Source organism: Toxotes jaculatrix, chromosome 5 (assembly GCF_017976425.1).
Source record: "Toxotes jaculatrix isolate fToxJac2 chromosome 5, fToxJac2.pri, whole genome shotgun sequence".
In the NCBI taxonomy this organism is placed as follows: Eukaryota; Metazoa; Chordata; class Actinopteri; family Toxotidae; genus Toxotes; species Toxotes jaculatrix.
Window position 1 is genome coordinate 23484416 of NC_054398.1, and position 59747 is coordinate 23544162.

The following is a 59747-nucleotide window of genomic DNA, read 5'->3' on the forward strand; positions in this document are numbered from 1 at the left end:
TGAGTCACTCAGCAGCTCCTCTTCTGCCTGAGATCACAAGGCAGCACGTCCCATTAACCAGTGGTGGTAATGAGTGTGCTGATGAATCGCCTCAGTGCAGTGTGTATCAGCCAAGACTGCGTGTGTCACACACTTTAATCACAGAGGTGAGAAGTTAGATCAGAGTAAAGATCTAAACCGTATATGTGCATGCGTTTAGGATAAACACGTCTACAGTGACATAAAGTTTTCCCCTTAATTGCATAATTTAATAAATCCATGTTTTAATGGTTTAACTGATACTTAATCATGAATCAATTACATGTCAGGTTATTTAAAACATGCATATCGACCCGTGAAATTTGGAACTACATTTGTCCACTGCTTTTATAGTTTGCATACTTTTATCTGTGTGTGCAGCAGCATCAGCCTTCATTCAGACGGATTAGTTAATAACTGCAGATACAATAGGATAATTTGATCCTTTCTTCAGCTTCAGATTTTGTCTGAGTCTCTGTTTCAGCTTAGATATTCAAGCCTGTTTGTATGACCTCACCAACTGGTAGAAGAAGCCCACATCTCTCTCTCTCTCTCTCTCCCTCTCTCTCTCTCTCTCTCTTGCTCTTCCTCCCTTTCCCTCCCTCTCCCTCTCTCTTTCCAACATCTAAATGTGTGGTAGAGTTTGAATAAAGCTTCTTTCTGCTCTCCTACACAGGCAGGAGCGAGAGGCCCGTGGAGTCGCTGGCACTCGGAGCTTTGGAGCATCAATGGTATGTTTGCAACTCACCACTGGAGCCCCTGACAAGGAATACTGTGAAGGGGGTTGTAGGGGATACTCTGATTCTTCTTCATGCTCTGCTTGGGGGACAGGTATTGATTCAGGTACTCAGACGTCAAACCAAAGGTAACTTTTGGAAATTTCTTTTTCAATATCAAGCAGTTCTGTTTTCTGGGAAGTTAGACATTAACTAATCCAACTCATTGGTGATAAAACAGAAAATAAAATGTGATTTGATCCTCAGTGTTCAATCAGATTTTGTGGTCATTATGTTGTGGGAGTTCTGTAATTTATTTGCTGGAAGTCTGATATGGTTTCTGAGTTTTACTGAATTGACTTTAGTGAGGGATTAACTGAATCAGCTTCTGCTTTAACTAATTGCAGACGTTTGATTTGTTAGTTTAATTTCACAGCACTTTATAACTTTTCTGGGTAAAGTATGCATCCATAGCGATTTCAAATGTGCAGTGCAATGTGGCTAAATATAAATATAAAATAAATAAGGGTTTTAAGAGCAAGAAATTGTTAAAATTCTATGTGGAATATGGAAATGGATGATATTTATGAGGTCAGTTTGTGTCTAGATGGTTTCTCTGGATGGATGGTAGCATGTGTGAAACTGCATCGCATTACTAAATTATCAAATTTACTCAGTGTCTGAATTCATTATACATTTGTACTAGATTACTGTTGAGCTAATACCATTACTCATCGCACTGTCATTGGGGTGCCTCCTTTTTCAGTGAATTTGGTCCTTTTTCATCCTAACTCATCATCTCCACCAGTAATTTCTAACAGTTTTTGGTCTGTGACCCAAAAAATGAAGCACTGTCTACTTGCAGCCCCTCATCACTTGTTGCTTATGGATATTCATATGCTGCATATCCAGCAATTTAAAATGAAAAACACAGATTAGCACAAAGTTTGAAAAAATTTGTCTGCATTTTTTTTTTCTGTTTTGTAATCATCTCACACAATTTATCTTGTGTTGCCTTGTGGGAACTGATGTAGATCCTGGGCAACACGTGGAATAAAATACTAAAATGTGCAACAGCGCTTCCTGACAGATGACTGAGCTGAGTATGTTTACAGCTCTTTGTACATCAGACACTGCAGTCTCAGTGTTGATGGGGAGAGATGAATCAGTGTATTCTCACACCAGCTCCAACCTGTATCGCTTCCACGCTGGAGCTAGTTCTTGTGTCCTTCGACATCTTTAACGGTAGAGAGGAAAAGGAAAAGAGGAATTCAAATTCTGTGTGGAGCATCTGAGCACTACAAAACAATGTTTGATTTTTGGGAAAACAATGCAATATAGGAAACTACTGTCGAAGAGTGACATCCTGTTACTATGGTAACACGGGGCTGTGTGAGCGCATGTTGTGAATTGTAATTCTTCACTCTATTTAATAGTATTTGGAATAAACTCACATTTGAGACTTTAAATAGTCACATTTCAGCCATCAGTGTGTGTGTGTGTGTGTGTGTGTGTGTCTCTACTTGTATATGACTGATACATTCAACTGACTAAAGCGCACGCTGCTCAAGCATGTCTTTGATCTTCTACGGAGGCATGTACTAATGCATGTACTAATGCACCCATAAGCACCTGTGAATATGACTTTTTCCCTCTGCCCATCTCACTGTACAAGAGTCTGTGTGTGTTCTCAAACACAGGCCTTACAGTATGTGTCGGTACTGACATATGTACACACACACTCCAAGGCGTTTTCTTTACCGGGGGCATCGGACGTGCGCTCCCACACATCCCCTCCGTGATCTATGAGTGTTGGTCTGTGTTTCTGTGTGTGTGTGCGTATCAATGTCTACTCTGTTCTCCTGCTGAGGGTCTCTCTAGAGGGTTGGAGGAGAGTGGGTGGAGGGGGGAGGTGGCGGATGGGGGTGAGGGGTGGGAGCCACCCCTGGATGCCCGCCTTGTGTTTACCTTGGCAGGGTTGCAAGCCCCAAGACCCTGCCCCTGTCTGTTGCCGGAACAGACCGAGGCCTTATTGCCTTCCACCTCAGCTGCGAGCGGAACATACCACGGCAGCCGAGCAGGGCAGCATCAGCCATCCCAGTGACTGAATGGGCACACTGTGGAGAGAGGGCTGATTGGCTTGATCTGCCCTGGCGTGGCTTGCTCACGAATGCTGGTGCACATTATGAAGTGGCCACAGTTTAAATGATGCATTAAAGAGAGCCGAGGATCTGCTCAATGATTGGATAGAAAGCGTTACGAAGGTTTTGGTTGGCTTGGTTAGAGAAATGGGGGAAGGTTGGCATTCTCTGTGTTCATGCATTGTGAGACTGTGAGTAGAATTTGATTGCTGGCTGGTCATTGCTGTCTTTATCCATTTTTCAGAGGTCCATCTTGACTGTGAGAGTATATGACTCAGCCAGCCAGAAAAATGTAGTATTAAGGAACTTTTCATTTATAGAGGTAAATTCAGTTTTAACCTAATATCACAAGAACTGAAAAAAACACACCAATATATTTTAAAGTTTTCTGATGAAAGAGTAACTGAAAGTTTCAAGTCTGTTGACCACACCCAGCATTCCTGGTGGTTGTGGTTGGGTGTGGTCAGACAACCCACCCTCACAGCTGATGGTGACATGGTCACAAAATTTAATCTATTGATTAGTGTACTTCTTTTTTTGTGACACTGCATAGTTTTCAAATTAAGGTATTTCCAGTGGAAATGTGTTTCTCGAATGAATGAAGCACTACATTCATTACCAGCAGTGGAGGTGGTCAGGATGTATGGCAGGCGTATGGCTGTCACACCGGAGACCAGAGTTTGTGTCCAGAGTCCCGTCTGTGGGTAGAAAACACTTTGCTTAAAGTTCGGGAAACATTGTAGTTTTAGTTAAATTTACAAGCACGTGCTGTGTCACTGTGAACTTTTCTTGTACTAAACCAGACAATCTTTCACTTTAACCAGGTGCTGTGAGTGTTGAAGCATAACCATGAATAAGTGTAAAAATGCTGTAATCAGTACAAGTCAATATTTTAGCATCACAAAAAAATGGACAATTCATATCCATGTACACAAATCACTACATCAGATTTTGTGACTACTTCACAAACTGCCATGACTCTGGGTTAACCAGTGTGCAGCATAGAGAAAAGTTAAAATAAGACAGTGTGACATTATGGCAAGATAGTTGATGGGCAGCTGCAATCAATATTAATTCATGCACAAAAAAAGAAAGAAAAAAAGTGTATATCACTTAAAAAATCATTTGGCAAAGGCTTCAATCTTGACTCAACATTTTGCACCAACTTTCAACATAACATCCAACAAAGCAATCTATCATTGAAGATGCAGAGATTCCAATTTCTCCACTGGCAGAGGTCCCCACAAAAAAAAAAAAAAAAAGTTCATGGGAGCTCACAGTTGTAAAGCAATTTAGGGAAAATAGAAATGTGATAATAATCAAGAAAAGATGGGAAACGTTGAGAATAAGCCCATCAATGTTTGGAAAACCCCAAAATATTAAGTGTAATCATGCAAAAGTTAAGAGTAGATCAGAAAAGTTGGAAAAGGCCAGAAGTCAGAAGCGAATCTCACCCAAAAGTTACAATACGTCATCGCAAAGAAACTCTGGGGTGCTGAACATCACAGATTGATAATAAAAGTATAACTGTGCGGTTATTCCAGGGTAGATTTCTCCATCTGTCTACGCATACTGTGTGGTATTTTGTGTTTCCGCCAAAAACTGGGCCAACATTCACTCTCAGGCAGATCTTAGACAGCAGTGCAAATATTAGTCCTACTGTACTGTATGTCCAGGCTCTGTGGAACTCTGAGAATGCTAGCAGCCCACAAACACACACACACACACACACAGTTTGTACTACACACACAAATATAAATGGGTCTGCACAAAGTTATCATGCATTTCCACCTTGTCTATGCATGTGGACATCAGTTTGTATCCATACAATCAGCTTGTCAGTCATCAGTAAAGCACTTTTAATTACACCAACCTGTATGAAAGGTGCTGTACAAATTAAGTTTGATTGATTGACTGATGTGTGTTAAATATACATGATGATGTTTTTTGAAGGTTCACTTCATTCCACCTTTGGCCTTTTACCACCCGGCTTCCAACCTCAGTGCACCCACTGCAAACGCTTTGTGACTGTGAGCTTCAGGTTTATTGGTAGTAAATGTCTCTCTGTGGCTGTTTGGAATGAACTGGGAAAGCCAGTCCTGGGTCTTGTGAACGGAGCACAATGAGGGTTCAGTTGGGACTTTCAACGGTTTCATATGTTTGACTGTGCTGCACGTCATCGCAGCGGAAAGTTGGGAGAAAATAAGCAATGTGGTAATCAGGGAATCAGGGTTTGACAGATGTGGGTTTGTGATATTGAAACTCAGCTTTTTTGGACTGAAGTTGCCAGTTGCTGATAATAAATTTGATTTATGGTCAAATTTGACTCTCTCTGTTAACCAAAAATAGGGAAAAATTAGTTTTCTTGATTGTGGAGAAAAACCTTCAGAGGCAGCATTTGGCCCATAGGACATATATAAATTACATTTGGTGTTAGCAACCACATGAGCATTTCTGTGATGCCGTCTTGAGCTAAATGCTAATGTCTGCATGCTAACACGCTCACAATGAAAATGATATTTAGCAGGTATAATGTTAACAGGACAGATTAAAAATTTGACCTGATGGAGGGAAATACCAAAGTTATTAGGACTCATGCTCTGGAAAATCAGGGATATTTGTGCTTAATTTCATGGAAATTCATTCAATATTTTTTAAAATATTTTACTGTGGATCAAAGCAGTGGACTGACACACTAATATCCCAAAATCCACACAGCTAACATGTCTAAACAAGGACAAAGTTAAATTTCAGAGTAGGTTTTACTATTTCAGGTAAAGATCCCCAGTCACATTCACTGCTGATGGCACAGAGCCCTGCACGTCTATTTTATTCATACACATCCTATGATACTGACAAGCAGATGTGTTTGACAGCAGCATAAAGTGTTTCCCTGTATGCAAATAATACCTGTTAATATACTGTATTCACACAGACAAAGAGACAAAGACACACACTGTACACACTCAAACAGGGGCGCGTGCACACACTCACACTCACACACTCACACTCACACACACACACAGCAAATACTGACCGGGCAGTTAGTACGCTGGAAAAAAAGCCTCACTACAACATCCATTTCTTCAACAGATTTTAACAAATGGAAAAGCATTTAAGATGAATCATACTTCTCCCTTTCTCTGCCTTAATTTATTTTGGCACTGAAGACATTTCCTGTGCCCAGAGACAAAGGGGGCTTTCATTGCTCAGTGAGCATGTATGGTATTTCCAAATGATATGAGATACTCTTGATGTCCTATTTCCATTTTAGCTAATGGGGTTGACGTAATAACCAAATACACTGTATATCCGGGATAACACGGAATATGAATGTAAGGGTACAGGAGTTAGGAAAAAAACATGGTGGCATTCAGAGGTAAAGGAAATCTCAATAAATAAACCACTCATTCATTCTAACACTTGCTTCACTGTTCATTCAACAAACATTTCTGGTAAAGAGAAATTAGAAGGTTTGTTTAGTTTTACACACCTTTTTAACACTCACTGTTTGTGGTCGTTTTAGCCAACCTGTGATCTCTAAAAGCTCAAATATCATTACAAACATTAAAATGTCCCCTTTTTTCATTAAACATCTTGTCAACTAAAAACTTAATTCCATTGTTGTGTGTTTTACAGGTAATGATGACCCCCTTGCTTCTGCTGTGTGTGTCCTTGCCCATCATCTCAGCAACAATATTTGAAAAACATGATGGTGAGTGTGCAAAATTACATTAGCACTTGTGGCATTTTGTCTTGTCTTGCCCTTTTGACCACTCTGTGGAGTTTTCCAACCTTTTTCGTCTATTTTCAACATTTTTTTCCAGAAAAAATATATTCCCAGAGTTAAGGGGTGGAAAAAAATTGGTTGTGTTGGTGGTTCAATCCCTGGTTCCTTTTGTCCACGTCTCAGCTCCTGTCCTTATTGTAGCTCAAAAGACTAAAAGACTTTGCCAAAACATACATCTGCACTATATATGAGATTGTATCCTTATTAATAGATAAAAATACTAGCAAAGGGACTTTGACTTATCTCTCCCCCAGACTTGGACGGGACATTGCGTGTCAGCATCCCTATGGAGTTGCCTCTCCGTCCTCTGCTGGGAGGTAAGGTAGTGGCACCGTGTTACTTCCAGGACAACACCGTCAACGACCCCGGAGCCCCAACTATCGCCCCACTCTCCCACCGCATCAAATGGTCCTATGTCACCAAGGAGAAAGTCACCACCATCCTGGTGGCGTCAGAGGGAAAAGTTCAGGTGGAGACAGAGTATTTGGACAGAGTGACGATGGTTAACTATCCCCTGGTGCCCACTGATGCCACCATGGAGATAACAGAGCTGAGGTCCAAAGATTCTGGCATTTACCGCTGCGAGGTGACGCACGGCATCGAGGATAACTACGACTCTGTGGAGATCCAAGTTCAGGGTATGATTCAGAAACATTAAAAAATTATATTCAATTTCATTTACTATAAAATAAAACTAGTAAGTTTCACCACTGTTTGCCCACCAAGCATGCTCTTAGGAGGTTTCACACTCACGCAATTTAAAGTTAACAGAATGATAATTTTACACCTCCAAATAAGGGTTCGAACTTTTACAAACATGTTTTGCAGCAAAACCCAGTGTTTTCTATATTTTACTCAAAAACAAGGTTCTTTATGTAGATGTACAACACAATTGCTCAGCCAAAATGAACAAAATCTCTTTTTTTTCGTTTGATACAACCAAACAAGTAGCTGCAAAAAGTTACCAGAATGTTTATTAAAAAAATAAAGATATTTAATGACAGTTCTCTCTCTGACCCTTTCACAGGTATTGTGTTCCACTACCGAGCCATCTCCACCCGATACACCTTGACGTTTGAAAAGGCCAAGGCAGCCTGTATCCAGAACAGTGCCACCATTGCCACTCCAGCCCAGCTGCAGGCTGCCTACGACGATGGATACCACCAGTGTGATGCTGGTTGGCTCTCTGATCAGACTGTTAGGTAAACTGTTCATTTATTCATGGTATTTATTCATGTAATTGGACCGTAGGAAGAAACCTGAGCACCCAGAGAAAAGCCACACAGACACAAGAATAACCTCTGTTCTGATGAAGCTAACGGGGATACTTAATGAATGAAATGAAACATATGGACCCCTTTAGTCCTAATTCTATCATGGCCAGAGGGGTTGCATTTTGGTGACCTGATGAGAAAACTGAATCGAAAATTGAATGTTTTAGCTTTGATGTCTTTTCTAACTCTGACATTTCTAATGTCTATAACACAGTAAAATATCCGATGTTGTTACAGACTTTTTATCTAAAAAAAACAACTCTCTTGATCTCTTAAGGTACCCCATCCATGAGCCCAGAGAGCGTTGCTATGGAGACAAAGAGAACTTCCCCGGCGTGAGAACCTATGGAGTGAGAGACGTCAATGAGACCTACGACGTGTACTGTTTTGCTGAGAAGATGTCAGGTACACTCATCTAACATGAGTGGTAACAAAAGCTACCTGACCCCCCATGAAATCTCTGTGCTGTTTATACAACTGTCATGTAAATGCATTTGTCCTCCTCCTCTCTCTTCCCAGGCAGAGTTTTCTACTCCACGTCTGTAGAGAAGTTTACTTTCTATGAAGCAGGAGATCAGTGTGCTAAACTCGGCGCCCGGCTCGCTACCACCGGAGAACTTTACCTGGCCTGGAAGGGTGGCATGGATGTGTGCAACGCTGGCTGGCTGGCAGACAGGAGCGTGCGCTACCCTATTAACATCGCCAGGCCTCAGTGTGGAGGGGGGCTTCTGGGAGTGAGGACGGTCTATCTGTTCCCTAACCAGACAGGATACCCCTACCCAGACACTCGCTACGATGCTATCTGCTTCCAGGGTAAATCATTCAGGGTGATTTATGATAAATTAGCTGTTTGGTAAAGGTTATTTTAGGGTGGATTGTTCCTTCAAATTGCTGACTAATAAGGCTGTAAAATCAAAAGTCAATCATGTAACCTGGTTTCCTCAGCTGGTGAGGATGAAGATGTCGTGCCTGGGAGGACCACCCCTTTCCCAGACATCATCCACATTACACCCGCTCCTGGGGTGTACCCAGGCCTCGCTCCCCCACGTCGGGGTGAAGAGAGCAGGCGTGGAGAAGTGGACGCACTTCCCCCAATTCATGTCCCACCCAGTGTGACAGACACGTTCACTAAAGTGACTCCACCTGTAGGTCAGCCTGGATACCCTCTGACAGACATTGATGCTGCCATGGGTCCCACAGGTGAGCTGTCTTCTTGGTTAAACTGTAAGAATAAATTTTGGAAATTACAATACAAACAGTAAAAAGAGAGCACAAGAACAACTGGCTCGCCCACTACAGTAGCGATATAATTTTGCAGGGGGGTAGTCAACTTTGTATTTTTGCATGTCCCTGCTTTCTGGGGATACTAAAGGTGTCAGAGTATACTGGCTGTCTCATTACATGTCCACATCTCATTTATTGGCCTCTCAGTCATTGCTGTCATTGGCTAACCAGATGACACATAACTACAGGGTGGCAAATAACTGAGTAAATGTTCAAACTGTGAATTAATGAACACTGTCTGTGTCAGGAAAAATGCATAACAAGGAAATAGATATCCGACTGAGTTGGCTTAGTGCTTTCTTCGTTCCCTCCCTCTCTTTTCCCAGGTGTGGTGTTCCACTACCGACCCATCACTGGGCGGTACACTCTGACCTTTCTGGAAGCTTGTGAGGCCTGCCACAGCATTGGGGCGGTCATTGCCAGCCCCCAGCAGCTGCAGGCAGCCTTCGAGAAAGGCCTGCACCAGTGTGACGCCGGCTGGCTCCGTGACCAGACTGTCAGGTGAGTCAGAGGAATGTGTAGACTGATCTGTCAGGTTTTAAAACATGAAATCTAATCCCTGAAGGGATATACAGCAAAACAAAGCCTTAATATACCATCATCTTCTTTCAGGTATCCAATCGTGTCACCCAGAGAAAACTGTGCAGGTAATCTGCCAAACCTTCCAGGAGTCAGGTCCTATGGCCTGAGACCAGCCAGTGAACGTTACGATGTCTTTTGTTATGTGGATAGTCTGCAAGGTGAGCAGCATGATCCCTATCAAACCCGCAATCACTTCACAGTACTGTCAACTTCAATTTCAATCTATTTACATGCAGTATCTCTGGTACATGACCTGACTGAGCCCCTCTGAATTCTGCTGAATGCTCCTTCTCTCAGGTGAGGTCTTCTACACCAGCGACTATGACAGCTTCTCCTATGAGGAGGCTGTGCAGCACTGTCAGAAACTGAACACCACCCTGGCCACCACGGGACAGCTGTACGCTGCCTGGAATCAAGGATTTGACAAGTGTCGTCCAGGCTGGCTGATGGACCGCAGTGTCCGCTACCCCATCACAACGCCCAAGTCCCACTGTGGAGGAGGCCAGGTGGGGGTTCACATTGTCTATGCCTACCCCAACCAGACAGGATTCCCAGATGAGCACTCACGCTATGACGCATACTGTTTCAAAGGTAGGAAAGGATTCATTTACAGTATATTCAAGATTTTAATGGAAAAACTCTAAATTCCAACATGATATATGGACAAAAACTGTAATTTTAGTATAAACCATCTCCTGAACATCACTCACCAACATTATATTATTGTTATACCTCTCCTATCTTCTTTGAAATAAAGTGATTACAAACTGAGAGATGTAGCTATGCAGAGTTTAGTGATTTGGTGTTAAATGATTTCTGGCCATTGAAGTTTTTAAAAAAAAATGTGAGGGCTCCTGCTATGCTGACGCATGGCCATAAAAACACATACACACCGGGACCTAACCAGAGACAGTTTGCCAACAGATATCTGCCAGCATTCATTTTGACTCAGCATAATAATTAGATACTGTATTGAGGCGGTTCTTAACCAGGGGTACCTGAAAGAAAAGAAATGACAAATCCATATATTGAGTCAGCTGTAACACCTGAACACTACTGTCGCGAAAGCCAGTTAGCAAGCAACACTCAGCTAATAGTAAGGCATAAATGGTTGAAGCTTCTGCCACTGTAAGTGGCACGGTTGCAAACTTGAGCAAATAAGCTGAAAGTTCAGTTGTGTGAAAAATAATTTTAACAGTATCCACTTTCAGTGTTAAATAACTTCAGTTTTAAATCAGTTTAAACTAACACATTTGGAAAAATGGGATACATCAGACAAATATGTTGTTTCCCAGTGCTGAAACTGGATTAATAAATCTGTTATCTTATTTTCTCATTTTGTCTTTTTCCTTCTTTCTTTTTTCTTTTTTTTAGCTGAAATCCCAGTTGTTCGCATTGAAAATGAAACGAGTGTGAAACCAACAATAGTGACAACAGTCACAGTTGCCCCTGTTGCTCCCACTGGTAAGACAAATGCATAAAACCTGTTCTCTTCAGTTCTTGTTATTAGTTTGGCTTTGCAGCTGTAACATTTGTCAAAATACATAGTTAGTAAAAGCAGTTTGTTATTTAATATGATCATTTATATTCCTTTGCATCATTGTAAATAGGTTTCACATTTGTACTGAAAGATTTCTAAGTACTGACATTCTTGTTGGAAAATTTTTGTGTTTTTTTTTTTTTTTTTTTTAGTTGAAACTACTGTTGCCTATACTGAAACTGTGACTGAGACCAGTGTGAATATCACTGAAACAGAGGTGTTAATCAACGAGACAATCATCACACCTCAGCAAGTTGCTCCTACTGGTAAGAAAGCCAGAAACAGCCAGAAACAAAATTTGTCTTAGTCTTTAATGGTTAATAAATCATTTACTAATGCTTTATAAATCAGTTATACAGCATCACTAAGAACAACTTTCCGGTCGCCAGGCTTGGACCATTTGACCTTCTGGAAAAAGGATGCAGATGACCTGGACTAAAATACATTTATTAACATCTTATTAACACAACAGCAGTCTTAATGGAATAAACCCTTTTTTAATGATTTCTGACTGCAGTCTATGAAGCTATTAGAAGTTATTTATTAGCACCAATAAAGGCATTGGCTATAACTAATAAACCATTTGTTAAAATGTACATTTCCTTACACAGCATTTCACTTTGCTGAACAAGATATATAACAAAGTACAGGACCTAATGTTTTTTTGTGTTTGTTTGTTTTTTGTCCAAATTCTGAATGTTTCCTGCAGTGGGATCCATTTTTCCCCTTTCACCCCCAGTCCCTGTTGATGTGTCAGGCTCTGGTTCGGCTGATCATTCAGCCAGCGGGGAGATCTCAGGAGAGTCTGGCACCTCCAGCACCAGTGGTGACGCCTCTGGTTCAGGACATGAAATCACATTCAGTGGACACACTGACGTCTTCTCTGGAGACCAGTCTGCTTCCGGAGTTCCCCAGGAGGCAGAAGGAGGGAGTGCTGTTATCTCCACATCTGGAGACCTGGGTAGTGCTTCGGGATCTGGGGAGGGGATTGACGGACAACACTCTGGCTTCCCTGTGTCAGGATCAGGTTTTATCAGTGGAAGTGGGGACATCAGTGGTAGCGGAGACTTGATAATCGTCATGGTGGATGGAAAGATGGTGGAGATTTCAAAAACCCACAGACAACCTGATGAGTTAGGCAAGGGAGGCATCGACATGATCGAATCAAGTGCATCCGGATCGGGAAGTGCGTCTGGGTCAGGCTCTGGTGGATTTTCTGGCATCTCCTTTGTTGACCACAGTGCTGTTGACCTGACAGTTCAGCCATCTGGTGAGCAGGAGGTGTCTGGATATCGTCCTTTTGGATCAGGGTTCCACAGTGGTTTTCCAAGCGGTTTTCCATCTGGTGTTTCAGGCAGCGGCTCTGCCTCTGGAGACTCTGTCCAGCAACGTGGCGATGTCATCTACATAACAGATGATCAGATGATTGAAGTGACCGTGCCGCCACTGGTAAGCCACCCTCAGCAGGGCCGGGGGGTGGTAGAGGTAAGCGGGGCAGGAAGTGGGTCAGGGATCCACCACGAATTTAGTGGCACTTTGGAGCATAGCTTGCATTTCTCTGGAAGCGGAGCCGCACATGAAAAACCCTCTGTTGAGGGGCTTTCGGTCGCCCTGCCACCCGGATCTACGATGACTTACTCAGAGTACATTGCCAGTCTCAATCAATCAGGCCTCGGGGAGGGGGAACAGGAAGGCCACAGAGTTTATGTTGTGACTCCGGACACAGCCTACACCAGCCCAACCACAGCACCATCAGTGTCATTAGCAGCCCCTGTTGTTGTGGAGCAGCCTGAAGTAGTGGAAGGTTTGTGGTTTACGTGTTTACTTGCAATAATTTCCCTCATATACTTATGAGAAACTGGGCAAAGTTTTTCCCAAAGTAAAGTCTCTTTGTCTTTGCTGTCAGAGTCTGTAGACCCTTGTGATCCAAACCCCTGTGGATCAGGATCCTGCTCTGTGCAGGGTGAGGTCGCTGTATGTCAGTGTCCCAGCGGCTTCACCGGTGAAGACTGCTCGACACGTGAGTCACCAAACTACAATGCACGGCACACTGTAGAAATTCCACCTTTAATCTATGTTTGTGTTTTTGTCCAAATGTGTTTTGACGTGTGTGTTTAAATGTGTGTAGCGGTGCAGGGCTGTCCTGAAGGCTGGTTGGAGTTCATGGGCAGCTGTTACCTTCACTTTGCGGAGAGATATACCTGGTCGGACGCTGAGCAGCGCTGTCAGGAGCTCAACGCTCACCTGGTCAGCATCAGCTCTCAGGAGGAGCAGGAGTTTGTCAACTGTGAGTAACTGTTTGATTACTGATAATTGATCTGCAGTGTTGATAATGTGTACCCAAAAATGAGTTTTAGTGAGCAAAAAAATAATATTTTAGTCTAGTTTTCATCAGCAAAATTTTTGTCATGCAATCTATGTCACTCTCTCTTTTTTTAAAGATTTTTATTTGTTTTTCATTTTTGTATCATAGGTAATATATTAAAGGGTGTCAGCATAATTCATGAGGACGGCATGTTTAATTTGTTTCAAAGCTAAGATCTCTTTCTCTTTGCAAATACAGCCAATGGTCAGGACTACCAGTGGATTGGACTTAATGACAAAGATGTGCAGAATGAGTTCCGCTGGACAGACAGCAGTCCTCTGGTGAGTTTGGTTGGAGATTGTTGGCCATAGTCTACTCAGCTACTGCTAATCGGGAGGTAAAGCTGCTACTAGTGCTTCTAGCACTACTAGCACTACCAAGCTTCACTTCATACTGTAGTGCTTTCTGTTCTCATTTACGGAGATATTGGGATTATAATGTATCACGCTCTGCTCAGACCTTTGAGAACTGGAGGCCCAACCAGCCTGATAACTACTTCAACTCTGAGGAGGATTGTGTGGTGATGATCTGGCATGAGGGCGGACAGTGGAATGACGTGCCCTGCAACTACCACCTTCCTTTCACCTGCAAGACTGGACCAGGTAGGCTTCTAATCTCAATCAGAACAGCGAACCATCCGTGTGTGTAGCTTAATGGGTGAACAACAACACTATCTACACATGCGCTGAATCCACACTGCTTCCTCATGCACTTCAAGACATCAGATTTAAATAGCTGATAATAGTCTGACCTGAGATTAAACCATGACACAAAAACGTGGGTCAAAAATTAACCAACAACCTCTATCAAGACAAGCTTTGTAACCACCACCTGTTACATGACGTTTCAGTCATGTGCGGAGCTCCGCCTGAGGTGGAACATGCCCGGCCAATGGGCAGCAGCAGAGAGCGCTACCCCATCAACTCTACAGTCCGCTACCAGTGTGATGCAGGCTACACACAGCGCCACCTGCCTGTCATACGCTGTATGCCAGGTGGACAGTGGGGGGAACCACAAGTGGAATGTATAGAAGGTGAGCTTGCACAGAAACACAGAGATATGAATTTAAATTCATATTGTAGTAATGTGGCGCACAAGACAGTGTGAAAGTGTAACTCACATCACAGCTGAACTTTGCAGACTTAATCAACCAAAACAAAAAAGGCCAGGAGACAAAACCATAAACAAAAGGCAGTCAGCAGAGTGCCAAGGCCAAGGTCAAGCAACAAACACCAGAGCTCAGAGATAAAAATTCAAATTCATAGTAAAGTTTTTGTTTTTGCATTTTCTTACTCACAAACCAACAAACAGATAAAGGTGTAACAATATATGGTAATAAGATATATTTTGCAGCCATAAAAAGTGTGATTTATCAAAATGGGCTACTGATGCCTGTGAAAGCTGTTGATAGTGACGACAGCCTTAAGATAAAGAAGTTAAAGGAAGAAAGAAAGAATGACTGTAACACACATCTATCAAAGCCATTTCCACTGCAAACCTGCTGCTCACAGTGATCACTGCTGTGTATCACAGTGAATGAGTGACTATTAACAGTGTTTGTAGTGAAGACTATTTGGTAATGGGACAAAGCAAAATAGAAGTGACCAAAATGGCACTGCAGTAAAATTAGTATGTGCTTACCCTGAACTAGAAGCTGTAGTCCAGGGTTGCTGCCTTAAACCCTCAGGGATAATTTTTTGTACAGAGAAAATACAGCTCCTGCAGAGCTAACATTTCAACATTACACTGATGAAGAGCCCATGGCAGCTCCTGAAATGGATCCTTTAGCCACACCATTCACTTCTGAGTAATTTGTAAGTACTTTGGCCACTCCTGTTTACATGATATCATCAGTATGCGTACCTTTTCTCCCCCCAGCCGGCGCCAGCAGTAACAGGCTACACAAAAGATCCCTCAGGAGAAGAAGTAAAGGGGTCAGCAGCCAACAGGAACAGAGGAAGCTGCTCTGAGCAGAACTGAAAGGACATACAGCAGAGAGCCACAAAGGACCCCTCTTGTAAAGAAGCATGGACACCAATGCAAATGCCCGACCAAAAAGATAACGTTCCCTCTCATGTATATACACATACTAAAGCACATTTAGACAGTGGTAGTGTTTACTGACCGATGATTTGGATGCTTGAGTGTCACTCTTCACCACCTGAAGGCAGTTTTTCTATGTATTTAGAGCATCTAATTTATAGCTGTGATCCAGTGTTTGGAAGCATTATCTCAATGCACAATTTTCTGCAGTCAGTCACCAGCCCTGCACACAAGGTAAGGTAGATTAAAAACTGCCAAACAGAGATAAAAGAGTGACACACAAAATCCAAAACAGTCCAATAAAAGTGTTTTCGATTGCAGCTGGATTCTCTGAAGTCAAACACATTGTTACATAGACTTTTGCTATTTTTCTAGGGTATTTTTCTAGATCTGATAGTTTTTTTTTAAAATTTCTTTTATTTGGTCTTAGACTACGACTGTGTGCTTCAGACTGGAGAAGGAAAAAAACAGTTTCTTACATTATAGGTCAAGACAGTGATTCTCAAGCTTTTTGGTTGTGACTCCTTAAATAACGGCCATGAGTACATGTTACCGCTCTTACTGAGAATATGGAGAATGGTGAAGTTGGCATTAGGTGTACTTGAATATCAAAGGAGCCCTTGAGGCTTACAGTAATTAAGTATTTCATAAAAGCCCAAATCTGAGCGAAAGCAGAAGTAAAATATAGAAACTGTTTTTTAAATCCATAAACTATATTTCAGGAAACCCACACCTTCTTGTCACAACCTCAGGTTTGAGAACCACTGTGCAACACCACCACCACCACAGCATCAGATGTACTGAAACGATTGTGCTGTTCCATTTGATGATAAATAGAAGTCCAAGTTTAAGACGTGATTAAAGTCACTGCAACAAACCTGGATTAAAACAGTCAGCACTCATGCACTTTTGGGAGTCTTCAGTCACGTCCGTGCTAATCATTTAAATCCAGTGCACCTTAAACAAGACAGTAAACAGTAAAAATAAATAAAAAAGAACAAAACATTTTTTTAAAAATCCTCATCTGTAGCTGACACGTGGCAAGGAAACTGTACTGAGTTAATAAGCGAGATCTACAGTATGACTCTGAACTGGCTGGCTTTGTTTTATTTTTTTATTTTTGCCAGGAGGGGCCTTCAGGATGGTGCAAAACTCCACCTCTAAGGTTATTTGATGTTGCAAAAGATGCACATCCGGTTTTTTGAGGCTTTGGTTTATTTTTGTGAGTTCTCAAGAGTAATCCATGATGTGAGAATCACAGGTTCTCACTGTAAATACTCTCACAATTCTCCGAACAGCAGGATCTGTCAATAACTTACACAGAGCAGACAATTTTTTAGATTACTTCATTATCAACCTGTTTGTTGATTTGTTGGTTTGATTAACTGTGACGTTGCAGTTATGAGTTGCCAATCAAATGGGCATGACTGATTTAACAGCCAGATGTACAGAAGAAGACACAACAGGGTCTTATTGACAGAAATGTTCTTGAGTAACAAACATGATTTTAGGGAAAAGAAGCTGTGAAAGCAGCACTTTTTAGGAGGGATGAGAAAGGGGATGGAGAATGGTTGAGGTGGAAGAGGAGGTTATAAAATGTTGACCATGACCTTTTAAGGTCAAGATTAGCTTCAACTCTGAGAGCAGATACTCGTGTCCATATCTGACTTCTTGCAGAGCCGCTCGCAAACACTGAAACAGCAACCGCACACACAGCAAACAACAACAGAATACAAAAGTGGATTTTTTTTTTAACAAGTAAAAACATTATTTGCTGGAATCTTTTGACAATGTGCTCATATTTCAGCATGAGTTAAACATTTGAGCAATTATGTGGAAAACAGCTGAAGAAAAATCAATGACCTAAATAAAAGTATGGGTCTAAATCAGTGTTTGTAATCTCTTCAACAAACTGAAATATCTTTTAACAGATAAACCAAAATATGTGTAATGTTGCACACAGACATAACTTCTGTTGTGACTTTGTTCAGATCCCGAATCCTGATGTGAACACACAGTATACTTGTACTGTGCCCTACCAAATAAAACTTGGAATCATCTGTCTCAGTTAAATTACTGTCCTAATGTGCAAAACTACCACTCTGTACCTATTCTGCAGTGACACCGGGCTCTTTGCATTGGATGTTACCTAACACATGAAAGTCACAGTTTTCTGGAAACATCATCTCTTTCCCTGGAGCAGTTAAATTTGAGGTGAACTCTGCGAGCCAGAGGAACAAACCTGGCATTTAGTTTGTTTTTACCTTCCTGTGGAATCCAACCGTGAAAAAACACACAGTAAATAGCTCCTTCATCAGCCTCTACAGCGACTACCTTCATCACTACAGTCACTGCAAACAGATCTGCTCTGTGTGTGTGTGTGTGTAACAGAGCAGGCTTGCATGTATATTAGTACATATGTGGTTGCATGTATGTGTGTATGTGGCAGCGTGCATAGGCATGTAAATCCATGTGTGTGTTTATGTGTGTATGTGTGTGTGTCCACTCATGTTTGGCCAGCAGGTGTAAATAGGATGTGTTTATGAAACCTGCTGGCCGTACAGTCACTGGGACTTCTGTTCACACCAGGATGCAGGAGGGTGTAGCAAAGCGTTCGACCCCACTCATCTAAAAGTGCATCGTGCCCAGACAGAGTGGCGCGTGTTAGCTTTACATACAGTGGCTGTTTTGTGTGGGTCAGTCTGTTTGGACAGTAGGTAAACTTGTGCACACACCAACCAGCAGTGCATTACGTTCTGCAGCAATCAAGAAATTCATTTTATAAATCTGAGAGAGTATTTAAGGATCAAGGAACACGTTATTGTAATGTCTGTGGGCTGCTCTCTCTCTCACATACTCCTATAGTCTAATAAACTAATGTTTCTGCTGGGCTGAAGGTTACCAGCCTCAGAGGAGAACTAGCATGACTATAGTTTTAATCTTGTTTAAACTTACCTTAAACTTATCTAAATCTAGATAAAGATTTAGATATATTCATTTAAAATGCCCATAGGGTGATGTCATGCAGCAAACAGCCCGGCTGTGCTTATTGCTAATTTGCTGTGAGGGTGTTCCTCCTGGGAGGTGCAGTTTTGACTCACCCACAGCAAAGAGACTGAACTTTGTTTCACCCATGCAAAGCACAGTCATCATAGCCATCTGCCTTGCAGGTCATATTTGGGAAACCTGTTTTTCTTTTGATGTAGGAAGCTCAGGTTTAATTTTACAGACAAAAGCGTAGATGTTCCACAGTCCAAAACAGCAATCAGAAAACTCACCCTGGTGGGACAGTCCACACATGGTGTATCTTCAATCTCCACCTGCTCTCTAAGCGTCTCCAGGTGTGCTGCATCAGTGACAAGTAATGAGTCAGATCCCATGTATGAGATCACCGTTGACCCTCTGATCTTTTCCTACACATCCTAATCTACCAACTAATAGATTTCTGACAATTGCAGATTCGCACTCTAAAATGTTTTGCAAAGTTGTTCGAAACAAGTTGGTTTTCTAACTGTGGGATGTGCAGGGATTTTGTGTTTTTTTTTTAATTTGTAAAAACCTAATTTCTTCTATCAAATGTATCTCAATATCAAAAACTCTTTACAGTAGTGTTTTTATTAATTTGTAGAAAATAGTACAAATGTGTGGACATATATAATGAAAAACAAAAAAAGGTACGTGTGATGACACGCTGTTTCTTCTTCCACAATGGATGTAAACAAGGTAGTTTAAATATTAACACAATACAGAGAATCACTCATAACTTCTGCTTTCTCCATCACAGAGTACTACTCTTAATCACCCCTAGAAAAATGAAAAAGAGATGCATTATACTTTATAAAGAGGGATACACAAACATTTCAGGAGACGGACAAAGACTCAACAGGATTTTTCACAGTGTTAGAGAGACAGGAAGAGTATGTGTTGGCCGTAAACTACAGTTAGTGAGTGTGCAGTCATGGACCAAGGAGAAAAATCTGACATGAAAATAATGAGAAACACTCTCCACTCCCTCAACCATCAAGATGCCCTTTACCAAGGCACTTAACCCAAAAGTCTGTGGTTTTAATCTGAAGCTCCAAACACTGGATGTTTAAACATTTGTTAATGTTTGACCGTTCTCGGGGCCGCTGCTGGAAAAGGCAAAGTAAACGTTTTTGTTGAATAAATACAGGGTAGGTGAAGGACTGAGATGTGGTTGGAGAGCAATGAATTATTTTTTAATATGATAAGTTGTTCGGGGTTTTTTTGAGTGTGAAAAGAATCATCTGTGAATTGAAGTCAGTGCTGGTGGTGGATCAAAGTCAAAGCTTTTCAGTCAGATTTCAAAATAGCTGCAACAAAAATCTAAATCAACATTTGATTTGATCTGTAGCCAAATTCACTGAAGGCAGGAACAAACCATGGGAAGATGCTTCTGCATGTTGTTCTGTTGTGGTCAGGACATTATACACTATATGGCCAATAGTATGTGGACATCCCTGTCTATATACTTATGTGTACCTGTTGTTTGGGGCTGTTTTCTATTGCCAGGATTAGGCCCCTTAGATTGAATTAAGCATAACCTTCATGCTACAACAAAACATATATTTTAGACAGTGGAGTGCTTCAACCTTTATGGCAAAGGTTTGGGGAAGATCCTCTCCTGCTTCCGTATGACAATGCCCTCTTTGTGAAAAGCTCTATAAAGAATGGTTTTGCCATTTTTTTCCTTGAGAAAGAACTGGACTGGCGTGCACAGAGAGCCCCCACCACAACCTCATTCAACACCTTTTGGATGAACTGGAATATCAACTGTGAGCCAAGCCTAATCACCCAACATCAGACGCTGACCTCAGCAATGCTTTTGTGGTTGGAGTGAGAAAATCTCTGCAGCCAGGATCCAAAACCTTGTAGAGAGACTTCCCAGATGAGTGGAGGCTGTTATAGCAGCATGTTAATGCCCTCTGGTTTGGGAATGAGGTGTGACACATGGGTGTCATTTTGCAGTGTCCACCTACTTCTGGCCATATAGTGTAGACATGTCTAAGTACAAGTGCAAAAACAGCTGTTGACTAGTAGTAAAGTTCAATACTGAGACATGAGTTACAGTCTTACGGAGGTGGAGGGTGATTAACCCCAAATGGTCTCTCTTTGAAATAGCTCAGAAATGAACAAATTGCCTAACTGCTAGTTTGCATCCAGGCTACAGCTAACGCTAACCTCACAAGCAGAGCTTTGAACCAGTGTGCTGTTACAATGGTTTGTTTTTGTCTCGTGTTGAGTCAGAGCGTCTACCGATAACAGTAGACACCAAACTTTAGGTACGGAGGAGGGAACCCAAAGCTACGAACCCCTGGTTCAGACGGGCCACAGTTAGCCCGGGCTCTTGTGATAGGATAACGCACACTCCCATCAGCCAACCAGCCGGCATCACAGCGGTCCATACCCATCAGCCTCCAGGCGGCAAACAGCTGGCCCACTTTGGCAATTTGACTTCCGTCGCTGGCACAAGCCTGGACTGCCTCTGTGAAGTTGAGTTTGGTCGGCTGCTTTAAGAAGTAAACATTTCCTGTAAGGCAGGAGAGAATCGTGAATGAGGACACTGTCATGCTTTCATCTATTTAGGTTTAAAACGTTCACACGTCCTCGTACTGACCCTTGACAGAGGCTGAGAAACAGAAAGCGTCATAGCTGTGGAGGATGCGATGTCGTTGCCCGTAGCTACGCAAACCAGGAGCTAAGTCCACGCCTCCACAGCCATCACGTGAGACTGTGATTGGATACTGAACTGTGCCATCAGCCAACCAGCCGGCATTACACCAGTCTAGTCCCTCCTCCCACGCTGCGAAGAGCTGCTCAAATGTAGCCAGAGCGGCGTCCTGATCCTGGCACGCTTGTTGGGCCTCAAAGAAGTTAAAATGGTAGCGTCCTTTCTGAGAGTAGTAGGGGAACACCACGCCTGTACATGGAGGAGACGTGTTTTATGACAGTTATATATTCCACAGTCGCCATCCTGAATGATGCTGAATCTAAAAGGATCTTTGTTAAGAGGAAAACTCTACAGGGCACCTTTAAAATGCTGTATCTACACTGTATATACACCAGGAGGAAGATGTTTCATCAGATCCCATCTCAAGCCAGCCAGTACTTTCCACACAGTATGTAAGGATGAAAACACAAGCTGAGAGCTAAGAAAATATACTGCAGCAGCAACACAAGACTTTGACATCTGACTGCTGCTGCACTCCGACTTACAACCTGTTTGATGACTCTAATTTCACATTTCATTGCGCAGACACGGACTCCTGAGTTGAGCGTGCTAGATTCCCAAACTTCTTACACTTCAACCACTTCAGCCTCATCAGCTGACATAACCCTCCTCACACTCACACACACACACACACACACACACACACACACACACACACACACACACACACACACACACACACACACACACACAGTCTTTCTCACCTCGCAGCTCCAGCTCCACAGTCACACTCTCGTCCTCCAGGCCGTCAATCACCTCACAGCGATACCTCCCTGTGTCGTTGAGCTGCAGCTCATTGATCACTAGAGACAAGTCCCCTGGCGCTGAGCGCCTCAGGCGCACACGGCCCCGGAAGCTGCCGTAGCTGCGGTGACGGTTGCCCATGGCGACCATAACCTCAGTTTCCTTGGTGAAGGATTCTGAAGAAGCAAGTTCAGTGATGGTGTTGGCTGGCATCCAGGACCATTTGACCCGGGTCCTGCGGGGTGTGGTGAGCTCAGGCTCATAGTGGTAGTGACAGGGAAGGGTGACACTGCTCCCCCTGGTGGCTGACACTGAAGGCTGCTGGGATTCCACGTGGAGACGAATCCCGTTGAAATAGACTAGAAAAAGCACATGAAATACAACATGTTTCAGTTAGTTGAATCCTAACTTCAGTCTCTACATTCAACGTTAGGATCACTTACAATGTTGACTGAAGCTAAATCACTCTAGTCTGTGCCTTTAATGTGTTATTTACGTACCTCACTGATTTATGTGAAGTGGCTGCAGCAACTCTGCATATGACATTAATAAAGTATCTATCTATCAGTCTACTGATGCCTCTGCGCCATTTATTTGTCCCAGTAAACCATGCCAGAAACTGCCCTGAAACTAACACACAAAAGAATGCAATAATCACAGATGTTATTAGTAACACTTGTGCTTTATGTCTGTGAAAAAGGCCTAAATCTTTTCACATTCACCTGTATGCTAAAATGACTCTCTAATGACGTACTTCACTTCAGTAGTAACAGGAAACAACAAAAAACAATCACAGGTCAGCGTCAGTAACTTTTGAATACCACTGCCAATTATACTTCATTAAGAAGAAGCAAAGCGCCTTTCAAAATATTTAATGTTTTATTCAAAGCAAACCTGGTGAAGCCTCTGATGAAGCACAGTTTGAACCGTTGCACTTATTCAGCTAATAAGCTTCTCAGTGTGCACTGATTAGCCTGTTGGCACCTCAGAGGGAGCTCTTGTGATGCTGTGCACAAACTGATCCTTCTCTGCTGATGGACGTAAATATTTTATTGTTTATTTCCCACAGTGCCCCTGGATCTGTCTCACCCTTGCCACAGTTTGTGTTTGTGAAATTATCCAGGTATGATTTGTTCTATTGTGGGACAATACTGTCCATTAACTGCACATTCAAAAACTGTGACTCAAACCCATGTAGAATGAAAGCTGGGACATTAATGTCTTTCTGGCACACCACATTACACCTGTGCTTTTCCTTCTCTTGTCCTGACATGTCAAACTGCCCTGAGAAAAAAACTCTCTTCAATCATAAACTACTGACCTATATTTAATTTACTTAAACTAGTAACAGCAGAAGAACAAACAAACAAACTAAGTATATGTATATGTATATATATATATATATATATATATATATATATATATATATATATATATATATATATATATATATATATATATATTGATAGATAGATAGATAGATAGATAGATAGATAGATAGATAGATAGATAGATAGATAGATAGATAGATAGATAGATAGATATTACTGAGGCAATTGTTCATCTGCGTTTAGGGGAACATAAACACATGAAATATAACCTGCAAACATCTCACATACACATTCGCTCACACTCACACAGGACTGGGATTATAGCAACAGAAACCCACATCAATCACTAGCAGAGTTTGTTTTTATAACCTGGTTGACTGCCTGGGCTCCATGACTTATAGCTGCCACCCCCCCACATCCAGGTGACTTCCAGCCAGCTGTGTTATCATGTACACAAACGATGCATGTAGCTGAACACGTGCAGCAAACACACACAAAGCCTGCAAAGCCCTCCTTTTCATATGCACACACACACACACACACACACACACACACACACACACACACACACACACACACACACACACACACACCACACACACACAGACACACACACATACATACTCTCTCCGTTGCCGTTGCCGTTGCTGATGTCCTGGTAGTGAAAGCCATTGTTGTAAACGGGGATCCTGCCCTGACCGCCGGGCAGCAGCAGCAGGTACAAGCAGATGGCCAGTAGGGGGCGCAGTAGACTGAGCATGACGCTGTCCTCTGCAAAGGAAAAAGAGAGTCATAAATACCTGGCAGACGCTGTGAAATCAGCCTCAAAGTAATTCAACCTCTAAACACTTTGCCACCCGGATGAAAAATAAATAAATAAATAAATAAACGAGTTGAACTCTTCCCCAAATTATGTCTGATCACTGACACTCATCCCTGGATTAAAGGCAAGTTATTTACACACTTAACACAAACATAACTTTTATGTTATTTATGTTATGAAATGAGGTCAAATCAAATTTCAAAATGGAAAAAAATAAAAATCGGAATAGTTCATAGTAGTTCGTAGTTTTATCCTAAAAAAATGAGAATCTGGAGGAGAAGTGTAAGTTACCTTTTCATTACATTTACACGACAGATCCCCTGAAGTCGAATAAAAATTACCTTTCTACAGCCAAAATCTATGGACACTGTCCACTGGGTTGGATTATGGCGCATTACAGCCTACAGCAGATCGATTATATGAATTGCAGAGACAGGAGAAACTTTTCTCACATCTCAGTCATTTGACAAACGTTGGAAAAGAACATACAAAACCTTTTCTTCAGTTCTTTTCTTCGCCGATTCCTCTTTCCCTTTCCCTTTCGCGTCTCAAGTATTCAACCCAAAAAAAATGAGTAAAGCAATGATTATAATAAATGTGTTAATCAAATGTTTGTCTCAGGTCGTAATTCTATCTCATGAAATAAAATGCAGTAAAGTTTCTTTTTACCAGCAGAATCGCTCTAAAATTAAACCGTACAGCCCGTTTGAAACATAAAATACATAAACTATCTCTATATCTGCCTCATGAACGTCTGTTCGTGGGAGAAAAAAAGATTAAAGTCGTAACAAAAGCCAAACCGACTCACAGATAAGCACTTGTCCGTGTCTTCAGTTCAGGATCTCCTCCTCATCCTCTGCCGTCTCTCCGCTCACGGAACCGTATCGCGTTCAGGGGAGCGCGCGGCGACGTCACGAGACGAGGCATCCCCTTTGAAGCACCGACAGTGACGCCATCATACACGAGCCCACCATACAATACATGGACAATATCAGTGCCAGCAATAAATACCAGGCCAGATCTATAGTGACAGTAAAACCACTGTCAACATCACAACAACACCGACAGGCCACTTCCACGAATAACCTACTTAAAAGACAGGTTCACAATTTTTACAATCTGTTTTTAAACAGGAGCCCTTTTTGTACTTTACAACTGTTTTTTTCTTTCTTGCTGGCCTCTGCCAGACCAGTTTCTAATGTGATTTCAGTGTAAGTGATGGGGAACAAAATTCACAGTCCTTGTTTTGCACAAAATATATTTTGAAGTGTTTCTGAAGCCAATATGAAGATTCGATGATATAAGTTAGTCGATTCAATGGGATATCTTTCAAATGTAGTGTTTTTAGTAGATAAATCCCTCTTTCTTTCTCCCTGGATAATGTTTTCCCTCTGAGGCTGCAGTGGATCAAGAGAGAGACTGTACTGAAAACATTAACTTTGATTTGTCTCATACAGACTGTTGAAGCTACATATATTAGCTTCATATATGGGCACCTGATGAAAAACTGTGAACCTGTCCTTTAATATTCCAACATAATATACTGTGAACAGGAAATAACTAAGAAAAGGCAAGAAAAATATAAAATATTACCATGACACATATCACCAACTTGTACAAACAATACATACATGAAAACTAATACTAAACATCTAAACCTCACTGGCAAATTAAAGAATTTCAGCAGAAAATGACCTCATTCTTCTTCAGTGTTATTTAAAGATAACAATGACACTAATAAAAATACCTGTACTGATGCCACTTCAGCTGCTATTTGCATCACTGTTTGAAATTAATGGGGGGTCAGTTCAACCCAGTTGACCTCTTTCCTGACCTCATCTCATCCCACTAAAAATCTGGTCAAACTCAACTTAGGCTCATTTTCTTAACCTCTCAACCTTTCAGCTGAAACCAACAATTTTGACCACATCATCACAGAGAGCTACAGCTACATCTGTACAGCACGCTGTTCATACATAGTGTAAATATATAATTTGAACATGCTCCACCTTCATGTAAGCTTTTTTATTTTTACACCAACAACCACACAGCGAGGAATTCCCTAGGTTTGAGTCCATTCAAAGGCAGAGGAAAATCCTCATTAACATTTAACGATGCAGGTGTCTTTCCTCAGGATGATGCAGCCCAGCATTACCTGACCCTGACCTTCTTTTTTAAAATATATAAAAGGGATATCACCCTGAAATACCTGTATTTGTCATTCTTCAAGTCCTGGACATAAATTTAATCTAAATCCTTCAAATGTACAATCTCGTGCATGTGATGAGAAAACTCTGCAGTCAAGAAAAGCTACACATTTTATTATCCACATCAAACAACTGATATTTATGGCAGGCTCTTTGCAAAACAAAGTGTGAAGTGTAAAAGTTGTTGAGCCTCTTGTCTTTTTAACAGCAGCATTGTCGCAGGCTGCCAGCTCCTGCGTGTTGAGGCCCCTCCATGCCCCTGTTTTGCCATGGCCTCAAGTAACACAGCAAATATTGCCACACAAACTCATATTTCAGTCATTAGCTGAAATAATAGCAGCCGTGGTGGAAAACAGAGCAATTCCAGTTCTCCGCTGGGGCCCCTGAGAATGTGCTGCTCCTGCACCACCGCCCAAGAATCTGAGTGAAGGCTGGTTATCACGGTGCAGATGGAAGCTGCCCTCCTGACACTGGCACAACCCCACTAGATATTTTTGCCTGACACGACACTGCCATCCCCTGAAGAGCCACAAAGCACAGAGTCCCCCAGTTAATGAGTCTTGAACCACTCTGAATCATGCACGCAACGCTTTCCTCTGTGGTCGGCTCCTCTGTAGCCACTCATGTTTTTCTAGTCACTTGATTGACACTCAGCTGACTTCACACGAAACCCAAGACCACCGCTATTTCAGAAGGGTGGGGAGGGGGGTGTTGAGGAAAAAGCTGCTCTAAGCCCTTGAAACATGTTCAGGATGTTCAGGTTTTATTTCAAATCATTTTTATGGACAAAATTCAAGCATGTTCAGGGCACACACTGATTGTTCAGTTTGTTTACACATTCCCATAATTCTGCCATGAAACTCTTCCTTTCTGAAACACTGAGTTACAGCAAACATTCCAGTGAACTGAGCTACATGCTAATGATTGCACTGTAACATGCTCACAAAGGCAATGCTAACATGATGATGTTTGGCTGGCATAATGTTTGGTGTTCACAATATTGCTTTAACATGTTAGCATGTTAACACTGACTAATTAGCACTGAGCACAGTGTACAGCTGAGGCTGATTGGAATAGCGTTTGTAGGGTACATTAAGAAACCCTCAAAGTAAGTTTGTCCTGCGGGGGACACGAATAACTGTGCCAAGTTTTATGACAATCCATTAAACAGTTGTCATGACGTTTCAGTTCAAACCACAAACGTTAACCTGATACTGGCTCTAAAGGAAAAGTCAGATGGGCACCAAAGTCAGCAGGAATCATCATCTGGGAACCATGAATGTCCCCACAAAATTTTATGGTAATCCATTCAGAGATATTTCCGTCTGGACCATTGTGATGGATGGACTTACAGACCAACTCTGACATCCCCTGAGCCACTCAGCTAAAACTATGAAGTACTAAAGGAGCAAGAGCCTTCACCAAAGCTGAACTCTGCGACTTTCTGTTACAAAGGAATTTGAACCTCAGCTTGAGTTTATGTGACCTTAAAAACAGTCCCGCTACATTATCATCACAGTCACAGCTAAAAAAAAAACGATAATCATCTAATGGCAGAAATCCCAGATCCGGATCACTACCAACGTCTCATCAGCTGTGGTTTGCCCAGAGCTGAACTCCTCATGCCAGTTAACCCTCAGCATCCGTCCTGTTCTGCTCCTTCTCCTTCCTCCATTCTTACTTTCTGCTCTTTCCATCCACACACTCACAACTAGGCTGCTTTATCCAGCACTGTGAGGACTGCAGGAACTATCACGACTACAAACAGAAGTTTTACAGTGGGTGTAGAAATTGATGTGATGATGATGTGATGATTCATGTTACATTCACAGCACTGGACAGGGTCATAAAATGAAAAATATCTTTCACATTTCTCACAAGGAGAGGTGAATAATAAGTCAGTGAAACCATCTCTGGTTAAGGTTTTTCATATTTGCATTTTCACTCATCGTCACTGATGCTGAACATCATGAATCACAGCTTATTATTTCAGTAAATCCTTCACTTTCACTCCCTTCTCTTTCTCCACCACTTTCACCACTTCCCTTCACTGTCTTCATTACCACTGGAAATATTTATGTTGGGTTCAAATAAGGGCTCTCTTCCTTGCCTGGGATTTTCTTTTCTTGCACCAACAAGACAAACAAGGCTAGCGGCTTTGTGAGTCTGGCTATAGAACTGTAACATGCTCACAATGAAAATCCTAACAGGCTAATGCTTAGCTGGTATGTTTTGCATGTTCACCACCTTATTTTAACATATTAACATGCTAAAATTAGCTATTTTTTATCATATGAGGAACACAAATATTTGTATCAAATATCATTGTAATCCATCAAGTAGATACTGAGATATTTTTCTGGATAAGTGGAAAGTTTGACCCACTGGGGCCACTGCAGGAAACTTCAGGGGCTCATTGAAGTTGAGAGGCTTCATCCTCTGTGGACCATGAATGTCTGTGTAAAATGTTATGGCAATCCACCCGTTAATTGTTGAGATATTTTAGTCTGGAACAAAGTGGTGGATTAACCAACCGGCTGACAGACAGACATTGCCAACCACAGAGCCAAACAAACAAAAAAAAAAAAGCTTCAATTGTGTTTCAAAGTTAAGATCCAAGCTCAGTCTAAAAATGTTTGGCTGTCTTCAAAAACTTTCTATAAAGTGCTTACAAGACAGACTGCAGTCTGCCACACAGACTACAAGTAACCAATCTCTGATTTATGAATTTCAGTCAAACCGTAAATTAGTTTTATTCCCAAATTAAATTAACTTCATAAAATGTTAAGAGGCAGTATATTTAGTCATCAACAGTACAAGCTCCTAAAACCCTGAAACCTCCCCTCAGTGTCTGCTAGTGGCTCAGCCAGTGTGACAGTCGTTTCCCCTCCCTTTGTGTCTCTGAGCCATTATCTCCCAGCGTGTTTGAAGAGACCAGATCGTTGCTCTTCCCAAAGCCTCAGATGAAAGGTTTTGGCCTGGGGCCCCAAATACCAGCAGCCCCTGTGAACTGCTAGGCGACTGCGGCGGTGGAGGGGTGTAATTTCTGCAAGGCAGCAACATTCAGGCCCAGAGAGGTGAGCGGAGCTTGGACCTGGAGCCCAGAAAGCCGACATGAAAGAGGGAGAGACGACTGTGTATGTTTATGTTTGTGGGGTTGGACTGAGGAGCCAAGCAGCTGATCATGTCAGTGTGTGCAGTCACACGCTGTCATTAGCAGAGACTCCTCATAGAAGTGGATGCTTAGTCACAAAAGGTGTGTGTGTGTGTGCGTGTGAGAGAGTGATTTCAGTGTGACTATAATGATTAGAGAGGAAGGCTTCAATAAAAGACTAACAAGAGAGTGAAGTGCAGGGCTCAGGGTGACAGTTTCCATCCTGATTAAAAGATACAAGGCAAAATGAGCTGTAATGACAAATAAACACTACAATTTCCATCTTTTTGTAACTCACTGATGTAAGTTTAGCCCCAACTAAACATACAAAATGCCAAATTAGGAGCATAGTTATGAACATTACTACGTAAAAGCCACTCATCACCTGTCAAACCAACAGTTTTGAGCATTTATTTGAGCAGAAATAACACAGGCTTTCCTCTCTTTGAGGTGATGTCCTCGGAGATGTTGTTGGTACATACCTGATCTAAAATAGCACTTGTTTTCAGGAGTGGATCCTTCCTGTTCAAACCCGCTGCGGTGCCTCCAGTTTCCTGCCTGCTTTGGCTCGATGCCTCCGTCCGTCCGTCCCCGGCCAGCTGTCATACCAAGAAACCAAACAGAAAGAAGCCCGGCACAGAGCTGATGGAGGTGCTGTCAGTCGGATTAAATTCCTCACATTTTCCAAAACAAATCTGACAGGTAGGATGGAATTTACACAGAAAGTTTTGCGTTTAACGACCCCATTGATGGCTTGATTTGGGTAACACCAACATCAACTACTTTGGGGTCATGAAGACTATTTTTGTTATTTATTAATCTGTCAGTTATTTTATTAATCCATTAACAGTTTAGTTCAGAAAATGTAAAAAAAAAAAAAAAAAGTGAAAAAAGCGCCTCACGATTTTCCAGAACCGAAGTTGGAGATATATTCAGTTCTTTATCATATAAGACAAAGAAAAGCAGAAAGTAATTTTATCTCAGAAGCTGGAGCCTGAAAAGTTTTGTCATTTTTGCTATAAGATTTACTGAACCAATTAACAATTATGAATAATTTTCATTTTGATTGACTAAATCTTGCAGCTCTATTAATGATGCTTGTGTTTGCTTTCACTGTTAATATCTGGCAGTTCTTCAGATGAAGTCGTTCGCCAGATTTGTACAAGGTGTAATTGTTGTATTTTCTTTGCTTTTGTGTAACAAAAGTTTAGGACAAAATGATCACTTACTGCTTCAGACTTGAAACAATAGCTGATCATGTTCTCTAATTTTCCATTACCTTCTTTCCACAAGGATGATTAATACTTCTTTTTTGCATTTAAATCAGTTAAATTAAATTTGAATATTGAGTATTTAGTACTCTTTAATGGTTTGTAGACATTAATGTAGTTAATCTTCCTCAAGCTGCTCAGAAAAAGGACACAGGGAGAAGACAAGATGGAGATGTGGAGAGAGGAGAAAGCTGTCATTGGGTCGTGAATGCTTTAACTACCTTCATCTCCACAGGAAAAACAGCTGGTTGACTGTGAATGGTGGTAAGTAGACTAACGTCATCTAACTATGGCTAACATGATAATTAGCTGGTATTTACTAATTGAACACATGAAGTGACGTAATATGGTGGAACAACAGCCATTTTCCCAAAGTACTTTGAGCCAAAACACCGCACAAGCATTAATCCCCCCTAATGATGTGCTGTAAGACAGGACTTTAACCTTGACGGTGTCACCGTATGAATGTATTTTCATATGATTGTGTGGTTCAAACCTTGCAGAAGGATCTCCCCACTTCAGTGTGACCTCCACAGACTGTAATGAGGCTGAGAAAAGGATGTGCCCTCCTCGGGTGAAGATACCTTTGGAGGACTGTATGGTGGTATAAAGAGAGATTAGGCCCCTGGGGGGTTTAAATGCTAAACAGGCAAAACGACCCTCAGTGCTTTTGGTCTTTTGATCTTCCACCTTTTTAAATGGAAAACAGCTCAAATGAATTCAGCATCATGATTAATACTATATCCTAAATATTCCATCCAGTCATATACATAGAAGTACAGACTATTGCTGTGCTATTCATGGCATTTAGAGTCAATTAAAAAAAATGTCTGTTCTGTTCTTGTTAATTCTTTATTTATTCTTCATTTTTAAGATACAAAGGCCAAACATAAAGGAATCCTCTTAGAAACACAATACTGGAATAAAAAAGCTCCAAATCCAGTCAAAATTCTATGAGGTCAACAGTCGGTATAGCAAGAAACAAACTCATATAATACCATAAAAACACATCCATTTTTTTAAATCAATCATAGAAAACCTGAACAGCGGGGAAACAAGAAATCTACAATAGTTTGAATGTTGATGAACATCTAGAAAAAAAGGAAGCTATGTCACTAATAAATTCAGAGCGGTTCAACTTAAACTGAGCGACACTAGCCAATAAAATGCATGCAGACGTGGATAACAAGAATGACTGCCTCTGGAATCGTCTGCAACAATAATAAATATTGTACAGTGTTTGAAACCAACATCCAACCTCTCAGTGACACTGCTATCTCCCCTCATGCATTTTTAAGGATCTTGAATTAATATTCATTGTTATCAATACTAACACTGTATAATATTGCACAAGCCCATAATTCATAATTCATGGGGTGGAAAGGTTTAGAATACTGTGACGGGGGCGGCAGACGTGGATGATACGGCGGGTCGTGTCACTTGTCCAGTGGAACCGTAAAAATCAGTTTTAATTTGGTTTCTCTCTTACAGTCTTATCAGTGGGGCCACAGCTTTGAACTGGAGGCATTATGTTGGACCCTAAATAAATGGTCTGCAGCAAACATTAACATCTACTCAAATGAACAGATTCCAGTACAAAAGTACTGTCTGTATGCATGTCACATATTAACACTTGACAACCAAAGCAAGGGGACTTGCAAGACTTTCAAATCTAACAAAGAAACTGAACTGCAAATCTATTTTCATTTCTTTTTTCTTTCTTTTTTTTTTTTTTTTACCTTAACATGAAATAGTGAATATGTTTACAGTTTGTTCTTCAATGCACAATACTGTTTATTTGTTTGTTTGTTTTTTTGGTTTTTGGATATTTCAAATATCAAAACACAAACATCAAAGTGCCATAAAAAAAGTGAAACTGGGTGAACACAACTAGAAGCACAGCTGAGTGAGTGACTGAGTGAGTGGATTAGTAATATTTCAGTAGCATTTGCTGTACATTAGGAGCAGATCTGCTTCGACCTGAGACGTCCATCGTTAATTTTAAACTTGCAGCCTCTACGCAAGTGTTAATCTCTCAGTTTATGATGCTAATCAATAAGTAACACACACAGTTCTTGGGTGATTATTGATTTAATACTGTCACTGACTAATTAACTATAAATTGACCATGAATGTGATTTTTCTTTTTTAAATAAACCACCTCAGGAAATTTGATCCACATCTGGAGATGTGATGTATTGTGGATGTGAATACTGCAATCACTGTCACAGTCAACAGCCATTTCCTCAGGAGCAATAAAGTGTCTCCTTACTCTTTCACTAAACACTAATTTTAAACTCTTTTTGTTCTTTGTTTATAACATCCTGTCTGTCAATGAGGGCGTCTCCTCCGGCTTTGAGATCACATCTGTTTGGCTGCTAAACTGACTGACTAAGATGGTTCATTGACGGATTATGTCCCACATGACATGAAATTCAATGTATCTGATCCCTCTTCTGTTTTGTGTGGATCTGCATCAGTGCACCATACTATATTTTTCTACATTAACCCACAGAAACAAAAACCTGAGGGTGTGTTGGCACAAAACTTCAACCCGATTTGGCCAAATGTAGCCAAACGTGCAACTTTGTAAAAGCTGGACCACGATTTCACACACAGGTTCGGTAAAAATAAGGATTTGTAGATAGTGGGATGTTTGCACTTCTGTTATTTCCTACTACACATATGTTTTACCAAAGTGAATACTGTCATCCTTAATGTTGCCCTCTAAAAGCAGTTCAAACAATCTGTATTGTAGAAAATGTGAACTGCAAGAAAATACTGGGAATACTGTAGCACACACAGAGGAACATCTTGAGATTTTTAGTCTATTATTTTTTCCTCAACAAACACAAAAACTCAACAAGAAAAATAATCAACCAAAAGCATCAATATATCCTCTAAAGATAATATATATGTTCTGGTGTCCTGGGGGGGCGGGGTCAAGTGTTTGGTTATAGGGCATGTGCAAGCTGTTAAGTGGAGCTTATGTACATCACCAGCCATGGGTCTTGGAGGTTCAACGTTCCAGGTAGAACTGATCTAGGATCAGAGTCCAGGCAGCACCAACTGATACAGCAGCAGTATTGTTACCCCTGACCTCTGACACAGGGATGAGGGATTCACCAGCTTTGATTTAGCCAGTAGGTAGGATAAAAATCTGACCCCAGCAATAAATATGAAATACTGTCGTTTCTTGAAGCGGTCACAGATTTGGTTCAGGTGGAAAAGATGAGTGATCAATTCAGGAAACGAAAAAAAAAAAGGTGATTTGCGAGGTTTACTCAATCTGGGGGATGGTGACAGTGGTTAGGGGTAACATCTCCCACCCACAACCAGCCAGGGTTGGGGTGGTGAGGTGCTACTCTGGTGTTTGCTGCCCCCTAGGGCTGAGAGCAAGGCAGTGCAGGTGTGGCTCAGGAGGGAGAAGGGAAAGAGGGAAGAGGAGGCAGGAAGGAGGGAGGAGGTAGAAAGAGGAGGAGGAAGAGGACAGAGGTGGGTACCGCGTGAGGCTACTCATCGCAGCCCAGGAGCTCCATACGCACGGTGATACGCTCGTGCCACTCCCACGGCAGAATGCGGACATATCGGCCGTAGAACGGCGGCTCAAAGATGTTCTTTTTGTGAACATTGTTGTCGCTGTTGCCTGGGAAGATCTGGACAGAGAACAGCAGCCAATCAAAACAACAAACTTCATATCTGCAGTTAAACTAAAAAAAATCGAGATAACAAAATATTTTTTATGTTGCTTGCTTCCTTAATGATTCTCATACTCAAGTTTTCTTCAGGAGACAGCTTGTTTACTTTCCCCCATCATTTTGTCAAACAAACAAGATTAACTGTCACTCCAATTTTTAAACATTTTCCTTTAGACCACACAAGTAAAACAACCCTCAGGAAAAGCCTATATTTGTACTTTTCATACAAATTCCATCAAGGCATTCTAAATCAAAGATAAATTTAATTTCAATGAAGTAAATATCTCTTATGCTGTATTTTCCTCTCAGATGTATTTTTGTTTAACTGTACCAATAATGCATATTAATATGCCCTCATGATGCTGTGTAAACTCTTTGAATGCACTTCAGCCACACTGTTATTTAATTACTAGATTTTTCAGGTGCTGTTTTCTCTCATTCTGCCTCATGTCCTGTCCTGTAGTGTTGTTTAGTATGTCCACAGGGATCAATTCATTTCTTTTTAAGTTTTTCTGACTCAAACTTTGTGACCATGTTTCTGGTAGCTGAACTGACCTTGTCCACCTTTGTGGTCTCGTCCTTCACGATGGTCCAAGACTGTCCATCATCGCTGTGAGCCACTTTGAAGGCCATGACAAACTGGATGGAGCCAAAGTCTTTGGCCCCCTGTGTGATGATTCCTGTGATCTTCTTTGGAGACTGGAGGTCCACCTGAGGACACAGAAACAGCTTCACTTTACAAAAGCAGCATTGGAAAAACTCAGAAACAACCTGTAGCTCTGTCTTGTCCTCCTCCACGTACCTGCAGCCACTCAGATCGGTTGTTGGTGGCAGCGGTCCAGGCATTTGTCTTGCCCTGCTTGTCCAGCCGGGCATAGTGAGGATGCCAGGTGAAGGCCTCGATGCCCCAGGTGCGGAAGGTGCTGGAGGCTGTGATCTGGCGGTCAGACACCAATCGGGACTTCATGCCCATCGGCTCTGAACAACCTGAAGTGTTTGAATACACTGTGGAGGTGAGACCAGGCAGAGGGACAGAGAAAGAGACAGAGAAAAAGAGGGGTGGAAAGAGAGAGAGAAAGAAAGTATGATAGACAGGGGACGGACATGAAGCGGCCCAGGCCAGCCAGTGACGTGAAGCAGCAGACACACCCACAGATGATGATGGTGGATGAGAGCAGCAGATACAGTGGGCAGAGGTACGGCATAGAGGTGAACATGCAGCCATAAACAAGCAGTTCTGGGTTCAGCTGAGTTAAAATGGTGCGACCCAACAGTGCACTCTACCGACTGTGGTTAAAGTTAATCAAGCTCACATTATTAGGTTATATGGTGATCCTTCACAGGTTTGCAGTTTACAGTATTCTTATATCCTCTGTATCATTTCATATATTCAGCACGAACAGATCGTCCATCCTGAAGTAGAAACAAACCCGTGGAGCTCACTGTTTAATCTATAAAACAGACTTCTTGATGAGTGTGGTTTAGTGAAGCAGCAGATAAACAGAGGGTGAAAGCTGCATGAAAAATGTTCAGAACTTCAGCTCTACTGTTGCTGTCTGGCACCATGTAGAATAGCTGTTTAAGCAACATCCGTTCCCATTTTCCTTACATCACACTTTCCAGAACTTCATAACGAGCATTTTGCAGTGAAGCAAATTTCTCTGTGTTTACCAAAGAACCAAAAATCATCCAAACTACACATGCTGGCTGTGATCTCCTGCCAGACTGACAGGTGACCTTAAAACAAGACAAGCTGAAAAATAAAGCAGTTTTGCAGTCATGCACAAACTGGGAAGCACAGATGACGGGAGAACAGACATTGATCTGACAAATGAGACAACCATCAAGAGAGATGAACATTCAACAGTGTAATGAGGCCAGCGAGTTCCAAAAAACCACACTGGCTTATGATAAAAGGAACAGCACAATGAACAGACAATTTTTTTTGCAATACAGACAACTTAAAATAACCTAGTATTTCGTTTGCCTGCTGGGGTGATGATTAATTTTCATATGATTAATAAGACCAATGTGTTCTCTGTATTAAAAAAAAAGTCTCTGAATCATCAGCATCTGATGTAAGTATGCTGGTGTTATTATAGTAAAATATGGCCATATGGTTTTGATAAGAGCTTCAAGGATCATCTTGGAATAGACTCATCAGTGTGTGTGCATCTGTGTTCAAAGTTACTGAGTGATGCAGTCCTCTGAGTAACATCCTTTGAAGTATGATCAATCACTGACTCTGGGACTGAAAATAATTAGTGAGGAAACATAGGAGATAAATGCTGGGGAAAAAAAATGATTTCCCTTCCAGGTAATAATTTTTCCCACCTGGAGTCTGAATAATTTAATCTTGTTTCAGTAACTAACAGACATCAGTAAACTGAACACAGTTTGTGGATGTACATGCAGCATGTGTATGTTGTATGTTCTTTCTTGTGTAAGTTTACCATTGAGCTCGCAGCCCACCAGCTCCATGCGCAGGGTGCAGGCCTTGCGACACACCACAGGGACAATGCGGATGTACTGAGCAATGATTGGGGGGTCAAACAAGTTGGTCTTGGTGCCATCGTTGTCCACGTTTCCCACAAATACCTACAAGAGAAGGACGGGTTAGCAAACCTCATCATATTTACTGTTATTGACTGGTTATTTTATAACTGATAATACATATCATTTGCAGCAGTATATCATTTTATTTATAGTAAATTCCAAGCACATTGTGATTACTGTAAACTGTGGGATGAACTAAAGCACATACATTTAAAAAGTATTTTCCTTGTTGACATTAATGTGTTTTGGCTGCCAAATATTAAAATATGTCACCGGGGACAAAAAGCTGCTTAAAACAGTAGGCTGTAGGGCATTCTGTTGTGCTGCAGTGTGTCTCCTCACATGGTCCTTTCTCTGTCCCTCTGTTCTGTACATGGTGTATGTCTTGCCGTCCAGGCTGGAGGCCACCTTGAAGGCCTTAATGAACTCAGCTGTTCCCATGCGACTGGCACCTTGAGTCACGATACCTGTGAAACGCATTTTCCTCTGCATGTTGACCTGGAATTTTGGAAAAAGTGCATACATTGAGTTAATTAGGTTTCAGAAAACAGAAATCCAATCCAACGGTTCAACTGAAATGTCAGGTGTTATAAAAATCAATAAAGGTAATATCAGGACTTTAAACAGTTTTCAAAATATCAAAAACACAGCCTGAACAAAAAGCTCCCCAAACTGTGAAATGTCATTAATAAAGGTGACAAATTAATCAATAAAATTTTTTTAAAAATGATAAAAAATGAATCAACTTTTGTGTCTTTGAAATAAATCTGTTCCAAATCGTTATTGCACAATAAAAAAAAGTATCTCTAGCCTGACATAACTGGCAACAAACTTCAAATTTCTACAAAAACCAATGGTTTAAGACCTCAAGGCTGTTAAACATCCCCAGCTACTTACTGTATATATCAGCTTTGATGTCTGTTACAATCTACTTAATTCATTTGGTGTTTATCTACAGTAGCACTGATCTCACCTCTATCCACGGGTTCCTGTCATGTGCAGCAGCACTCCAGGCGTTAACCAGTCCCTTGTTGTGGAGGCGGGAGAGCTCAGGTCCCCAGCGCTGCAGGCCCAGCAGGCTGTAGCGGACTGATGAGCATGAGATCTGAGACTCAGCGATGCCTCCTCCCTCCATGCCAAGCAGAGAAATACAGCCTGTGAAGGAGAGGTGGGGGGAACATTTAAATGTTAGCATTTAAATGTTATGTGGCCGTAATGCTAATGTTTTTTTGCTAACATACATGAATTCAGACTGACTGTAGAGAAGAATGGTGAGTGCAGATACTAACAAGAAAGAGTAATGTCTGAGAACATGTTCACATACTGAGAAAGGTACTCAGGGTCTAATATACATTCACTCAAGAGTCTTGTTCGTGCTAAACCTTTACTGAGCTGCTGCGTAAACCATAAAATCATTAAGAATGCAGAGCTCTGAATCAGCTTTATTGAACAAAGTATTGATTCTTCATTTGGGCCCAGGCTATATACTGCCCACTGATCATCCTAAAACGCAGCAGTTTGGCTGCTTTCCCAACTCCATCATCTTTAGTGTCTCCTTCAGTTGCACTTCCTTCAATTACTATGTATTACACCAGCAATAGCACACCATTTCGTTTATTCATTTTCTTGTCTCCTGAGGAAATGTAAAAGTAAAGAGGAAACACATAACCTCATTACATCGGTTATGATCTCAAATCTCAAAAAGATTAATTGATCACATTATGTCTTTTTTTAGCCATCTGGCCCACATGTGAAATCGTGTTGTTGTGGCGTGCTGACCGGTTACACTTACGCAGCTGGCAATGTTTGCCCACATAAGGGGAAGGGCAGTGGCATTTGAAATCTCCGTCCAGGTCCCTGCAGGTGCCACCATTCTCACATGGCTGGCCGGCACAGTCGTTGACGTCTACAGAGAGATAAACCACATCATCACTTACTGTAGTTAAACATAAACAGATTGCTGGTCAACTTCAATCAGCCAGTCTGGAAGTAGATCATTGTTAGAAGAGTGAGTGACAGTCACGTCATGCTTGAGAATTAAGTTTTGATATTTCTCTAACTGTCTGACACTGAGGTTAGTTGAAGCCATGCCAACAGGACTGGAGCTGTTGCAGAGAGAAGACTAGAGACAGCAGATCGTCTCTTATCATTAGACAGTAAATTCAGCCTTGATGGTATTAAAGAACCAGCTGCACCAGGAGATCATGTGGTCAGGATGTGAAGTGAATAATGGAAGGGCCCTGAGAATAGATGTGTTTTGCTGGGCGTGTGTGAAGATTTCCCAAACTCTCCATGATACATTTTAGTTTCAAAGAAGAGTCGAGTATCAAGAAGAACCATTTAAGTTCAATGCCTGTTTAATTCCCTTGTAATTCTTTGTATAACCTCTTGATGGCACCCTCACCAACACTTTCTGTCCAGCTCAAAGGCTGCGTTAGATGAGTCAGAGAGGAAAACGAATCAGCACAATGTAACGGCAATAAACTCAAACTCCTTTTCATCTCACATCCACAAGACCTGTCAGTGTGACTGAACCAACTTTGAACACACTGTATTTTGACCACATACACAAGGAACAAGGTCCACATTTAGCTTGTTGTACAGATGACTGCACACCAAAAGGGGAATTTCAGTCAATCTCGGAAGCTTTAATCCTTAGAAGTTGTTATTATGGAAGAAAATACACGCAAACAGCCCAGGCACACTGATGTGTTTCTAACCAACAAACACACACACACACAGCAGTATCTTCCTACCCACATGCTCTTTCCAGAAATAGCTCTGTGTCCAAACATTCATTTTCACACAGTCACAGGAGGAATACAGTAATTCTGAAATGTGCATCCACAAAATCTGGATAACGAAGTCCACAGTTATGACATTTCTGTCTCTGGGAGCTCACACTAAATCACATAAAACAGACTATTTCTAGTGGCAGCAGTGGCTGAATATTTTAAACATCAAGCTCTCTACACTTTGTAAATAAGCTCTTTGATCAATTTACTGCTGTGGCACAACGTGATAGCTGCTACCTGCCTGTATCCACATACACTGATATGTTCATATTATCAGGGTATCCTCAGGTTTCAGTGGGAGAGTGTATAAAAGACTCCTTAAATCTAACCTTTATAAAATTATATAACTGAATCAAAAAACAGGGAATGACAAAGAATAAAATATATCATTTTTGAAAATCCCAACTGGTACTAAAACATGTGTTTGTGACCAAACATAGTCAAAGTTAAATTTAAAAGCCCGCTGTTTTAAGAAGACAGATAAAAAGATTCATCAATCACTGGTCACTTCAAGGTGGATAAGAACTCTGATATGTAGTAACTGAATTAGTTTATAAAGCATTCAGAAATTCAGACTTTAGAGACTCTGTCTGACGTACTGACCCCCTTACCACTGTGTGTCACAACAGCCAACCACATGTTTTTACCTTGTAGTATACAGACCAGCATCTGAGATGTGTCAGAGAATAACACACCTACCAGGGATCTGTATCAGTAATTGATGACAGACTGATGGAAACTTTGGTCAAGTCCTGAAGTGTGTCAGCTGGTGGCCCTCTCTCCAGTAAGAGGATTGGGCAGCAGAAGGACCATACAGCCTGGTCAGCTTCAGGCTCTAATCCATTTATCTGACAACCAGATTGGGGCAGGGGTGTCGGTGGAGGGAGGAGCATGAGGATCGTGCACCATCCCTGAGACAGGTAGAGAAACAGGTGGGTGCACTAACACTGCAAGGATTTGTAGGTTTGTTTACCACCCAGGCTGCACTTGTGGTGCTCTGATTAACTGTAACCAAGACAAACAGATAGAGCTGCTTCAGGATAAAGACCTTACAACTCTAAAATGTCAACTAAGAAAAACAACACTTGCCTCTAATCAGCTGCTACATATGTTAAAGTGTCTGCTATCACCACACTGTTTGCATATACATATAGATTTCAGGGGCAGAGCATATGCATGGCCTATGTCCAACAAACCCTATTGCTTATAACAGAAACAGCACACTACCACAATATTTAGCATCAATATCTGTCTCAGCATGAACCGAAAACCAATACAAATCTCATGTGGCTTATTTGAAACCAGACCCCGATCAATGCAAAGCCAAGGTCAGCTGGCAGTGGATATGGTGATCAGCAAAGCTTTCTATGTCCAGAATATGTGCTGCTGCCAGCAGGATTTGGGCCTAGATAAAGGTGCCAGCCTGCGTCTGACGGCCCAAACCTACTTTTGTAATGCTGCGCAAGAAGAGCGGATGGTGTCGTGCAATGAGTTATGTTCTCCAAACCTCACAGCGTGAGGCCTAAGCCCACAAGGTATTCAAACTGAGCTTTGAAACCAAGCCATCTGTGATTTTTACGGTTCGACAACAACACTTACCTACAAACCCAAAGAGCAGTAACTGTGTGAGGAGTGAAACTATGAAAAGTTAGTTAAGAAACTTTTGCTCAAAACTATGCTGAAGAGCTAAATTCGTGGAATAATTGTTATCAACCTTCGACTTTTTAGACCCAAAATCTGCAATGGGACTGCTGCACAGTAGTAAGTCTGTCTCTTTCCAGCTACTGACAACATGAAATAAGGAAATAACATATTTTTTAATCACCACTCCCACTGTTGCCCTGGTACAGCAACCAAGGAGGGTGCTCTAAAGGCATTATGGTCACCAGACAGAACCACAACGGCATTATGAAATGAAAAAACTCTGAAAGGTTTCCAGATGTGTAATTTGTTGTGCCTGTGGACTGGACTAGCTGAAGTACACCAGGGAGCGACACAGCAGGGCCCAGAATAGCCTTAAGTCGGATCATTGCCAGGGTGTCTCTCTCTGCTGGAAGGATGCAGAGCTCTGAGCTGAAACTCCTGATGTCATAAAGTATATTTACCGAACATATGATTTAAAGTTGTGTGTCTAAGCTCACTTTGAATAGATCGCGGCATGGTGACATCAGATCCTATGCACTGGCAACTGATAGTTGTGGTTCTTAAAAATGCAAGTTCTTCTTCTTTATTGCAAATGTACATAATGACCTGAAAGAAGATCTTAGTCAGAAAAATAAACTGTCATCAAACTGACAAAAGTCATGACTTCATGTTCTTGTGGCCTGGATGAATAAAAGGGAGTCTTAGAAGTTAAGAACAATGGATTTCCCCTTGCTGAACACCACATGGTTACATATTTACACAAACGTGGTTACTGTAGTTTCTGAAGGATTTCAAGCAAAGTGCTCAACTGCCAGCGGAATAGTCTGGTCGAAAGAAGAGTTGCAGATGTGAATACACAGCACTTGACTTTATGAAGAATACTAGAACGCTAATGATAAAGAGTATACTCGCTTTAGTATCTATTCTGAATCAAATCAATATTATTTCATAATCTTCTTCTACAAAAAAGATGGAAATTCAGAACTCAACATCCACCAAGTCTGGATAAAAGCCCACAAAACTGCTTTCTGCAAGAAGATTCCTCTAAATTTAAAGGAATGTAAGAGAAAGTCCCAGTTTAACATGAAATATCATTTTAGGTTTTTTTTTAGTTTTAGGTTCATTGTGATAACAGCCCTTATTAGTCTGTTGCTATTCACCTGTGATGGTTCAGCTTCTCCAGTCAAAACACCTAACAGCTGCTTCTGTTACTTAAGATAATGTCGTGATTTCAGGTAAGCAGAACTAATAATCCAATCCAATCTAGCTTGTTTAAGGCAAGCAGCAGTAAACCGCGGAGTGCATGCCAGGCTTAGTCGGATCTGTGACAAACGCATGTATATATCATATATACACGCACTCCCTGTACTCCATAGGGGGCATGGAGCCCAGTCTGCCCACACAACCACATCCTGGGAGGAGCTGAAAGCTCAACAGAGAGAGCAGCACACCCTCTGGCGACTTCCAAGAAGCAAATAACCGCCTTAATCTGTTATGAAAATCTGGGATTTAGAGACTGTAAGCAAGAAAAAGACTCTCTGAAAAAGACTCCCTCACTGTTTCCATCCATCTGCTTTGGTCCAAAGTGAACAGCCATCGACATTGCTCTCTCTCTGCCTTCTCTGTATCTCCTTATTACCCCACACACACACACTCACACGCACACACACACACACACACACTCACACTCACACACACACACACACACACACTCTTTCTCTGCAACCCAGGCTTTTAGGCCAATTTTCCCGGACAGTCAGAAGTGCTTCAGTCAGACTTGAGTGGTGAGTGTGACATTGTCAGGAGGGCAGACTTAATTCATCGTTCCGCCTCCACATTTACTTTTTCGCCCGGCAACAGTAGCAGCGCTGACGTTGCGAGCGCTCAGCGTGGACCGCCACTTTCTGTTGGTTAGACTGGCGCGAGGGATAAACCATGTGTGTATGTGTATGCTAAACAGTCTGTATATGAGATCATGAGCTGTGTGTGGTTGTTCATGTGGGATGTGCAGCACACACGTGATTAAGCTTTCTCCAGTAGAGAATTTTTTTGCTCCCTTGATCGGTTTCTCAGAGGAACTGTAGTCATATAGGGTGAAATACTGTATATTCAGTAGTGAAATAATACATTTGAACTACATACTAATAAAAAACTAATTTGTTCTTGTTTTGACTTCTTTCCAATAACTGACAGTAAACCTTAAGGGACAGGATGGTGCTATTTTCAACACTCTATTCTATTCCCAGCTAGTCCGTCGTCCACTTGTTTACTGCTGCATTCTCTATTTATATTTTTATGGATGCAGTAATCTGTGTGAGGACAACATAGTTTTCTACATCTGGCTCCAGTTTCTCAACACCTACTTGTCAGGCTCTACGTTTGGCTGTTTTCTGATCAGTTCATCCTCTCATCACATGCTCACACGCATCCTCATGACTGACCAGTGAGAGGACAATATTCTTCAACTTCTTAACCAAGCGCTGTCCCAAAATATCTGTCTCAACATGCGCTTCCATGTGTGAAATGAGTGCGAGAATGCTAGTTAAATGTTTAACAACACTACGCCTCCCCAGGTTCACCACAGTCACTGGTTTTCCACAGCCCATCTCCTTCTCTGTTTCACACAAACCATGGGAGCTGGCTGTCATGGTCCTCATTCCTTGCCCACACACGCACACACAAATTAGAGAACACTTAAACTGTCACAACACAGTCATCAGTAGCTGTGAATAGTGGGGTTCCTCCCTGACCCGGCGGTCCTCAGAGGGGTTCTCATAACCAACACTGTCAAATAAATTCCCCTCATCACTATCCTTGAGGCATTATCTAATTGGTGTAAATGCCTGCTCCGCAGAGGGCTCTGACCCTGGCAGCTAACTTACAGCACCTGCCAAAGGACTTGTGAATGTACGGATTCTGATGAGCTGGGAATTGCGGTTCTCAGGGGTAAGACAGGAAACACACAGACCAATAACTTTTGTTATTAGCTGATGTTTTTTTTAACAGTTTTTTTTTTGTTTGTTTTTTTGTTTTTTGTTTTTGTTTTTTTTGTTTTGTTTTGTTTTGTTTTTTTTAATCGGTCAAGTGAGAAGATTTAGAGAGTAAATATGGACTGGGGAAGACTGGATTAAAATAGATGCTAACCTAAAAACAACTTGAAAAAACTGTATGAAGAGGCATTTGTGTAGTTTGTCTAAGCTCTGAGGCATGTGGGAGTTTAACAACAAATCTTTTAGTATGAAAGGACGTCCTCCAGTCAGGGTGGGTGAACTGATAAAAAGGTGGCGTATCTAATGCTGACCTGATCTCACTGCTGCTTTTGCTGCTGGCCTTGACTTAGAAACAAGGAGAGATAGTGCTGACCTTAGCGGTTCCCTGTCTGGGAGTGAGTGTGTATGTGTGTGCATGTTGAGTATATGTATGTTGTGTGTGTGTGTGTGTGTGTGTGTGTGTGTGTGTGTGTGTGTGTGTGTGTGTGTGTGTGTGTGTGTGTGTGTGTGTGTGTGTGTGTGTGGGGGGGGGGAGTTAGTTGAATTCCTCTGCTTCCACATGCAGGCAGAGGGACAGAGAGCACCTGGATCCAAGGAGGAAAAGAGTCTACAGCACACAACACACACACATATATATATATATACACACACACACACACACACACACACACACACACACACACACACACACACACACACACACACACACACACACACACACACACACACACACACACACACAGAACATTCTCTCCTCACGTCCCAGTTTCACTGTTACCTTTTTGTGAAATTAAATCTGCCCCTTGGACACCTAGGATAAAATGGCATACATGATCAAACACAAAATGGACTTAGGCTTTTCCTAAAAGTCCCACTTGATTCCTGCTAAATTAGTTCTTTCTGCACACTTGGCCACTGTTATTTTGCCGCCTTCTCGTGCAAACAGTAGCCATCTGTCTCTGTCTGCAGGGCTGGAGGCAGTCGGAGGAACGCAGCACATGTTCCCACTGTTGTTTCTCTTTCTTGGGCTGATCCTGCCTGAATCAACCTGATCTGAGTGACGTGTGAATGAAGCTCCCATAAGGACGACAGCTGTCTGTCTAGTGGCCAGCACTCGCAGCAGCTGTCCAAGTTAGTGTGCCAGGTTGGACACACAAACAGGGACCTCTTTAGACTTGCCAATTAATTATACAGCAATGCATAAGTAAGGTTGGTAAAAGAAGGACACTAGCATATTAGTAACACTGACACTTAATTTGGTGCACTGCTAGTTTTCTTGAAATGATCAAGACTAATGATTATGATTCATAATTGTTTTTTCAATACCTCAACACTCTTAATTACACTTTCAATAAAGTTCAAAAAGCAAAAACAGATGTTTTGTTGATTCAAGATGGTGCCTAAGATAAACGTACTGATCTTGACATTTTATAATGCTGTTTTGTGATTCTTTCAGTATTTATTCATTCATAGTCAAACTTTCTATAATTTTTTTTTACACTGCAGTGGTGGCTCAGGATCTTTAAAATGGCCAGCCAAACTGTAGATAGACAGAAAACCTGTAATCTGGCCAGAACAAGAATACTTACAAATAAAATCACAGAGCACATTTCCATGGATCATTTTATAAATATCCAAATATGACACAGTGGATATGATCTATAATTGAGTCAGAACCAGACTATTACCCCCAGTCTCAGATTTATAATACAACACTATAAATAAAACACTGGTAGTTACTCAAAAGCTATTGATAAAATCCTCATAAGACTGCTAAAGTGGGAGCACAGACTTACTGTTCTGGCAGTGGACTCCTTCAAAGCCCGGCTGGCACTTGCAGACGTACTCGCTGAAGACGTCACCTCGGCGGGAGTGGCCTGTCACCTCGCAGATGGCATCATTCTTGCATGGATTGGGGTTGCAGGGCCCTTTTGGAGAAGAAGAAAGACAAACAAGAGGAAGGAGGCGAGAGCCAAGTTAAACAGAGGTTGAGCAGTAGTGTGTATTTAAACCTCTAATAAATATTTATTTTTCAGGAATTGGATCAGTGTGAAGGACAGAGTTGATCCACTTACATTTTAGAAAACACAATTCATCTTTTGGATCCACATTGGTTTAAGTTTTACTAACCTGCTTTCACTTAAAATTACTGAATATTAAGCTTTAGATCTCCAACAAGCGACTAATTTTTTTAAACCAGATCATACTAAGCACCAGTAAGGGATTAACTGGTCTATACTGTTACTGTCGAATCAGCAAATTGGAAAAAAAAGAGCTCTGATCTGAGACTCAGGGGCATGGGCTTACCAGTCTCAGTCTCATTGCACGTTTCTCCAGAGAAGCCATCAGGGCAGATACAGATGAACGGAGCTCCTGCTCCAGTCACACAGGTTCCACCGTTACTGCACACATTCACCTCACAGTAATCACCTGCAGATAAACATGGGAACGACAGGTTGAGTACTACAGTAAAGAGAAATACTGTAAAAGTAAAATTGGTTGTGAATCCAACTGTGGTTTGTACTCTTTATTTCACATCCATAAATGCCTGAGAGGGCAGCGTTTCCTGTCAACAGTTATCTGACATTTCCAAGCCCATATTTCAGGACAGGAAGAGGACGATCAGATACTGCAGCAGTTGTGGTTGTGCAGTTGGGTCATAGTGGCCTAGTAGCTTTTTAGCATTAAAACCAGCTATATGAAAGTTTTCAATAAAAAAGTGTGAAACATGTTTAGACAGAATATCAGCTAAGATCATGTTTGCCTTCATTGTTAAATCTGTCATTCCATTGCCTTGTTGTGCAGCTGAATAAAGAGTCAACACCCTGCTGCAGGTTGGATGTGATGGTCTGAACAGCTGAGTAAGCCATCACTACATTGTAAACACAACACAAACACCGGATGCTTCCACCAGCTTCACTGCTGCCCGGCCTGAACCTGACAATCTGGCAGCTCTCTGGGCACGAGGGAAATCACGTCAGTTACCACTGGGCGTAGAAAAAAAGGAAACGAAAGGCATGTAGTGGTTTTCAAAAGCAGAGACTGAATGAGCTATGATTTACTGTGAAAGAGCTTTATTCCAAAAGATCTCTAACAAAATAATAAATATCACAAATTGAAACTGTGAAGTATGAAAATTTCAAGTAGGTACCATAGATGCTAATGAAATAGCAAAACTAAAGGCTCTATAAATGATTTTAACAATAAACCACATATAATTACAGTTTTCTGCACATGGATTCATAGCACTACGGAAATGAACTTTTAAATTATACCCTTATATACTCATTATGTCACTTAAAATATGGAGGAAGTAAATAATTGGGAGCCTTTTAACACCCGAGAGGATAGGGATGGCATTTCCAAGTTAACACTTATCATTTGGATAATTGTTGAGGAAATTGAGGTTGAACCCCAAGTGTGAAACTGGTGGTTTAAGAGCTACACTGTCTGCCATACAGGCTGAAAACAAGCTCTGACCCCATTTTTTCGCTGTTTCAGTGGGGTAACTCTTCCCACCTCAAACAAAGCAGACCCGTGGGAGCAGATAAATACTTTTTTTAGACTTCTACAGGAAAGAAACGTACTGTTTTAGTCCTGCTGATGGTGTAATTCTCAGAGACCACAAGGCCACGGCTGGAAATGGCATTTCAGACTTCTAACTTCCTGTGCATTGCTGTGTCCTCTCCATCTTTCTATCTATATATCACAAACACACACACACACATCTTCCCTTGTTCTTTGAAGGATTAGAGCACTCGAGCACTTGAGTAGTTTATTCAGTGTGCACTCTAGCTGTCAGTGGAGCACTGTGGAAAAACTAACTGGTCTAATGATCATGAAGGATAAAAAACAAACAAAGAATTATATTATAAATTAATATATTACAGTTTGTGGATTGCAGTTCTATTTTTAACCACTAATGGACAAAATCTGGACCCCATTAATTATCCATTAGCAACAGAGGAGCTGTTGGGTAATTTGCGTCACCACTGAGGGAAGAGGGAGAAAGGGAAAGAAAGAGATCCACTTTGCCAACATCCTGTTTGTCTGTTTATCCACTGAACTGCACTTCCCATGGATGTCCAGTGTTATCAGTGCAGTATCCAGTGTGACGACCCTCAAGTTCACATCTCATGGGACTGTCAGGCACCAGGCTTGGCTGGCACCGCCAACACATTCCTATCCAAAAGTTGCTGCCTGTTTATCTTTAGGGCAGGAACACAACCTCCGTTCCTTCACTGGCAGACAGCTCCCTTCAGGAAACCGAAATAACAACGCTGAACAAATGACCTTCTGAGAAATTAGTAAATTTAATATTTCACTGGAACAATCTGACTGATGAATTCACAATGTTTAAGATAGAAATAAAGAGAGGAAATGGAGAGACACTCCACTTAATTTAACTGTCTCTGTTAATGTCACTTGTGGTCTGCCCTGACTGAAGTGTAATTTACTTGAGGCACTGCCTGGGTTTACTGAGGAAATGAAATTAGTGATGTATTAGTCAAGGTGGCCAGCAAAGAGACAGTGGTCCAACCACCAGAGCCTCCTTGAAAATCCCCAAAGTGATGACACTGTCTGTGAAACCACATCAGTATAGAAATTACATGGTAATGAAGAAAACAGTGCTTATATTTTCCCCTGATTCACACCCATCCAATATCTAAAATACGATGAGATTGGAGCAGGTTTTGCATTGCACAAGAGTCATGAGACACATTAAAAATAAAAACTGACTTTTAATTCAACCAATTAACCAGTTAAAGAAAATATGCAGCAATGCATTACATGATTTCTTCCCCACATTAAATGTAAACTGTGCCGCTGTTTCAGAGGAAACCAGAGACTTGTTCTTCTCCATTATCTACATGGACAGCTGTTACTGATAAGAGTAAGTTTATATATCAAGGTAAACTTGTGGTTGTAGTTTCAGTTTAGTTTACTGAGAAATCCATGACGAAAAACTGGCTTTGATTTCACCACTTCTAACTGACTCACCACAGTTTAAAGGGTCTGTTCACTCATATTTCAAAACAAAATAAAACAAGACATATTTCCTGACAAACCTCTAGTGGCATCTAACCTAGAGAGTTTTGGTTTTATGTGTTTATGTTATGAGATGTCTCTGACATTTTTGCCTACATGTCAATACAGTGCTGGGGAATGACATTTCCTTTGTGGAATTACATTTTCAAAATTCAACAGTGACATTTCTTTCCAGAATTATCATCGCTGGTACACAGCTTTTACTGAAGTGACTGACAAGAAAACTGTTGACAGACACAGAAATGTTGCTGTTTTCAATTCCCACTTTTACGTGCTATAAGCACCACAAACAAAACCCCATTCATCCCCACTGTGTTTCGGAGGCAACAGAAATCTCAGGGATGTATATCTAATAACCTGGGCAACAACAAGTATCTGCATTGCTAGGAACTGTAGATGCAGGTGAGAAATGCTTTTTGGGTAAACCAACTCTTTAAGCTGCTGCAGCTGCCTGTGTGAGGAAAATTCCCAAAACTGATCGGTTATCCAGAAACGCATCAAGTATGGGTGTAACACTTAAACTGCCCTCTGTATAAACTCTGTTCATGCTGCATGTGCCTGAAAAAGGCTGTTGCTGAGGTAGTGATTCCTAAACCCCCTTTTTAGAAACACAGTGAAAACAAGCCTTGGCAAGTTGTCCTGATATTCTATTAAATGTGGGCATGAGCCTGTGAACATAGGCTTAATTACAATTTATCTGTTGTTTTCATTATATAAAATGTGCTGATTTCCTCTCTCTTAAATCACAATAACTAATAAATCTTCTAAAAAAAAAAAAAAAAAAAAGCATTAAATATACAATTGCCCAAATTACAAGTACCCAACAAAGTGCCCAACTTTAACTTAACCGCAGTGACAGATTAGGAAGGTATGTGGAGTTATGTTTGGCAGAACAAGCCATTTCCACAGGGCATTGTGCTTTTCTCACTCCTTATGAGTCATGGTCTGTACCTCTCCCATGATGCCTCAGCCCAAGAATGAGGTTCAAATACCAGACCAAAAACACAGGGCAGTTAAAGCCAACAACACATAATGATTCAGTACCCAGTGAGACCCACCAACAAGAGGGTGTATGTGATTCTGACAAAGCTTGAGTCTCAGATATGAGGACACAGCTGGGGCTGGCTATTATATCAAATCATGTAGCAATATCTTTAATGCAAACATATCAAAAGATATCAAATATTCTATAACAACAAATTTAGGTATTTTGGCACCTCAGCATCTCGTAATTTGATCTGATGGCAGCAGCTACTTGTACTTGTGCATACTTCCCAACCAGTAAAGCAAGCCTGTACCGACAAGTGTCAGTACAGTCAACTGTCAACTATTTTCCCCTCTGTACATTAGGTTTAACCAGTTGGCTAAGTGAGCTTTCAGAAAACCAGACTCATATCTTATGTGAGTGCAGTGACTGTTGTTTTGCTGCAGGGGGTTTGGTTTGGCATTAGTGACCATGACAAGTCTTGTGTTTACTTCTTGGAAAGAAATGAGCAGCAGCACCACACAAGGCTCTCACGTTCCCTGTAGAAGCTTCACAGGAGAACTACAAGTTAACCTGCTGGTGCTGGAAGGATCTGAGTGACACTCTTGCCCTCTGACCATATTAGATCCTAGGTGAATGGATAAGAAGGAAACAAACCCTTTCACAGAACCTGCTCTATTAAGTCATTTAAGGGCTCTGCGTCATTGTTATGAAGATTGGGGGAGCCATTTCAGGACACAAGCGAACTCTCTGAGGACACTTACTGCGGCTCATATTAGAGAAACAATTACTGGTCACGGAGATAAAACAGCACTTCAGAGAAAAATTGCCTTAAGTGAGCAAGTGAATCTTAATCAGCTTGATGCAAAACAAAATTGTTTCTAGGGGCTGGTGTGTTTTAGAGAGGGTTCACTGACAAAGCCTGTTATTTGCTGCATTAGGAAAATACACACAGTGCACGGCCATGGGCAAAAAGCTCTTTCATCTGAATTACTCTTATCAAAGATGACATGGAGATCAGCAGCGCAAAAAAAAAGAACTATGAAAAGAGGCGGGTTTGTTTAAATTGAGCTAACAAAGTCAAAGCTGTAATGACTCCATATGTCCACTCCATACCTGCTGATTGTGTATGGGCTGAAGAAATGCACAGGAAAGGATACATATGAATGAATGAATACGAATATACTGTATGTCTATGTGTGTGTGTGGTTACGTCAGAGCTCTGTGTCCCGAGGTCTGAAAACAGTCAGCGCTCTGCCCTCTGCTCTGTCACGCACACACTGCCATGCTGGAGCATATAGGCTGGCAGGCAAGTGTGGGAATTCAGTGTTCCAGAAAGCAAAGAAGAGACCCCTATGTGAGGCGCACACACACACACACACACACACCACACACGTCCAGTCCTTGTTAAAACCGTTAAGGATGTACTGGAGCATAATAAGAAGGCTTGAGACCTGTGGAGTGCTAATCAAATCTGATGACCTGCCACTGCCAAACTGCACTACTGAGTGCTGGAGCAGTGAGGAGAAGGGAACCTGGACATGTGTAACAGGAAGTGGATTTATCAAGGTCGGGTCTACTTGAGTCCTTAAATAACCCAAACCTTTTCAGAATGAAGATCAGCAGGGCTCCAGCTGCAGGTGAGCTTCCTGTAATCTGCAAGTGCTACTCCAGAGCAGCACAACCATCTGCTGCTGCTCCAAAAAAATAAAAAACAACGATAGCCAGCTGCTAAAAATACATTTGAACGTCACGCACACTCAAAAGATTAGAAAACAAAACAAAAAAACACACACACAACAACTGAAATAGAGCCTGAAGTAACGTTACAACAACAGTCTAAGCTGAATGGAGTTGTGTCTGTATATCAACATGGTTACCCCAGTCAGATGAACACAAAGATCTTGAGTAAACACGTCTTGTTCTTGGACTCAAGTAGGGAGGATTTTGTCCTTGGCTCAGTGTTTAAACTCACATGACACCGTGTAAAATATTCAACATGGCAGATTGGAAAGTGGGGCGAGAGACACTAATAAAGTGGCCCAAATTAGAAGATACTCCATATTGCAATGAAACATTGATTAAGGAAGCTATTCAAAATTCAGTTGGAAGAAAAAGAGCCCATCCTGTCCTGTCCTGAGGGATTTGATGGGAGAAGTAATAATAAAGTCATCAGTGCTGAAGAAGACAGACGCCTGAAGGGAAGACCAAACACAGGCAGATGGTACGAGCTCAATTTGACAATGAGACACACGCAACTTTTTCCTCACATGCATTCATAAACTTTCTGACACAAGAACTCAGGGTCTACATACTCAAGCCAAAAAAAAAAAAACATTCAAGGCTACAACAGTCATTTCATTATCCATTTTCATTTCATTATTGATTAGTGATTAGAGTTTTTGCTTGAAAAATTGCAGAAAAAATTAACTGATTATCAACAAAGATTTGAAGATGAATAATTACTTAATGATTAACTGACTGACTGTTTCAGCTTTTCTAATCCACTTTTTGGTTTTGTTGTCATGAGGTTTTGAAGTTTGATATTGATTCTGGTATTTTTAAAGTATCTGATACCGGATTATATTGTACCAATATCTAATATCTAATTTCATCTCTAGCATTCTCAGTCCAAAAGGAGTATCTATTGTTTTCCAGAACCTTGCTCCTTTCGAGGCAGAAAGTCCTATAAAACTCTGACTGAGCCACAGAACCTGTTCAGTAATAAGGCGGCAAAAAAAACATGCAACAAAAATTACCAAGTGTGTAATTCATCAATTTGTCCATCATATGACCCTAATTAAAACACACAAAACAGTCATTGCATGATATGACGTTGGAGTCACATCCATCACATTAGCAGGAAATTAAATTCCTGCTTAAGTGAGTCCAATAACTGCCTGATATATTGGCCATTAAACCCTATCTTACTCCCACAAGCAAATTTGCTCTAATTCTAACTGCAAAGTGTTTCTGTGCACCTGCCTACATCCACAAATTATACACACATACACACACACACAGAGTCACTCCTGCCACGCCATTGGCCGAGCATCTGGCTATATTTAGCCCTGGTTCACTCAGCTGCCCTAAGTGGTCTTGTGAGTACAGACTGCCTCAGCCCTGACACAGAACACCGCTTTCCACTTCTCTACCCTCAGCAGCTAACGGACAGCACAAGTGAGCTACAACCTGCTGAATAGGGTCTAATCAGGTAAAACACAGGAAAAAAAGCTCCTCCCCTCAGCTTTTATTCTGCCCTGTAAACATTCGGCATGACACAGCAGCAACAAGTCCCGCTCCAACCCCCCACCCCACACCACCCCCCAAGCTCCCTAGTAGTGTGGAAAGGTCTCAGAGAATGCTGTTGTGGGTGGAAGTTCACTGGCATGTCTGTGTTGGCGGCTGCATCCGGAAAAGTGACTCAACGTTGTGGTCAGGGCAACCACACCTATTCTCCACGGCTGTCCCGTCCCTAAGCCTCAAGGAACAAACATGCTGGGATGTATGCCTCTGTTAAGGCTGCAAATCATTTCAGTTTCAATTAAAACATAAAGATATTAAAAGGACGTTTACTTAAGTGATGCACCAGGGAAAATGTAGCAGCCTGTCTCTCATGCAGGTCTGCATGAGCATGTTACAGGACATGGAATGAAAATACAGACCAAATCAAATCAGTTATCAATTTTGGCTGCCCAAAAATTAAATTAACATCTCCAAATTTACAAAAAAATAATTCACATATAGAGCTGAAACAATTATTATTAATCAAGTATTTGATCGGCAGAAAAATTATTCGTCAACTATTTTGATCAGACACTAGTTTGAGCTAATTACTGAACTCAAAATAACAAAAATGTTTGTTCTTTAAATTTTGCACCTTATTCTTTATTTGATTATTTGACTATTTTTATACTTTTGTTTTCCCAAGTGCACCATGGGGAACGCTCCACCAATTTCGATGTGCAGTCCACATGTACAATGACAATAAAGACTATTGTATTGTATTCTAATCAACAGTCAAAATAATCCTTAGTTGCAGTCCTCGTCACATGCTTCTGCAGTATTGTGTGCTGTCTAGTCTAATGTTTTTGTCAACACAGTGGATCGATACATGCATTGAGAAGCATGTCCACACAGCTCAGTAAGGATGCAGTGAAATATAGTGTTTGTGGTCTTAACAACTACAGGAGGTTAACAAGGATTTCATAAGAAGGCATAATGCTGCATTCAGAATCAACAAAATGATTCACAAGCAAAGGGGATTACTTTTATCACATGTCTAATGTAATACAACTTACCGTGTGTTTTAGTTTTGACTATTTTATACAACACTTTCCTCTACATTTTTCTAATGAATCTTTGAAAGGCTGAAAAACGCCTGACCTCGTGTAACGGAGCACTGATCCCTAAGGCTGAGAGGATAAGTCAAAGGTTGACTGTTTGTCAACTCTAAAGAGTCAAAAGTGCAAATGTTTCTCTTGACAGGAAAAACACAATCTGTCTTTCACATTTCACCAACCCAAGTTATGAATTCTCCTCTTTGTCAACGTGCAAGGAGTGGAACAGGGACATTTTCACATTTGGAAAATACATCATCATACCAAGGAAAACATTTGTGTGACATGTGATGCCTTCCGCTAGGCCTGTGAGCACAAATGAAGGCTGCAAAATCAGGCCATTTTACCCTTTGTCCATCGGCCTAAATGTGTTTGATGCATAGAAATGCAAACAAAGCCAAGCGCCAGTGGCATGAGCTTAACACTGGAGAAGTATAATAACCAGCCTGCATGTGTCGTGCTTCTTAAAAGGGTCACTGTGTACAAAATTGCCCTTAGGTAACCATACATTCTGACTTAACAACCGGCCAACAAAACTTGAAAAACATGCACAAACCTCGACTAAAAAAGAATTTCTTTTCTAATATCTTATATTATACGATGGACCATGACATCCAAAAGTATAAGCTTGCCGTTTCAGAGCAAAGCAACGACTCAGTCCCCACATTCCCACACGTCCTGTCCATTTATTCAAGGATCGCTTGAACTTGTGCACCTACAAATGCCCACCGCTCTGTTACTCCGGTGATGAACTGACGGTGCCACTACTATGCCAGGCTGAGATTAAATCATCACATACCAAACACACAAAAAAACATTTCAAGTGAGTAAAACTAAAAAAAGAGAGAGAAAGAGCGCCAGAGAAAAAGACACGGAGAGAGAGAGAGAGAGAGACACACACACACACACACACACACACACACACACACACACACACACACACACACACACTTTACAGCTAAACCACCAACTCAACTCAAACAGCAGCGGTCCGGGGACGTTAACGGCGGCGGTTTGAACTGTAAACAAACACAAAGAGGCAACTTACCGTTCACCCCCAACACCAGGCAAGCTGCGAAAAGTTGCAGCCCGAGGAGAAGACGCATGTGCTCCTTCATGCCTGCTGTTTTTGTCGGAGGTTGAGTGGCTGTAGTTGGCTGAGTTTAAGAGGACACCCGGTCGGTTCGAGGACAGCGGCGCTCTGGACGCTGTTGCTATCGAGGCTCGAGCTCGTTGTTGCGGCTCTAAAACTCCCAGGCAGCAGGCGTAGAACAGGAGCACGTGCACCCCCGCTCTCAGCCAATCGCGGCCTGGCTTTTAATTGTAGCCCCGCCCTCTCCTTCCTGCTGTTTACGAAGGGGGGGGGGGGGATCCACACCAAGGGACCAATAAATTACCATGGAAACAAAAGGAGCTTTTACAGCTAATGTGCTGCATTAAATCGAATGTTTTCATTAAGACATAATGTAAAACTCCTGAGACGTAAATAACTGCTCCTCAATTTTCGTAATTGCAGTCACATTTAACTATGACCTAATTTAGTGTTTCCATGGATTGATTGAGAAACAGTGGGCCCCTGACATGTAAAAGGGACCCCAGCCCTCCTGCATGGGAGCAAGACCCCAAGACTGGCACAGACTCTAATCACATGTCTTTGTGGTTGTTTTGTGTCTTTTATAATTATTTGAAGTGTCTTTGTGGTTGTTTTGCGCCTCTTTGCCGACATCTTGCATTTCTTTGTGGTCATTTTGTATCTCTTTTTGGTCATTTTATGTCTCTTATGGTTATTTTGCTCATCTTGGACTCATTTTGTCGCTCTATGGTCCCTTTCTGTCTCTTTATAATTGTTTTGTGTCTCATTCGGGTTGTTTTTTGTTTTTGTTTTTGTTTTTTCAGGGGAGCCCTGGCCCCAGCAAAAACAAAGTCTGGCCATGATGATAAACGTGATGAGAGTAAAAGAAAAAAATACAGTCTGTGCATGTGACACAAATCACTTTTTTTATATTCATAATAGTCCACACACCCCAGACTTTTTGAAAAATATTCCCAAGGTGTGTGAATTTATGAACACCAAATAAAACTTTATTTTTTTTTCTGTAAAGCAGCAGATTAAATTTGCATGTGTTTATTTTATTTAATCAAACAAGCTGGTTACATCAATGCACCTTCAACCCGTCATGTGGTTTCTTGATCAAGCCTGTGTGGTCAATGTTGTCAGCCTAGACTTTAATAGTTCTGGGAAAATTCCCATGGTAGCGCCATGCATGAAATCTTCCTCTGAAATGCAGATTAAGGCCAGTGTTTTATTGAGGAAAGCTGAAAGGTTCGTCTGTGGGCGTTTCTTGAGCCGAGATCCAGCAGTGGGTCAGAGTTGACTTTTGTGCTGTCAGAGGGAGTGGGTGTCAAGTGGAGAAGTGTTTTTAATGGGTGTGACTCTGAGCAGTGTCCAAGAGTGTCAGACTCTTTAACTACTTGCATCTTTCCCCTCATTCCTCTTGCATGGATGGATATGATTTTGCTGTAATTTTTTCAATCCTGTTCCAAATTTAGGAAACAAGCGCAGGCTAAAAATAATGACAGTCACATGATTGTCAACTTTAGAGGATGATACCTGCATTATGGGCTGAGAAGTATGTATTTGGCTTTCATCTTTACATTTTTTTTCCTCATGGTTTGAAATGTGACACATTCTACAACAGCAGCAACAAGACTCAGATGAAGTATACCCACTTTGATTGGCAGGGTAAAATTTACCCTTCTGTAGCCTAGTAACAAGCCAAAGTGATTTAAATGCAGCTCAAAATGATCTCACGCTTGGCCATTAGCAAAAATACAGAGGAGAAAGGCTGCTGCACTTTGATTGTCTGTTCTCATCACATTTCCATGCTTGGTTTATCGCTCTCTTTTAGATCAAATACAGTTGCAAATGTAGACATTGCTCAGTCTTGAAAGTGTTCTGTGTGAAACCTATAGGCCTTCTTCTCACATGCAGGACCAAAGAAAAAAAAATCCAACCCCCAGATGAACCTTTAACATCAAAGCTAAATCTCTGGCTACATGGAGTGATAAGTTCCTCTTAAATGCCCACTCATTAGTTTGATGAGCAGTATAGGTCAAAGAGGGGGTGAATATACTGTACTGTGAGAACTGAAGGACTCCCTGACTTCAACTCCTACTCCATAATATAAGGAAGATACAGATGAATAAGAAATGAAAGTGCTTCTTTCTCTTTAGGGAGTAAAATGTACCTGGGAAAAGTCTTTTATCCTTTAAAGGTTAGTTGAGGTATTTTCTATCAAGGCAAACCAATGATATGCTGGGAACCTTAAAGTGGTAGTATCATAACACACTTCTTCTGTTCATTAACATATGTGATGAAAATTTAGTAATTAAGAGGTGATTAAAATTAGACTTTTGAATGGATCACCAACAAAGTAAAGCAGATAACTAACCTAGGCCTTCAACGGGCATGAGGACCCCAGGTTCACTGTGGCATACATTGGGGTAAATTCTTATAAAAGGTAACAATATTACCTAAAATGCTCCCATGATATTGAAGTATGCTTCAGAAAAGATATTTAATGCTCTCTTGGTTTCTTTTTTTTTTCACCTCAGAAAGAATGTCATCAAAATCACCAAACTGTGAAATTCAACGGGGAGAAAGAAAAAAAAAACTGCTTTATACAGTAATGAAACCATAAGAACAGATCAGACAGTCATGTGCACTGTGGGCCGGTTGACGTGAAATGTGGTGAGACTTCACTATGGCAGCGTCCTCTGATGTTCCTCTTCTATCAAACAAAGCTTCTTCTCATGACTGACATTCACTGAGTCTGAGCCGGAAGAGGAGGCTAATCATCACAAAATGATGGTTAGATGGAACTTCAACGAGACAGAAGCCTGTTTGATCCTAATCCTCAGTACAGAGTGCAGCATAATCCTGTAAACTCAAGCCTCGTGAAACATGTGGCTTAAAGGTGAATGGCAGTCATGAAATTTGTCGTACAATTCATAAAGTGCTGCTGCGTGTGAATTCTCACTTCTGTCTCCAACACAAAAACAAGATGAACCGACCAAACCCTCTTTCACTTCTGCATCACATCTGGAAACAAGAGTGAGGAGTTACACTAACAAACAACATCACTGATATAGAAGTGAAAATGATTGAGGATGGGGTTGGTTGCTGCGGTTTTATTTCTTCGGAGGGAAAACAGCCCCAGTTCAGCTGAAACCCTCTTTTGACATAGTCATAGTTCATACAGCTGTTTTTGCTCACAGTTCAGTTGGATTGTGCCAAGTGTAGTGTGCTTGAGACTGAGAAAGATATACAGTGTATGATCTCATATAATTGCTGGATTGATCAGATACCAAAAAATCTACTAAAATAAAAATAATGAATTAACTGTTCTTTGGCAGTTTTGGCATTTATGCACCCTTTTCTTCGACCTTATTGTGTTTTTAAATGAGTAGGCCTAAGCATTATCATCACTTTAAAATGAGTGTTGAGTTCCTATGGCTTTATCTTCTTTAAAGACATGTGGCTTTATTTGTAAAATAAAATAAAATAAAAAGTATTAAAAGCATTAAAACGTCAGCTGCCACTGCAAGTAAAACTATTCACTCACCTGCCTCCATCATATGTTCCTGGTCTGTAA

At 41.4% G+C, this 59747-nt stretch overlaps 3 protein-coding genes and 1 long non-coding RNA gene across 9 annotated transcripts; 2 read left to right on the forward strand and 2 right to left on the reverse strand.

Moving 5' to 3' along the window:
• Positions 1-712: 712 nt before the first annotated feature.
• acanb (aggrecan b) lies at positions 713-17813 on the forward strand. 2 transcript variants are annotated; one of them, XM_041039120.1, is made up of 19 exons: positions 713-749; positions 6515-6590; positions 6920-7303; positions 7693-7867; positions 8217-8344; positions 8459-8752; positions 8885-9139; positions 9550-9724; positions 9836-9963; positions 10103-10396; positions 11180-11269; positions 11498-11611; positions 12055-13149; positions 13252-13365; positions 13474-13632; positions 13909-13991; positions 14168-14312; positions 14561-14743; positions 15589-17813. In XM_041039120.1, exons 1-19 carry the CDS (start codon positions 747-749, stop codon positions 15678-15680), a joined length of 3987 nt encoding a protein of 1328 aa, XP_040895054.1. In that variant the 5' UTR covers positions 713-746; the 3' UTR covers positions 15681-17813. The 2 variants fall into 2 exon arrangements, with proteins under 2 accessions (XP_040895054.1, XP_040895055.1); XM_041039121.1 differs by lacking the exon at positions 713-749 and adding an exon at positions 832-883.
• Positions 17814-19369: 1556 nt separating this feature from the next.
• hapln3 (hyaluronan and proteoglycan link protein 3) lies at positions 19370-30300 on the reverse strand. Of its 3 annotated transcripts, XM_041039314.1 has the most exons (6): positions 30247-30300; positions 25212-25333; positions 24205-24351; positions 22210-22608; positions 21392-21694; positions 19370-21304 (listed from the first exon to the last, which is right to left on the reverse strand). In XM_041039314.1, the coding sequence occupies exons 3-6, from the start codon at positions 24338-24340 to the stop codon at positions 21027-21029; spliced, it is 1116 nt and encodes a 371-aa protein (XP_040895248.1). In that variant the 5' UTR covers positions 24341-24351; positions 25212-25333; positions 30247-30300; the 3' UTR covers positions 19370-21026. The 3 variants fall into 3 exon arrangements, with proteins under 3 accessions (XP_040895248.1, XP_040895249.1, XP_040895250.1); XM_041039315.1 differs by lacking the exons at positions 25212-25333; positions 30247-30300 and adding an exon at positions 24898-25078; XM_041039316.1 differs by lacking the exons at positions 25212-25333; positions 30247-30300 and adding an exon at positions 24695-24754.
• A 73-nt stretch (positions 30301-30373) lies between these two features.
• LOC121182719 lies at positions 30374-32538 on the forward strand. The gene is made up of 3 exons (XR_005894127.1): positions 30374-30466; positions 31169-31299; positions 31539-32538. It is a non-coding gene; the product is annotated as an uncharacterized LOC121182719 (long non-coding RNA).
• A 152-nt stretch (positions 32539-32690) lies between these two features.
• Positions 32691-56319, reverse strand: mfge8b (milk fat globule EGF and factor V/VIII domain containing b). Of its 3 annotated transcripts, XM_041039397.1 has the most exons (12): positions 56141-56319; positions 47026-47148; positions 46515-46646; positions 45497-45529; positions 39082-39195; positions 38263-38444; positions 37632-37787; positions 37187-37331; positions 35536-35720; positions 35386-35444; positions 35289-35351; positions 34556-34691 (listed from the first exon to the last, which is right to left on the reverse strand). In XM_041039397.1, the coding sequence occupies exons 1-11, from the start codon at positions 56208-56210 to the stop codon at positions 35315-35317; spliced, it is 1236 nt and encodes a 411-aa protein (XP_040895331.1). In that variant the 5' UTR covers positions 56211-56319; the 3' UTR covers positions 34556-34691; positions 35289-35314. The 3 variants fall into 3 exon arrangements, with proteins under 3 accessions (XP_040895329.1, XP_040895330.1, XP_040895331.1); XM_041039395.1 differs by having other exon boundaries at positions 32691-34691; positions 35289-35444; XM_041039396.1 differs by lacking the exon at positions 45497-45529 and having other exon boundaries at positions 32691-34691; positions 35289-35444.
• Positions 56320-59747: the final 3428 nt, after the last annotated feature.

Excerpts from the sequence above, each read along its gene's own strand:
- acanb (XM_041039120.1), top strand. Across the intron at positions 14,313-14,560 it reads CACCTGCAAGACTGGACCAG|TCATGTGCGGAGCTCCGCCT; the intron begins GTAGGCTTCTAA and ends ATGACGTTTCAG. Across the intron at positions 14,744-15,588 it reads ACAAGTGGAATGTATAGAAG|CCGGCGCCAGCAGTAACAGG; the intron begins GTGAGCTTGCAC and ends TTCTCCCCCCAG.
- hapln3 (XM_041039314.1), bottom strand. The coding sequence starts at position 24,340 with ATGCTCAGTCTACTGCGCCCCCTACTGGCCATCTGCTTGTACCTGCTG. Across the intron at positions 21,695-22,209 it reads TGTGGAGCTGGAGCTGCGAG|GCGTGGTGTTCCCCTACTAC; the intron begins GTGAGAAAGACT and ends CTCCATGTACAG. Across the intron at positions 21,305-21,391 it reads TTTCTCAGCCTCTGTCAAGG|GAAATGTTTACTTCTTAAAG; the intron begins GTCAGTACGAGG and ends CCTGCCTTACAG.
- mfge8b (XM_041039395.1), bottom strand. The coding sequence starts at position 56,210 with ATGAAGGAGCACATGCGTCTTCTCCTCGGGCTGCAACTTTTCGCAGCT. Across the intron at positions 46,647-47,025 it reads GTGCAATGAGACTGAGACTG|GGCCCTGCAACCCCAATCCA; the intron begins GTAAGCCCATGC and ends CTTCTCCAAAAG. Across the intron at positions 45,530-46,514 it reads AGGAGTCCACTGCCAGAACA|GTGTCCAAGGGGCAGATTTA; the intron begins GTAAGTCTGTGC and ends ATTTTATCCTAG.